Here is a 72089-nt window from a genome sequence, read left to right on the forward strand (position 1 = left end):
TTCAGAAGGATAATGCACGACCGCATGTTGCAGGACGTGTATGGGCCTTTCTGGATACAGAAAATGTTCGACTGCTGCGCTGGCCAGCACATTCTCCAGATCTCTCACCAACTGAAAACGTCTCGTCAATGGTGGCCGAGCAACTGTCTCGTCACAATACGCCAGTCACTACTCTTGGTGAACTGTGGTATCGTGTTGAAGCTGCATTGGCAGCTGTACCTGTACACGCCGTCCAAGCTCCATTTGACTCAATGCCCAGGCGTATCAAGGCCGTTATTACGGCCAGAGGTGGTTGTTGTGGGTACTGATTTCTCGGGATCTATGGACCCAAATTTCGTGAAAATGTAATCACATGTCAGTTCTAGTGTAATATGTTTGTCCAATGAATAGCCGTTTATCATCTGCATTTATTCCTGGTGAAGCAATTTTAATGGCCAGTAGTATAGTATCACTGGAACAGGTCGGTACCGGAGGTTTAAAATAGTACACGTGTATCGGATCGTAACGTAACTATAATTTTCCGCTTCAGCAGCAATTGTGAACGAGATGCGGTGGGCAGGGGTGTGGAACGAGGTTGCGAGCGCAGGGGTGTGTTAGTGTTGTGTGTGTGTGTGTGTGTGTGTGTGTTTGTGTGTATGTGTGTGTGTGTGCTTGTGTGTTCAGTACTCCCAAAACAAGTTAAGCTTCGTTCCGAAGTTTTATTTACATCGAATCTTGTGGATTTATTGTTTTGATTATAGCAAATTATGTTTTAAAAGCTTGAACTTCAGAACAGTATTTTGTAAAAAAGTGACTTGTCACTGTAAGTTTTATCACGAGTTTTCGAAAGATGAAACTTATGATTTTCATGTTTGAGAGGAGGGTGGGGAAGGGGGGGGGGTAATCGTCAGTTTGGTAATGAATCCTTCTTTTCTGTGGCCATGTTGTCCGTAGTTGCTTTAAAATTCTTGAGGGTATTTTTGTTTCGTCGTTGCAACTACAAAAATGCGCGCGCAATTTTTTCACTGGACGTTGTTGTTCTTGTGGTCATCAGTCCTGAGACGGGTTTGATGCAGCTCTCCATGCTACTCTATCCTGTGCAAGCTTCTTCATCTCCCAGTACCTACTGCAACCTACATCCTTCTGAATCTGCTTAGTGTATTCGTCTCTTGGTCTCCCCCTACGACTTTTACCCTCCACGCTGCCCTCCAGTACTAAATTGGTGATCCCTTGATGCCTCAGAACATGTCCTACCAACCGATCCCTTCTTCTGGTCAAGTTGTGCCACGAACTTCTCTTCTCCCCAATCCTGTTCAATACTTCCTCATTAGTTATGTGATCTACCCATCTAATCTTCAGCATTCTTCTGTAGCACCACATTTCGAAAGCTTCTATTCTCTTCTTGTCCAAACTATATATTGTCCATGTTTCACTTCCATACATGGCTACACTCCATACAAACACTTTCAGAAATGACTTCCTGGCACATAAATCTATACTCGATGTTAACAAATTTCTCTTCTTCAGAAACGCTCTCCTTGCCATTGCCAGTCTACATTTTATATCCTCTCTACTTCGACCATCATCAGTTATTTTGCTCCCCAAATAGCAAAACTCCTTTACTACTTTAAGTGTCTCATTTCCTAATCTAATACCCTTAACATCACCCGACTTAATTCGACTACATTCCATTATCCTCGTTTTGTTTTTGTTGATGTTCATCTTCTATGGTTTCGCTTTATTGTGGTAAAGCATCATCAAAAGTCTGTAATTAAGTTATTTACATTTTGCTTTCCTTTAAATAGAAAAACAGTTCGTTAACAAGTGTTCGTTTGTACTCATGGTGATTTTCGGTTGATTTATAGCTTACATCGGGAAACGCCATCTGCTAGCACATCGCAGATGTTTTTCTTGTTTAGACACTGGTACTTGTAGTCTAATATTTAGTTGCTCTGCAGCACTATACAATTCTTATACCACACTTCCCACACCACTGTTTTCCGTTTGTTTATATACTTCTAGGTTTGTGTTGTGGTTTGTGTTCTGCAGTGTTGCCCACATTATCTTGCCACTAGTTTGTCCTTACCCTACAATTTTTATTATTATTATTGTATGTCTGTAATTCTCTTTAGTTACGTTGCTGTATATTTATGTACTGTGTAAGAGTATGGATGGAATGGTGATGGAGTACTTTTTCTTTATTGGGGAGGCAGAAAGCATGGTGAGTGGACATAAGTTTATAATAGTGTGATGGAGTGTGAGTTAGGGGATAAGGTGAGGAACAAGAAGTGAAATGAAACAGGGAGGGGGAGGTTAGAGTTTGCTGGCCAGGTCTGCCGAACTTTTGACAAAAAATTTTTTCTAACACAAAATTCTCTGTCAATTTACGATGTAGGACCCTGGCTAATTTATGATGTGCAGAATGAGATTTTCTCTCTGCAGCGGAGTGTGCGCTGATATGAAACTTCCTGGCAGATTAAAACTGTGTGCCGGACCGAGACTCGAACTCGGGACCTTTGCCTTTCGCGGGCAAGTGCTCTACCAACTGAGATACCGAAGCATGACTCACGACCTGTCCTCAAAGCTTCAATTCTGCCAGTATCTCGTCTCCTACCTTCCTAACTTTACAGAACCTCTTCTGCGAACCTTGCAGAACTAGCACTCCTGAAAGAAAGGATATTGCGGAGACATGGCTTAGCCACAGCCTGAGGGATGTTTCCAGTACGAGATTTTCACTCTGCAGCGGAGTGTGCTCAGTTGGTAGAGCACTCTCATTCTGGGAACATCCCCCAGGCTGTGGCTAAGCCATGTCTCCGCAATGTCCTTTCTTTCAGGAGTGCTAGATCTGCAAGGTTCGCAGGAGACCTGTAAAGTTTGGAAGGTAGGAGACGAAAAGCTGTGAAGACGGGGCGTGAGTCGTGCTTCGGTAGCTCATATAGCAGAGCACCTGCCCGCGAAAGGGAAAGGTCCAGAGTTCGAGTCTCGGTCCGGCATACAGTTTTAATCTGCCAGGAAGTTTGGGATGTGCACTTTGGTACTGTCGACGGTCGGACGGATAGGATAGGAACGTTTGTGAACCTTAAACTGGCTTCTCAAAGTAGGTGGTTTCGGATTCATGTTGATAAGGCATTTTTTATGATACTCGCCGATTAACTTTTTTGTACTATTAAACCCGATCTGATCTCTTTTTGGAGCACGGGATTGGGGTCCACTTCGCCTACCAAACCGAGTACATCCGTGAAACTGAAATGTTTTTAGAGGAAAATGGCTTCGTGCCAATCGAAGGTGGAGGTGAGGGTGTTAAACTTTGCGACGATTGACATTCGATATTCCGAACACCTCATTGCACATAAAAAGCTGTCAAAAGTAAGGGATAAAGTTTACAGAATTCCGTATACGTGGAAATTAAATGCTGTACTGTATATTTGTGTGAGGTTAAGTCACAAAACGTGCTAAGACTGTCACAAAGTTTCCAGAATGACATTTTCACTCTGCAGCGGAGTGTGCGATGATATGAAACTTGCTGGCAGATTAAAACTGTGTGCCGGACCGAGATTCGAACTCTGCTGTAAAGCTGTGAGGACGGGGCGTGAGTCGTGCTTGGGTAGCTCAGTTGGTAGAGCACTTGCCCGCGAAAGGCAAAGGCCCCGAGTTCGAGTCTCGGTCCGGCACACAGTTTTAATCTGGCAGGAAGTTTCAGTGTCACAAAGTTGCCCAGTTTTACAGCGTGCGGACTTCAAGGCTGCAGGCTACGTTAGTTTTAACTGTCCCGAGGACAACGAATAGGCTATTTTCCTATGCTAGAAATATGGTTCAAATGGCTCTGAGCACTATGTGACTAAACATCTATGGCCACCAGTCCCCTAGAACTTAGAACTACTTAAACCTAACTAACCTAAGGACATCACACAACACCCAGCCATCACGAGGCAGAGAAAATCCCTGACCCCGCCGGGAATCGAACCCGGGAACCCGGGCCTGGTAGAAATATGGTTTGGGTTGTTGTTATTCTGATTGATTATAATGTTCAAATGGTATTTACGATCTATATTCTCAGAAAAACCTGTTTTTTTATGTACTTAAAGCTTAAAAATCATTAAATATCACGATCTGGTCACGTGGTCGTAAATGCTTTATTATTGGCTGACGCTGTGGTGACGTCACAGGCTAGGAGTAAACGGATCTATACGTGTGTTATAGGACCATTAGCCGAAGTTACGAGGTTTTTATGTACTTTCACTGCAAACAGTTTAGCTGTTTAGTGGATGGAAACGCAATTATAGCTTGTAAGTAACAATAGGAATTTTGTGAACGGTCATAGTGGAAACCTTGCAGAAGTTGACGCGTTTATGCCACACCCATTTAGGGCGGCGATATGAGCAACGACGGACATTCTTTTATCTGCTCCATGCAACATAATTAAACTCTCTTAAAACTAAGTAATTGTAGAATCTTTTTGCGAATTGGTCTGTATATTATAACTAGATTGTCGACAATCAGTCATGACGTACGACCCAAAGCACAAAAAAATTATTCTTGGTAGACCTTGTTGGTGATTTCCTGTGTGAAAGGCACTCAGAAGAGATACTGCATAGGTCAAAGCGATCCGTGGTGCAAAGCGAGGAGCATTCGACTACAGTGACTTACGATCCGTGTTCGAATCCTGGTGGCGTCTTATATTTACAAAAGTTTTACACGTAATGCGAAAACAGCGTTAGCAAGAACTGGTTTTAGTAGTTGTTTCGATTGTGGGGTGTATTATATATAGCTTCACTTTAGTCTTAGTTGGAGAAATAGACAACAGAGGGTAAACGCATTTAGTTTGCGAACGGACAATACACTTTTTTGAAAAGCTTTGCTAGTAGTGAAGGTATCTTTATGCGTCCACGTTACAACGAGGTGTAGGACAATGAGGTTATACGGAGAGATACAAAGCGTGTATAATACGCAGGTGACAAAAACGAAGGCGTGTGATGTTTGTAAGTGTAAACTAACGTTAACGGCTGAAGTATACGTAATTCATAAGATAACGGAACTGCAAAAATTTAAACTACAAGGATCCTAGATAGACAGTTGTTGTTGTTTTGGTCTTCAGTCCTGAGATTGGTTTGATACAGCTCTCCATGCTACCCTATCCTGTGCAAGTTTCTTCATCTCCCAGTACGTACTGCAGCCTACATCCTTCTGAATCTGCTTAGTGTATTCATCTCTTGGTCTCCCTCTACGATTTTTACACTCCACGCTGTCCTCTAATGCTAAATTTGTGATCCCTTGATGCCTCAGAACATGTCCTACTAACCGATACCTTCATCTCGTCAAGTTGTACAACAAACTCCTCTTCTCCCCAATTCTATTCAATACCTCCTCATTAGTTATGTGATCTACCCATCTAATCTTCAGCATTCTTCTGTAGCACCACATTTCGAAAGCTTCTATTCTCTTCCTGACCAAACTATTTATTGTCCATGTTTCACTTCCATACATGGCTACACCCCATACAAATACTTTCAGAAACGACTTCCTGACACTTAAATCTATACTCGATGTTAACAAATTTCTCTTCTTCAGAAACGCTTTCCTTGCCATTGCCAGTCTACATTTTATATCCTCTCTACTTCGACCATCATCAGTTATTTTGCTCCCCAAATAGCAAAACTCCTTTACTAGTTTAAGTGTCTCATTTCCTAATCTAATTCCCTCAGCATCACCCGACTTAATTCGACTACATTCCATTATCCTCGTTTTGCTTTTGTTGATGTTCATCTTATATCCTCCTTTCAAGACACTGTCCATTCCGTTCAGCTGCTCTTCCAGGTCCTTTGCTGTCTCTGGCAGAATTACAATGTCATCGGCGAACCTCAAAGTTTTTATTTCTTCTCCATGGATTTTAATACCTACTCCGAATTTTTCCTTTGTTTCCTTTACTGCTTGCTCAATATACAGATTGAATAACATCGGGGAGAGGCTACAACCCTGTCTTACTCCCTTCCCAACCACTGCTTCCCTTTCGTGCCCCTCGACTCTTATAACTGCCATCTGGTTTCTGTACAGATCGTAAATAGCCTTTCGCTCCCTGTATTTTACCCCTGCCACCTTTAGAATTTGAAGGAGAGTATTCCAGTCAACATTGTCAAAAGCTTTCTCCAAGTCTACAAATGCTAGAAACGTAGATTTGCCCTTCCTTAATCTTTCCTCTAAGATAAGTCGTAGGGTCAGTATTGCCTCACGTGTCCCAATATTTCTACGGAATCCAAACTGATCTTCCCCGAGGTCGGCCTCTACCAATCTTTCCATTCGTGCCGGCCGTGGTGGCCGAGCGGTTCTAGGCGCTCCAGTCCGGAGCCGCGCTGCTGCTACGGTCGCTGGTTCGAATCCTGCCTCTGGCATGGATGTGTGTGATGTCCTTAGTTAGGTTTAAGTAGTTCTAAATTCTAGGGGACTGATGACCACAGCAGTTGGGTCTCATAGTGCTCAGAGCAATTTGAACCATTTTTTTCCATTCGTCTGTAAAGAATTCGCGTTAGTATTTTGCAGCTGTGACTTATTAAAGTGATAGTTCGCTAATTTTCACATCTGTCAACACCTGCTTCCTTTGGGATTGGAATTATTATATTCTTCTTGAAGTCTGAGGGTATTTCACCTGTCTCATACATCTTGCTCACCAGATGGTAGAGTTTTGTCAGGACTGGCTCTCCCAAGGCCGTCAGTAGTTCTAATGGAATGTTGTCTACTCCCGGGGCCTTGTTTCGGCTCAGGTGTTTCAGTGCTCTGTCAAACTCTTCACGCAGTATCGTATGTCCCATTTCATCTTCGTCTACATTCTCTTCCATTTCTAGACAGTACGAAGATGAAAACATTATTTCCAATACAGTAAAAAGTGTGTGGTAAAGTAACTGCAAAATATCTTTTTCAACGTGACGTGTGAGAATAGCTATTGCAAATATAAGCGCATGTAAACAGCAAGGAAAACACAATAATATTCTCCAGTGTGGGGAAGTTTTGTAATTGTGATTTCGTTTTCATATGACAGGACAGTCGAGTCGTTTTACAAATAAGTTGAAATGATCTTTCGGGTTTTGAACCAGCAGTCTATGAACACCGCTTATAAAATTCGGCGGTTTACTGCTCTAACAACTGAGCTACCGAATAATTGGGGTGTAGTTAGGTAACAGGACAATTTTCACTATGCGTTTAATTTCGTTGAATGGCGCTATCCTTCGTCGTAACAGTGAGAGAGCATATATCGGAGGTAAATTAAAGTTAACATCACAATGCAAGACATTTTTAATTAGGTTAGTGAACTTGTGCGTCGCCGTGGTGGCAATTTGCCGGTACACTGCAAATACATTTTATGTATCTTCTAATTTTCTGGAACTCTCAAAAACAACTTTTCAGGAGTTTTCGTCGATGTATTTGTACAGTATGGTACTGCACGCCATTTGTAACCCATTTTCCGAAACGTAAATTCCAAAACAAGACATCACTGTGCGTTCGCGTCATGGCAGCTGGAGCGGCGAGCTAGCCTGTGACGTCACAGGCGTCACAAGACTCGAATGGAGTGTTTTAGCGGGCCTCTAAATTATGTGAATTTCACTTCCGTTTCTATAAAAGAATCCTGACATTCTAGAAGAAAAAAAAATGTTAGTAGCATACAATGAAATACACTCCTGGAAATTGAAATAAGAACACCGTGAATTCATTGTCCCAGGAAGGGGAAACTTTATTGACACATTCCTGGGGTCAGATACATCACATGATCACACTGACAGAACCACAGGCACATAGACACAGGCAACAGAGCAAGCAGAATGTCGGCACTAGTACAGTGTATATCCACCTTTCGCAGCAATGCAGGCTGCTATTCTCCCATGGAGACGATCGTAGAGATGCTGGATGTAGTCCTGTGGAACGGCTTGCCATGCCACTTCCACCTGGCGCCTCAGTTGGACCAGCGTTCGTGCTGGACGTGCAGACCGCGTGAGACGACGCTTCATCCAGTCCCAAACATGCTCAATGGGGGACAGATCCGGAGATTTTGCTGGCCAGGGTAGTTGACTTACACCTTCTAGAGCACGTTGGGTGGCACGGGATACATGCGGACGTGCATTGTCCTGTTGGAACAGCAAGTTCCCTTGCCGGTCTAGGAATGGTAGAACGATGGGTTCGATGACGGTTTGGATGTACCGTGCACTATTCAGTGTCCCCTCGACGATCACCAGTGGTGTACGGCCAGTGTAGGAGATCGCTCCCCACACCATGATGCCGGGTGTTGGCTCTGTGTGCCTCGGTCGTATGCAGTCCCGATTGTGGCGCTCACCTGCACGGCACAAAACACGCATACGACCATCATTAGCACCAAGGTAGAAGCGACTCTCATCGCTGAAGACGACACGTCTCCATTCGTCCCTCCATTGACGCCTGTCGCGACACCACTGGAGGCGGGCTGCACGATGTTGGGGCGTGAGTGGAAGACGGCCTAACGTTGTGCGGGACCGTAGCCCAGCTTCATGGAGACGGTTGCGAATGGTCCTCGCCGATACCCCAGGAGCAACAGTGTCCCTAATTTGTTGGGAAGTGGCGGTGCGGTCCCCTACGGCACTGCGTAGGATCCTACGGTCTTGGCGTGCATCCGTGCGTCGCTGCGGTCCGGTCCCAGGTCGACGGGCACGTGCACCTTCCGCCGACCACTGGCGACAACATCGATGTACTGTGGAGACCTCACGCCCCACGTGTTGAGCAATTCGGCGGTACGTCCACCCGGCCTCCCGCATGCCCACTATACGCCCTCGCTCAAAGTCCGTCAACTGCACATACGGTTCACGTCCACGCTGTCGCGGCATGCTACCAGTGTTAAAGACTGCGATGGAGCTCCGTATGCCACGGCAAACTGGCTGACACTGACGGCGGCGGTGCACAAATGCTGCGCAGCTAGCGCCATTCGACGGCCAACACCGCGGTTTCTGGTGTGTCCGCTGTGCCGTGCGTGTGATCATTGCTTGTACAGCCCTCTCGCAGTGTCCGGAACAAGTATGGTGGGTCTGACACACCGGTGTCAATGTGTTCTTTTTTCCATTTCCAGCAGTGTACATTTTATGTATCTTCTAATTTTCTGGAACTCTCAAAAACAACTTTTCAGGAGTTTTTGTCGATGTATTTGTACAGTATGGTACTACACACCATTTGTAACCCATTTTCCGAAACGTAAATTCCAAAACAAGACACCACTGTGCGTTAGCGTCATGGCAGCTGGAGCGGCGAGCTAGCCTGTGACGTCACAGGCGTCACAAGACTCGAATGGAGTGTTTTAGCGGGCCTCTAAATTATGTGAATTTCACTTCCGTTTCTATAAAAGAATACTGACATTCAAGAAGAAAGAAAAACATGTTAGGAGCATACAATGAAATAATTAACCATTTAAGTCAATTTCCAGGAAACAGTCAAATACCCTATTCTACATGGAGCAATTTTATGACGTAGCTCAAAAGTGGATGCACGGTGACGCAATTCCCCGCTCTCTTTTATCAGTCTAAGGTCGCTTGCGAGGACTCGCTAGACATCCAGTCAATTTCTTCAGACAAAATACTCTTTCTCCGCCACTCCTACGTAAATTTTCACGTAATAACACGCTATAATACGACAGACACTTTCCGCTAAAACATACGACTGCTTGAAGTTATCAGTCTCATTTCACAGCAGTATATTTACTGTTATGTACATCTGTAGGTCTTATCGTCTGATGATAAGATCAATATCATCAAAGCGACATAGCGACAGTAATTTTACCGATGGCAGCGGAACTAATGTAGAGTTGCTACACATGGTCTTCTGTAGTTTCTTCACTAAGGAAGGTGCAGTAAATATTCCAGAATTAGAATCAAGAACAGCTGCCAGCATGAGTAACTTAGCCGCAGATATTATCGGTGTAGCGAAGTATCGTATAGGCGTACCGCATGCTACAGGCAGTGTCTCTGGTCCAGAAGATACACTCCTGGAAATTGAAATAAGAACACCGTGAATTCATTGTCCCAGGAAGGGGAAACTTTATTGACACATTCCTGGGGTCAGATACATCACATGATCACACTGACAGAACCACACGCACATAGACACAGGCAACAGAGCATGCACAATGTCGGCACTAGTACAGTGTATATCCACCTTTCGCAGCAATGCAGGCTGCTATTCTCCCATGGAGACGATCGTAGAGATGCTGGATGTAGTCCTGTGGAACGGCTTGCCATGCCATTTCCACCTGGCGCCTCAGTTGGACCAGCGTTCGTGCTGGATGTGCAGACCGCGTGAGACGACGCTTCATCCAGTCCCAAACATGCTCAATGGGGGACAGATCCGGAGATCTTGCCGGCCAGGGTAGTTGACTTACACCTTCTAGAGCACGTTGGGTGGCACGGGATACATGCGGACGTGCATTGTCCTGTTGGAACAGCAAGTTCCCTTGCCGTTCTAGGAATGGTAGAACGATGGGTTCGATGACGGTTTGGATGTACCGTGCACTATTCAGTGTCCCCTCGACGATCACCAGTGGTGTATGGCCAGTGTAGGAGATCGCTCCCCACACCATGATGCCGGGTGTTGGCCCTGTGTGCCTCGGTTGTATGCAGTCCTGATTGTGGCGCTCACCTGCACGGCGCCAAACACGCATACGACCATCATTGGCACCAAGGCAGAAGCGACTCTCAACGGTGAAGACGACACGTCTCCATTCGTCCCTCCATTCACGCCTGTCGCGACACCACTGGAGGCGGGCTGCACGATGTTGGGGCGTGAGCGGAAGACGGCCTAACGGTGTGCGGGACCGTAGCCCAGCTTCATGGAGACGGTTGCGAATGGTCCTCGCCGATACCCCAGGAGCAACAGTGTCCCTAATGTGCTGGGAAGTGGCGGTGCGGTCCCCTACGGCACTGCGTAGGATCCTACGGTCTTGGCGTGCATCCGTGCGTCGCTGCGGTCCGGTCCCAGGTCGACGGGCACGTGCACCTTCCGCCGACCACTGGCGACAACATCGATGTACTGTGGAGACCTCACGCCCCACGTGTTGAGCAATTCGGCGGTACGTCCACCCGGCCTCCCGCATGCCCACTATACGCCCTCGCTCAAAGTCCGTCAACTGCACATACGGTTCACGTCCACGCTGTCGCGGCATGCAACCAGTGTTAAAGACTGCGATGGAGCTCCGTATGCCACGGCAAACTGGCTGACACTGACGGCGGCGGTGCACAAATGCTGCGGAGCTAGCGCCATTCGACGGCCAACACCGCGGTTCCTGGTGTGTCCGCTGTGCCGTGCGTGTGATCATTGCTTGTACAGCCCTCTCGCAGTGTCCGGAGCAAGTATGGTGGGTCTGACACACCGGTGTCATTGTGTTCTTTTTTCCATTTCCAGGAGTGTATAACAGTCAGGTTCCTTTTAAAGTACACTCATACAGTAGCTCCACACTTAGCAGTCTTATACTGGTACAACCGCTCGCTCGTCGAATGATCCGTACCTAAAGACTGGTCGCACAGGTCACACCAGTACCCAAGAAATGAAATATGAGTAATCTGCTCATTACAGACCCACATGAGTAACGTCGATTTGCATGTCGGATTACTGGCCATTAAAATTGCTACACCACGAAGATGACGTGCTACAGACGCGAAATTTAACCGACAGGAAGAAGATGCTGTGATATACATATGATTAGCTTTTCAGAGCATTCACAGAAGGTTGGCGCCGGTGGCGACACCTACAACGTGCTGACATGTGGAAAGTTTCCAACCGATTTCTCATACACAAACAGCAGTTGACTAGCGTTGCCTGGTGAAACGTTGTTGTGATGCCTCGTGTAAGGAGGAGAAATGCGTACCATCACGTTTCCGACATTGATAAAGGTCGGATTGTAGCCTATCGCGATTGCGGTTTATCGTATCGCGACATTGCTGCTCGCGTTTGTCGAGAGCCAATGACTGTCAGCAGAATATGGAATCGGTGGGTTCAGGAGGGTAATACAGAACGCCGTGCTGGACCCCAACGGCCTCGTATCACTAGCAGTCGAGATGACAGGCATCTTATCCGCATGCCTGTAACGGATCGTGCAGTCATGTCTCGATCCCTGAGTGAAGAGGTGGGGACGTTTGCAAGATAACAACCATCTGCACGAACAGTTTGACGACGTTTGCAGCAACATGGAGTATCAGCTCGGAGACCCTGGCTGCGGTTACCCTTGACGCTGCATCACAGACAGGAGCGCCTGAGATGGTGTACTCAACGACGATCCTGGGTGCACGAATGGCAAAACGTCATTTTCTCAGATGAATCCAGGTTCTGTTTACAGCATCGTGACGGTCGCATCCGTGCTTGGCGACATCGCGGTGAACGCACATTGGAAGCGTGTATTCGTCATCGCCATACTGGCGTATCACCCAGCGTCATGGTATGGGGTGCCATCGGTTACACGTCTCGGTCACCTCTTGTTCGCACTGACGGCACTTTGAACAGTGGATGTTACATTTCAGATGTAGGCTCTACCCTTCATTCGATCGCTGCGAATCCGTACATTTCAGCAGAATAATGCACAACCGCATGTTGCAGGTCCTGTACGGGCCTTTCTGGATAAAGGAAATGTTCGACTGCTGCCCTGGCCAGCACATTCTCCAGATCTCTCAGCAATTGAAAACGTCTTGTCAATGGTGGCCGAGCAACTGGCTCGTCACAATACGCCAGTCACTACTCTTGATGAACTGTGGTATCGTGTTGAAGCTGCATGGGCAGCTGTACCTGTACACGCCATCCAAGCTCTGTTTGACTCAATACCCAGGCCAATGAAGGCCGTTATTACGGCCAGAGGTGGTTGTTCTGGGTACTGATTTCTTAGGATCTAAGCACTCAAATTGCGTGAAAATTCTAGTATAATATATCACCTGCATTTCTTCTTGGTGTAGCAATTTTAATGGCCAGTAGTGTAAATGGTTTCACCTTGGTTTCGTCACGTGTTGAAGATGTGGTGTCACCGCCAGACACCGCACTTGCTAGGTGGTAGCTTTAAATCGGCCGCGGTCCATTAGTACATGTCGGACCCGCGTGTCGCCACTGCCAGTGATGGCAGAGCGAGCGCCGCCACATGGCGGGTCTAGAGAGTCGTACTAGCACTCGCCCCAGTTGTACGACGACTTTGCTAGCGACTACACTGACGAAGCCTTTCTCCCATTTGCCGAGAGACAGTTAGAATAGCCTTCAGCTAAGTCCATGGCTACGACCTAGCAAGGCGCCATTAACCATATCTGAGAATCTCACTCGTATTATCAAGAGCGATGTACCACAAGGATGAATTAAAGTTAAGTATTCCTGGAGCTACGCACTTTTCTTTATAGCGTTCATTACGTATCCTGTACCAGATTTCACGCCCGTCTGCGTTAGATTATGGCGTGAATTTAGGCCTCCTGTATCTACAAGGTGTTGGCACATTTGCCAACACGTCAGAAGACACTGACCACAGCAGTCCACAGGTCGTGCAGTTTGTGAAATGTTCGTAGCGAGCCTCCGCGGCATCACGATCTGCTTCCGGTCAAAATCATACATATGGCCCGCCTTTCCCATTCCACACACGGACACACACACTCACTGATACTGCATGCACCGTGCGTGCGTCCGACTAGCAGGCATTCCTCGGCAGGTGACGCTGTTGTCGCCTGGAAGGGCTATTTCGACAGTAGATCAACAGTCATAATGATCTGCCTGATTCAGTGGAGACAACATACTGCTGCGTGCTGCAGAAGCGACGAATCTTACAATACTGTATCTGTATTGCAGTTTGCGAGTACCATAAGCGCTGGCAAGATCAGCTATGGAGTTTAAATAACAAAATGGCTCTGAGCACTATGCGACTCAACTTCTGAGGTCATCAGTCGCCTAGAACTCAGAACTAATTAAACCTAACTAACCCAAGAGCTCAGATGGCAACCCAGTTCTACGCAAAGAAGGGAAGGCAGAAAGGTGGAAGGAGTATATAGAGGGCTTATACAAGGGCGATGTACTTGAGGACAATATTATGGAAATGGAAGAGCATGTAGATGAAGACGAAATGGGAGATAATTTACTGCGTGAAGAGTTTGACAGAGCACTGAAAGACCTGAGTCGAAACAAGGCCCCGGGAGTAGACAACATTCCATTTGAACTACTGATGGCCTCGGGAGAGCCAGTCATGACAAAACTCTACCATCTCGTGAGCACAACGTATGAGACAGGCGAAATACCCTCAGACTTCAAGAAGAATATAATAATTCCAATCCCGAAGAAAGCAGGTGTTGACAGATGTGAAAATTACCGAACTATCAGTTTAATAAGTCACAGCTGCAAAATACTAACGCGAATTCTTTACAGACGAATGGAAAAACTGGTAGAAGCCGACCTCGGGGAAGATCAGTTTGGATTCCGTAGAAATGTTGCAACACGTGAGGCAATACTGACCTTACGACTTATCTTAGAAAAAAGATTAAGAAAAGGCAAACCTACGTTTCTAGCATTTGTAGACTTAGAGAAAGCTTTTGACAATGTTAACTGGAATACTCTCTTTCAAATTCTGAAGGTGGCAGGGGTAAAATACAGGGAGCGAAAGGCTATTTACAATTTGTACAGAAACCATATGGCAGTTATAAGAGTCGAGGGGCATGAAAGGGAAGCAGTGGTTGGGAAAGGAGTGAGACAGGGTTGTAGCCTCTCCCCGATGTTATTCAATCTGTATATTGAGCAAGCAGTAAAGGAAACAAAGGAAAAATTCGGAGTAGGTATTAAAATTCATGGAGAAGAAGTAAAAACTTTGAGGTTCGCCAATGACATTGTAATTCTGTCAGAGACAGCAAAGGACTTGGAAGAGCAGTTGAACGGAATGGACAGTGTCTTGAAAGGAGGATATAAGATGAACATCAACAAAAGCAAAACGAGGATAATGGAATGTAGTCAAATTAAGTCGGGTGATGCTGAGGGAATTAGATTAGGAAATGAGACACTTAAAGTAGTAAAGGAGTTTTGCTATTTAGGGAGTAAAATAACTCATGATGGTCGAAGTAGAGAGGATATAAAATGTAGACTGGCAATGGCAAGGAAAGCGTTTCTGAAGAAGAGAAATTTGTTAACATCGAGTATAGATTGAAGTGTCAGGAAGTCATTTCTAAAAGTATTTGTATGGAGTGTAGCCTTGTATGGAAGTGAAACATGGACGATAAATAGTTTAGACAAGAAGAGAATAGAAGCTTTTGAAATGTGGTGCTACAGAAGAACGCTGAAGATTACATGGGTAGATCACGTAACTAATGAGGAGGTATTGAATAGCATTGGGGAGAAGAGAAGTTTGTGGCACAACTTGACTAGAAGAAGGGATCGGTTGGTAGGACATGTTTTGAGGCATCAAGGGATCACAAATTTAGCATTGGAGGGCAGTGTGGAGGGTAAAAATCGTAGAGAGAGCCCAAGAGATGAATACACTAAGCAGATTCAGAAGGATGTAGGTTGCAGTAGATACTGGGAGATGAAGAAGCTTGCACAGGATAGAGTAGCATGGAGAGCTGCATCAAACCAGTCTCAGGACTGAAGACCACAACAACAACAACAACCCAAGGACATCACACACATCCATGCCCGAGGCAGGTTTCGAACCTGCGACCGGAGCAGTCGTTCGGCTCCAGACTGTAGCGCCTAGAACCGCACGGCCACTCTGTCCGGCTTTAAATAACAGAGGCTACTTTGTTAGCGGAGTTTTTCCCGAGGACTGTGGAAGGGGGAACGTCAATAAGAACAGAATGGCAGGGGCGGACGGAGTCTGACTAGCGTGAATGGTAGACATCCAGCGGCTGGAGACGTTAACTTACGTCTCCAGCTGATGAAAATTCCGATCGAATACACGACCACTGTGTGGAGCAAGTGAATCGTGACCCTCGACCGAGTGGGGCGTCGCATGCAGATCGTCCATTGTTCGACGTGCCAAGTGGTCCGGAACAACTCCAGCTCCAGGCAGCTCTTCATGCAAGGTGTCGTTCGTCCCAGAGTAGACGAGACACAACTAGGACTGTCGATATCTTTAAACATACCGGGAAGCCGATATATCGATATTTAAAAAATACCGTTATCGGCCCTCGGTATATCGACGAGAAAACTATCGGCCAAAGAAATAATGTCGGCTGCACATTGCAAATATGCAATTTTGTCATATGATGACATGGTTGCAGACCGTGGCTGTTATTTAAAGACAAATGTTGATTGCGTTGAGATAGCAACCAGCCACAAATTTATTTTCAGTTCCTTTATTCAAATGGTACCGTTACCGGTTTCGAATCGTTGTCATTCATCTTCACACGGTTTTCATGCTTTTATTAGAACACGCGGTGTGTTTATTTACACGTTTTGTCATAAAATTTAAATAATATGTAATTATAAGCAGGCCACACAGATGGTTGCGTTACAGATTTGCATTGGATCTGACTTACGTGAAATGCCGGTTTGCAGTGCTTCTTTTCATAGTTTTCGTCTAAAAGATGTGAATATATTCTCACTGCATTCTTATCGTTCCACCCGTAAATTTTTCTATCTGAACGCTTTAGATTTGTCACAGAATAGATTTCTAACATGCACCATATGTTTTGCTAGATACAAAGTGCTTACAAACATATGAGTGTCAAAGATGCTATGATACATCGTAACATTACAAAGATGTCCCATGTTTGGAAAAAGATCATATATTCGCTTATGCAATTGAAACGTCTTTGTGAGTTTTAGAGCGAATACTGCTACGTTGATGATAAAGATGCTCCATGTCAAAGATAGATTTTTTTGTGACTACTGTATAGGTAAGACAGCGCATTATTTATTTACATTTAGCATCATGAGAATTGTAGTAACATACAAATTTGCTGCTTGGTCTGCGGATGTGTGTACGAATATTATATCCTTTGGAGGGTGGAAATTAAATTTTGGAAATTTTTCAGGAATGTGGTGTTAGCTAACTTGGTTTATTCATTAAGGATATAGTCTGGGGTGCTGTTTTTGTGTGTGTGTGTGTGTGTATTTCTTTTTCTTCTAATATATTCATAGTGGCTCCTTTTTCTCCTAGACGTAAAATTTTTGTTCTCAATGTTTCACTGAATGGTTTTCTTCAGCAATATGGGCTGAAAATGCAGATTTGTTCAGGTTGACAAGCCTTAAAGGAGCAATGTGTTTTTTGTATCCAACTTCAAAACTTCTGCTAGTCTGTCCAATGTAGAATTTTGGGCATGTATCGCATTTGAGTTTGTATATTCCTGATTTACCGTAGGGACTCGTGGAGATATTTACATTGTGGATTACATTTGTTGTAATTTATTATCTGTGGAAAAGCTGATTGTGACATTTTTCTTTTTAAATAAGTTTACTATTTGGTATGATAGTGGGCGTATGTAGGGAGAGCAGTATATTTACGTTTGGCACCTGTGGTACACTGATTTGGTTTGGAGTGCGTGTTGTGTGGATTACTGTTAAGTGGATCTGTGGTTTTTGCTTGGATTTTGTTGTGGAGTTTTTCTGTCACTATGGGATTATATCCAATATTATGAGCAACTGTTTTAATTATATTGATTTCATTTTGTTGGTCTGTGTCAGTCATTGGTACTTTTTTAATTCGGTGTACCATGGCTCTTTATAATTAATGTAATAGTATTCGCTCTAAAACTCACAAAATCAATGTCTCTCTGTACTAGTGTAAAAGGCGTTTCATTTGCATAAGTGAATATATGATCTTTTTTCAAACATGTGACATCTTTATAATGTTACGATATATCATAGCATTTTTGACACTCACATGTTTGTAAGCACTTTGTATCTATCAAAACATGTGGTGCATGTTAGGAATCTATTCTGTGACAAATCTAAAGCGTTCAGAGAGAAAAATTTACGGGTGGAACGATAAGAATGCAGTGAGAATATATTCACATCTTTTAGACGAAAACTATGAAAACAAACACTGCAAACCGGCATTTCACGTAAGTCACATCCAATGCAAATCTGTAACGCAACCATCTGTGTGGCCTGCTTATAATTACATATTATTTATATTTTACGACAAAACGTGTAAATAAACACACCGCGTGTTCTAATAAAAGCATGAAAACCGTCTGAAGGTGAATCGTAATGATTCAAAAGCGGCATCGGCACCTTTTGAATAAAAGAACTGAAATTAAATTTGTCGCTGGTTTCTGTCTCAAAATCATCAACATAGAATGAAATTTTCACTCTACAGCGGAGTGTGCGCTGATACGAAACTTCCTGGCCTATTAAAACTGTGTGCCGGACCCAGACTCGAACTCGGGAACTTTGCCTTTCGCGGGCAAGTGCTTTACCAACTGAGCTACCCAAGCGCAACTCACGCCCCGTCCTCACAGCTTTACTTCTGCCAGTATCTCGTCTCCTACCTTCCAAACTTTACAGGAGAGCTTCTGTAAAGTTTGGAAGGTAGGAGACGATGTACTGGCAGAAGTAAAGTTGTGAGGACGGGGCGTGAGTTGTGCTTGGGTAGCTCAGTTGGTAAAGCACTTGCCCGCGAAAGGCAAAGTTCCCGAGTTCGAGTCTCGGTCCGGCACACAGTTTTAATCTGCCAGGAAGTTTCATCATCAACATAGTTAATATACTGCCAGTTTTAGAGCTGTATATTTAAGTATTTATTTATTATTACATATTTTGTATATCAAGAAGCTAGCAGTCTACTTATCCGCATCTGAGCAAGAATTCAAAGGGAAACGGCGCACGTTCACGCTTGGCGTTAACCATTTTGCTAACATGTAAGTGGCACAGTAAAAGGCGTCCAATGGGACAGTCGTTCGGTTTTGTCAAATATCAGATTTGTCCGGAACACTTCGTGTCGATTTACCTGCTTATTTCATTTCTGCCAACGGCAGCGACCTACCAGTTGTAGTGTCAAAACTGTGTGATGATGCTGAACGTTGCGGTTTCTGTTGGCAGCGCCGAGTGCCGATTGCGTCAGCATTTCCCCTCACAAGTCTCCGCCCACCTTAGAGACAAACTTGTCATTTAGATTTTTGTTTACCATTCTCAGCAACTGTTTTTAAAGAAAGCCGACGTGAGGAAATAGCACACTATTTGCGTTAAAATATTTTTTAACGCAACTGGTGTGCTATTTCTTCACATCGGATATCTTATTATTCTATTCATGCCACGGATCCCCACCTTGCCACCTTTTGCCACCTATACTTGCTTCGCAAAGTCAAAGAGAAAGACTGGACGCCATGAAAGCTCTAAAAATAGTAAGACTCCTTCACACAGTGAAAGTAAAGTTATGTCCGACTACTGTTTGAAAAGAATGACTTCCAATGTTTATCGTTTAGCGCGATAAAAATATAATATAGAATAAAAGTAACGGCACTCGATATTGGCATTTCCATACACATACAGAGTGTTACAAGAAGGTACGGCCAAACTTTCAGGAAACATTCCTCACACACAAAGAAAGAAAATATGTTATCTGGACATGTGTGCGGGAACGCTTACTTTCCATATCAGAGCAAATTTTATTACTTCTCTTCAAATCACATTAATCATGGTATGGAACACACAGCAAAAGAACGGACCATCGTGACTTCAAACAGTTTGTTACAGGAAATGTTCAAAATGTCCTCCGTTAGCGAGGATACGTGCATCCACCCTCCGTCGCACGGAATCCCTGATGCACTGATGCAGCCCTGGAGAATGGTGTATTGTATCACAGCCGTCCACAATACGAGCACGAAGAGTCTCTACATTTGGTACCGGGGTTGCGTAGACAAGAGCTTTCAAATGCCCCCGTAAATGAAAGTCAAGAGGGTTGAGGTCAGCAGAGCGTGGAGGCCACGGAATTGGTCCGCCTCTACCAATCCATCGGTCACCGAATCTGTTGCTGAGAAGCGTACGAACACTTCGCCTGAAATGTACAGGAGCTCCATCGTACATGAACCACATGTCGTGTCGTACTTGTAAAGGCACATGTTCTAGCAGCACAGGTAGAGTATCCCGTATGAAATCATGATACCGTGCTCCATTGAGCGTAGGTGGAAGAACATGGGGCCCAATCAAGACATCACCAACAATGCCTGCCCAAACGTTCACAGTACTGTAGAGCAATGAGTCGCATGTCAACACAAGCACCGAAGTCATTACCTTCCTTCAATTGGGCCAACTGGTGGTGGATCGAGGAAGTACACTGCATACTGACGAAACTAAAATGAGCTCTAACATGGAAATTCAGCGTTTCCGGACACATGCCCACATAACATCTTTTCTTTATTTGTGTGTGAGGAATGTTTCCTGAAAGTTTGGCAGTACCTTTTTGTAACACCGTGTATACCGAAACATAGGCGAGGAATGTCGCCGACGTGTATCGATATATTTATTAAAATATGGGTATATCGACATTTTACCGACTGCCCTAGACGCAACCTGGTAGACCAGCGTTCCCATTCATGGGTGCCGCTACGGTTGTAATTCTCTCTCTCTCTCTCTCTCTCCCTCTCCTTCTTTGGCCATTCTCTTTGTTACGAGCAGTGAAAAGCGCCAGTCATCTCCGACGGGTAGCCTTTTGAAGGTACGTCTACAGGGACCATAAAGAAGGCATATATGCAAAGATACAGCCAGAAAATAACTGCTGCCCAGACGCATGGTAGCAATAGCAACATGATCGGCAATATTGCCGCGGCCATTGGCAGCGGCTGTCCTGCGTTAGCATCCCACAATGAAAGAAGTTAGCAGAACAGGTCAGTTCCGGTCTTGACACAAAAAAAAAAAAAAAAAAAATAATTGAGTGTCGAGAACATATTTCTCAGATTTTACATGTGCAAAGGGCTTACTCTGGTGGCCGTGCGGTTCTAGGCGCTACAGTCTGCAACCGCGGGACCGCTACCGTCGCAGGTTCGAATCCTGCCTCGGGCATGGATGTGTGTGATGTCCTTAGGTTAGTTAGGTTTAAGTAGTTCTAAGTTCTAGTGGACTGATGACCTCAGAAGTTCAGTCCCATAGTGCTCACAGCCATTTGAACCATTTTTTTTGACTAACTCTGGAACAGACAAGTAAACGTGTTAACAAGTTGATTGAGATTTCTGCTGAGTCAATATTACGGGCATAGCACAAATGCGCTCTCACTTTCTCGATTTTGTTCAAGACGGGATACTTGTGATGTGATTAACTTCTCATGGTTGGGATTCACAGTCATACAACATTTCTTAAAATACAGCATAGTCGGTGTTGACTGTATGAAATATTATTACGATTGCAATTTCGGCCTTAGGGCTATTTTCAAGTAACACTGCAACAGTTACATTCTGTCAGAATATAAGACTATCGGACATGAGAACATGAATGCTGTATTGTCAATGTCACCATTGAGAACGATGGTAACATTGACAATACAGCACATATTTTACAACATTTTACGATGTAATAAGTGTCGTTCTCATCGGATTTTGTGGGGCTCTGGCAATCAAAGGGCTGCATTCATGTACTCATGTCAGATAGTCTTATATTCTGGCAGAATGTAACTTTTACAGTATTACTTGAAAATGACCCTAAGGCCGAAATTGCAATGGTAATAATATATATGTCATGGAGCCAACGGCGACTATGACGTCTTTCAAGAAATATTTGTGATGTGGCCGTTTAACACAAAGATGTGTCCTACGAAGTTCCAAAATTGTATCACAAACGCTATGCTTAACGTCACTTTAAAATAATTATTTAAATAAAAACTTTTTAATATAAACGTTTTTAAAACGGAGTAAAAAGCATAAAACAATCACACCTGATCCGACTCAGAGTTGTAGCCTCCTTACAGATAGTACCGAAAATTTTTGCTTATGAATTTTTAATAGCTACGACAGTACCTGTAAAATTTAAAACGAGCCGGCCGTTGTGGCCGAATGGTTCTAGGTGCTTCAGTCCGGAACTGCACAGCTCCAACGGTCGCAGGTTCGAGTCCTGCCTCGGGCATAGATGTGTGTGATGACCTTAGGTTGGTTAGGTTTAAGTAGTTCTAAGTTCTAGGGGACTGATGTCCTCAGAAGTTAAGTCCCATAGTGCTCAGAGCCATTTGAACCATTTGATTTAAAACGAAAAACGTAGGGTGCATGCAATGTATAACAGATGCACGAATTGTTTACCTACGCCGCTAACAATTTTATTGCACTGCCAGCGATAGGAACTGCTGTGTTACTTTTCTCAACGACAGCTACCCTGTAAAATCAGTATTACTATCTCTCTGATGTGCCTCACGTGTTATGTTTTAAATTTTACAAATCTTGTCATAGCTATTAAAAATCCGGAAGCACAAATTTTCGGTACGATCTAGATGGGATACGAATCCGTATGCATCTAGCAGAAGTTATTCTTTTTAGTCCACTTTAAAAACGTTTTATATTAAAAAGATTTTTTTTATTTAAATAACTACACTACTGGCCACTAAAAATGCTACACGACGAAGATGACGGGCTACAGACGTGAAATTTAACTGACAGGAAGAAGATGCTGTGATATGCAAATGAGTAGCTTTTCAGAGCATTCACACAAGGTTGGTGCCGGTGGCGACACCTACAACGTGCTGACATGAGGAAAGTTTCCAATCGATTTCTCATACACAAACAGCAGTTGACCGGCGTTGCCTGATGAAACGTTGTTGTGATGCCTCGTGTAAGGAGGAGAAATGCGTACCATCACGTTTCCGACTTTGATAAAGGTCGGATTGTTGCCTATCGCGATTGCGGTTTATCGTATCGCGACATTGCTGCTAGCGTTTGTCGAGATCCAATGACTGTTAGCAGAAAGTGGAATCGGTGGGTTCAGGTGGGTAATACGGAACGCCGTGCTGGATCCCAACGGCCTCGTATCACTAGCAGTCGAGATGACAGGCATCTTATCCGCATGGCTGTAACTGATCGTGCAGCCACGTCTCGATGCGTGAGTCAACAGATGACGGCGTTTGCAAGACAACTACCATCTGCACGAACAGTTCGACTCCGTTTGCAGCAGCGCGGACTATCAGCTCGGAGACCACGGCTGCGGTTAACCCTTGACGCTGCATCACAGGCAGGAGCGCCTGCGATGGTGTACTCAACGACGAACCTGGGTGCACGAATCGCAAAATGTCATTTTTTCGGGTGAATCCAGGTTCTGTTTACATCGCGGTGAACGCATATTGTAAGCGTGTATTCGTCATCGCCATACTGGCGTACCACCCGGCGTGACGGTATGGGGTGTGATTGGTTACACGTGTTGATCACATCTTGTTCGCATTGACGGCACTTTGAACAGTGGACGTTACATTTCAGATTTGTTACGACCCGTGGCTCCACCCCTTATTCGATACCTGCGAAACCCTACATTTCAGCAGGATAATGCACGACCATGTGTTGCAGTTGCTGTACGGGTCTTTCTGGATACAGAAAATGTTCGACTGCTGCTCTGGCCAGCACATTCTCCACATCTCTGACCAATTGAAAACGTCTTGTCAATGGTGGCGGAGCAAGTGGCTCGTCACAATAAGCCAGTCGCTACTGTTGATGAACGGCGTCCAAGCTCTGTTTGACTCAATGCCCAGGCATATCAAGGCCGTTATTACGGCCAGAGGTGGTTGTTCTTGGTACTGATTTCTCAGGATCTATGTACCTAAATTGCCTGTAAATGTAATCACATGTCAGTTGTAGAATGATATATTTGTCCAATGAATACCCGTTTATCATCTGCATTTCTTCTTCGTGCAGCAATTTTAATGGCCAGTAGTGTATTTTCTGCTTCCTAGTCGGACGAGTGTGACATTTTTCAATCCCGAAATATCGAGATATGAATATCGACAGTTGCTTTTTATCGACATTGTAGCTGTCATGTGTAGTGAGGACACACCCTGCGAGCCATATGGCTCCAAGCACTATAGGTCTATCTGAGGTCATCAGTCCCGTAGAACTTAGAACTACTTAAACCTAACTAACCTAAGAACATCACACACATCCATGCCCGAGGCAGGATTAGAAACTGCGGCCGTAGCAGCAGCGCGGTTCCGGACTGAAGCGCCTAGAACCGCTCGGCTACAACGGCCGTGCGATCCATACGCACTGAAGTTTGTTGGCGCACGTGTCTAGAGGTCGGCGGTTCGAGACCGCTGCCCCCCCCCCCCCCCTCTTCAAACCTGGCGGCCGCTGGCTCGCTTCCCGGCTGCGACGCTAGGAATAGACGGCGTGCACTGCGCTTGGCGGGTGACTCAGTGCGACAGCAGAGCAGACTCGCAAATAAGTCTGAACACGCACCCTGACTGACGCATCCTCCATCGTATCTGTCTCTTGCAACCGGTCCATCTGGTTCCGTGTGCAGTGACACGTATTTGCGTGCGGCAAAAGTGCCAAAAGTGCGTCCATGCAGCAGAACCGACTGACTGTACATCTACATCTACATCTACATACATACTCCGCAATCGACCATACGGTGCGTGGCGGAGGGTACCTCGTACCACAACTAGCATCTTCTCTCCCTGTTCCACTCCCAAGCAGAACGAGGGCAAGATGACTGCCTATATGCCTCTGTACGAGCCCTAATCTCTCTTATCTTATTTTTGTGGTCTTTCCGCGAAGTGTAAGTTGGCGACAGTAAAATTGTACAACAGTCAGCCTCAAATGCTGGTTCTCTAAATTTCCTACATCTACATCTACATCTACATCTACATCTACATCTACATCTACATGACTACTACGCAATTCACATTTAAGTGCTTGGCAGAGGGTTCATCGAACCACAATCATACTATCTCTCTACCATTCCACTCCCGAACAGCGCGCGGGAAAAACGAACACCTAAACCTTTCTGTTCGAGCTCTGATTCCTCTTATATTATTTTGATGATCATTCCTACCTATGTAGGTTGGGCTCAACAAAATATTTTCGCATTCGGAAGAGAAAGTTCGTGACTGAAATTTCGTAAATAGATCTCGCCGCGACGAAAAACGTCTTTGCTTTAATCACTTCCATCCCAACTCGCGTATCATATCTGCCACACTCTCTCCCCTACTGCGTGATAATACAAAACGAGCTGCCCTTCTTTGCACCCCTTCGATGTCCTCCGTCAATCCCACTTGGTAAGGATCCCACACCGCGCAGCAATATTCTAACAGAGGACGAATGAGTGTAGTGTAAGCTGTCTCTTTAGTGGACTTGTTGCATCTTCTAAGTGTCCTGCCAATGAAACGCAACCTTTGGTGTTTCCAACTGAACTTGTTCGTAATTGTAACACCCATGTACTTAGTTGAATTGACAGCCTTGAGAATTGTACTATTTATCCAGTAATCGAATTCCAACGCATTTCTTTTGGAACTCATGTGGATCACCTTACACTTGTCGTTATTTAGCGTCAACTGCCACACCACACAGCAATCTTTTCTAAATCGCTTTCCAACTGATACTGGTCTTCGGATGACCTTACTAGACGGTAAATTACAGCATCATCTGCGAACAACCTAAGACAACTGCTCAGATTGTCACCCAGGTCATTTATATAGATCAGGAACAGCAGACGTTCAAATGGCTCTGACCACTATGGGACTCAACTGCTGAGGTCATTAGTTCCCTAGAACTTATAACTAGTTAAACCTAACTAAGGACATCACAAACATCCATGCCCGAGGCAGGATTCGAACCTGCGACCGTACCGGTCTTGCGGTTCCAGACTGCAGCGCCTTTAACCGCACGGCCACTTCGGCCGGCGAACAGCAGAGGTCCCAGGACGCTTCCCTGGGGAACACCTGATATCACTTCAGATGATTTGCCGTCTATTACTGCGAACTGCGACCTTCCTGACAGGAAATCACGAATCCAGTCGCACAACTGAGACTCAGAAGCGATTCACGAAAAGAACGCCTCCTTTCCTCCAGAGACTCCCACCCGAGTTCCTGAAGTATTTCCGTAACACTCGCGTGATGATCAAACCTACCAGTAACAAATCTAGCAGCCCGCCTCTGAATTGCTTCTATGTCCTCCCTCAATCCGACCTGGTAGGGATCCCAAACGCTCGAGCAGTACTCAAGAATAGGTCGTATTAGTGCTTTATTAGCGCTCAGCTGTAGGTTAGTTTGCGTCATTCTTTACGATTCGGTACCTCACTCGGTAAAAAAAGATCCTTTATAGCAGCGGTCGGCAACAAGCGAACCGCGGTTCACCATCGGACCGCTGAAAGTCAAAGACTGGCGTGCCAAAAATATTTTGAAAGTATGAATAACCAACTCATATTACACTGAAGCGCTAAAGAAACTGGTATAGGCATACGAATTCAAATACAGAGATATTTAAAGAGGCAGAATACGACGCTGCGGTCAGAAACGCCTGTATAAGATTGTATTGGATTGTTTGGGGGGAGGAGACCAGACAGCGAGGTCATCGGTGTCATCGGATTAGGGAAGGAAGCATCCCGGCATTTGCCTGGAGCGATTTAGGGAAATCACAGAATACCGAAATCAGGATGGCCGGACGCGGGATTGAACCGTCGTCCTCCCGAATGCGAGTCCAGTGTGCTAACCACTGCGCCACCTCGCTCGGTCCCTGTATAAGACAAGTGTCTGGCGCAGTTAGATCGGTTACTACTACTACTACAGTGCCATGTTATAAAGATTTAAGTGAGTTTCAACGTGGTATTACAGTCTGCGCACAGCCGATGGGACACAGCATCTCCCAGATAGCGATGAAGTGGTGATTTTACCGTACGGCCTTTTCACGAGTGTACCGTGAATATGAGGAATCCGGTAAAATATCAAATCTCCGACATAGCTGCAGTCGGAAAAACATCCTGCAAGAACGGGACCAACGACGACTGAAGAGAATCGTTCAACGTGACAGAAGTGCAACCCTTCCGCAAATTGCTGCAAATTTCATTGCTGGGCTATCAACAAGTACCAGTATGCGAACCATTGCTGGGTCATCAAAAAGTGTCGGTATGCGAACCATACAACGAAACATCATCGATATGGGCTTTCGGAACAGAAGGCTCACTCGTGTACCCTTGATTACTGCACGAAACAAATCTTTATTCCTCGTCTGGGACCATCAACACCGACATTGGACTGTTAATCATAGGAAACATGTTGCCTGGTCGGACGAGTCTCGTTCCAAATCGTATGGAGCAGATGGATGTGTACGGGTGCATGTCAGCAGGGGGCTGTTCAAGCTGGTGGAGGCTCTGTAATGGTGTGGGGCGTGTGCAGTTGGAGTGACATGGGATCCTTGATACGTCTGGTTACGACTCTGACAGGTGACAGGTACGTAAGCATCCTGTCTGATCACCTGCATTCATTCGTGTCCATTGTGCATTCCGATAGGCAATTCCAGCAGGATAACGCGACAGCCCATACGTACAAACCTGCTACAGAGTTGCTCCAGGAACGCTCTTCCGCGTTTAAATACTGCCGATGGCCACCAAACTCCCCAGACATGAACACCATTGAGCATTTCTGGGATGCGTCGCAACGTGCTGTTCAGAAGAGATCCCCACCCCCTCGTGCTCTTGCGGGTTTATGAACAGCCCTGCAGGATTCATGGTGTCATTTCCCTCCAGCACTACTTGAGACATTTGTTGAGTCCATGCCACGTCGTGTTGCGGCACTTCTGCGTTCTCGCGGGGCCCTTACACGATATTATACTGGTGTAGCAATTTCATTGTCTCTTTGGTGTATCTTTTAAAAATATTTTTCTGTAGACAGCACCATCCTAATAATTTTTTTCTAGTAACGTTCGAGTAACTGTTGAACAATTACAATTCTTGCGCAGAACGATTTTAACATCTATGTGTACTTCTGGTAAACCTTTTTGTACTGCCAATCTAGCCTGTCGATGAAGTATGTACCGCGAAACATGTCGCCTTATTAAATAACTGGCGGACAGACCCGAAATTCGTTGGGTATTCATTTTGCCAATTTTCTGTCTGAATCGAAAGCAAAAAATTAAACTGTAGTGAAGTCTTGACAAAAATTTTATTTCTACGTATTCGTGAAAACACCAGGGAAATTACGAAACAGTGGTGCAAAGAAATGTGTATAATGCAAAAATGTACAAGGACAGTTATCCCAATTAATAAACATGGCCAGCTTTTCTGCACGCTGGACGCCGCTGCTTCTACAAGTCTCCATGGCAATGTCTTTTGACAGCTCTATACACGGCTACCGTTTTGGCCTACAGGCGTTCGCGTTTCGCAGTTTAATGCTGTCAAAATTTCTGCCAGGTGTCAGGAATTTCCTTATATTGAGTCGATTGTGGCACTGTCTTAGTAGTAATGAATAAATGTATTAAAACTTTCCAAGCACGGTGCGGCATTTTTTGCGTAGCTCAGTGTTTATGACGTAATATCTCTTGAACTACTCGTCGTACAATCATACATTTCCGTAAGCGCATCTCATTGTTTATGACGTCATACCTCCACATCTATGAACCAAACATTGATACAATTTTGTAGGTACGTTAAGCGGCATATGTGGATGCGGTCAGCAAAAATGTGATGCGAATATATTAAAGAGAAAAGAAACGATAAATCTAAACGTCATGCAGAATGTGGCAGTCTTTCATGCTTCTCAGTGTTTATGATGTCATATCTCAAGAAGTATGTTATGAAGGTGGATTTCTCCCACTGCGTTTGTTACCTGACAGTAGGGGATACGTGTACCACGTTTACACTGAAATCGGTTCACTGGTTTAGGAGGAGATGTGGGACACACACACACACACACACACACACACACACACACACACACACACACACATGCATAAATTGATTTTTATAATACGTTGATAGGTGTCACGTATAATTTTGGTATGTGAATCGATTGTGAGGGGCAGCGATATTGTAAAGGTGTACCGCAGAAGTTAGGTTATTATCTTTGGTGAGCACGTAGTAGCAGTAGCATATAGTGGTTAGCTGTGTTAAAGTGAGGAAGCAGCTGTAATGCTATGTTTCAAATGTAAAGTCTCAGTTTATCCATGTGTTTCATTAAGATGATTATCTAATGGTAACTGATCTGAGAAGGAGGCAGGGTAATGGAATTATAAGGTAATTTTTTTGAAGTGACTCTTTTATTATTGCAGCGCCATTTTTCACCCAGTACCTTTCTCTTACAATTTTTTAACTGATCATGGTTTTTTTCAAAAGTAGAAAAGGAACCAAGTGCGTTCCGAAAATACTTCGATTTGCAACTACCAGAAATGTCATTGGCACCTCAGGAGTGTCTCTGTGTAGATACAGTAATTTGCAGTTTTAGCGTAGCGGCTTGCAAGACAGAGCATTACTACAAACGCTATCCAGATTTCTACATCTACATGCAGACTCTGCAAATCACATTTAAGTGCCTGGCTGACGGGTTCATCTAACCACCTTCACAATTCTCTATTATTCCAATCTCGTTTAGCGCACGGAGAGAATGAACACCTATATCTTTCCGTACGAGCTCTGATTTCCCTTATTTTATCGTGGTGATCGTTCCTCCCTATGTAGGTCGGTGTCAACAAAATATTTTCGCATTCGAGGGAGAAAGTTGCTGATTGGAATTTCGTGAGAAGATACCGTCGCAACGAAAAACGCCTTTGTTTCAGTTATGTCCAGCCCAAACCCTGTATCATTTCTGTGACATTCTCTCCTATATTTCGCGGTAGTACAAAACGTGCTGCCCTTCTTTGAACTTTATCGATGTACTCCGTCAGTCCTATCTGGTAAGGATCCCACACCGCGCAGCAGTATTCTGAAAGAGGACGGACAAGCGTAGTGTAGGCAGTCTCCTTAGTTGGTCTGTTACATTTTGTAAGTGTCCTGCCAATAAAACACATTTTTTATGTGTTCCTTCCAATTGAAGTTGTTCGTAATTGTAATAGCAACGTATTTAGTTGAATTTACGGCTTTTAGATTTGACTGATTTATCGTGTAATCGAAGTTTAACGAGTTCCCTTTTGCACTCTCGTGGATGACCTGACACTTTCCGTTATTTAGTGTCAACTGCCACTTTTCACACCATTCAGATATCTTTTCTAAATCGTTTTACACTTTGTTTCGACCTTCTGACGACTTTATTAGTCGATAAACCACAGCGTTATCTGCATACAACCTAAGACAGATGCTCAGATTGCCTCCCAAATCGGTTATATAGATAAGGAACAGCAAAGGGCCTATAACACAACCTTGGGGAACGCCAGAAACCACTTCTGTTTTACTAGATGACTTTCCGTCAATTACTACGAACTGTGACCTCTCTGACAGGAAATCAGAAATCCAGTCACATAACTGAGACGATATTCCATCAGCACGCAATTTCACTACGAGCCGCTTGTGTGGTACAGTGTCAAAAGCCTTCCGCAAATCCAGAAATACGGAATCGATCTGAAATCCTTTGTCAATAGCACTCAGAACTTTACGTGAATGAAGCAGAATAGACGTAAGGACTAAATATTTTGATCTTTTTTTAATTCAATCAGGGCCAACGTATGGTATTCGGAGACAGATTTTTCTGTGTTGTGTATCAGTTTTATTCTGGGATCTCTGTTCAGTTTTGCAAAACTAATTATCGTAGGTTTTATATCAAAGTTCATTATTCGGGCAGCTTATACTGTTCAAACTTCGTGCGCTCATATTGTTAATTTTTATAGTACGAAAGACTTCCCTTTAATTTAGATTACGAGACCCACGGAGTGGCCGCGCGGTTAGAGGCGCAAGCTTAAGTTAGTTTACGTAATGTGTAAGTCTAGGGAGCGATGACCTCAGTAGTTTGACCCCTCAGGAAATCACACAGATTTGAACATTACGACAGTTAATTATTATTACAGCTCAGATCTTACAGTCAGAAACAGTACTGCTCGAGCGTTTGGGATCCCTATCAGGTCGGATTGAGGGAGGACATAGAAGCAATTCAGAGGCGGGCTGCTAGATTTCTTACTGGTATGTTTGATTATCACGCGAGTGTTACGGAAATGCTTCAGGAACTCGGGTGCGAGTCTCTGGAGGAAAGGTGGCGTTCTTTTCGTGAATCGCTACTGAGGAAATTTAGAGAACCAGCATTTGAGGCTGACTGCAGTACAAATTTTACTGCCGCCAACTTATATTTCGCGGAAGGGCCACAAAGATAAGAGAGATTAGGGCTCATACAGAAGCATATAGGCAGTCATTTTTCCCTCGTTCTGTTTGGGAGAGGAACAGGGAGAGAAGATGCTAGTTGTGGTACGAGGTACCCTCCGCCACGCACCGTATGGTGGACTGTGGCGTATGTATATAGATGTAGATGTACTTAAGTCTTATTTTTATTTATTTAGATAACTTTCACTGTATGCATTTGAGTAAGTCAAACTTTTCTGAGAGGTGATGGTTTCTAAAACTTCGTTTTCATACGAGTCTTCCCCTTTCGCTGACGTGTTTGCTGCAAACGGTAGATCGAGAAAAAAAAGCCACATTCGTTAGGACCAAAATGATTACCACTGTGTGGACCCTTTATGAGAACAAGCCTTCTCTGACTTCTGAACCCGGAAGTCATTCTATAGAGAATTCATTTTTTTCTTTTTTTTTGCGCACAATCGTTGGTGCAGAAAGAGCGTGTCACTGAAGATAATTGTATAACGCCTATCGAAACGTCAGCGGTGCTCGGTGGGAGGTTAATTGCCTCGCAGAATATCTCTACGGTACAATCTGACCGCCCCCCTCCCCTTTTGCACCCCACCTACACACACATTTTTACCTAGACACTAATGGTTTCTCCATTAATGACGCGTTACTGAATTAAAAAATCAGCATGACTTGCTATCTAGTGTACGAAAAAAGAAGTCCATCAGCGAAGAATCAACGTTATATAATACACGGCTTTCGATGAGAGCCGATTGTTTCCTTTTTGCTAAAACTGCTCCTCGTGGTTCTTTCGCGCCGTTCATTAATTACGTAACGAGAAAAGTCCACAGGAGAGTGGATGGTATGAGAGGAAAAGTGATGTTAATTTTTCATAGGCGGCAAGTTTCTGAAAAAAGTGTCGAACGCTTTTCGCAGGCAAGCGGAACATCACGCAGTATTATTAATGGTGCAGGTCGCACGGCAAAATAAAAACTTCTCTGGGTGCTCCGTGTTTATTGATCGATTGGGATTGAAGATCAGCTCTTAAGGCATCCTTGCGAAAACAAAAACAGAAAAAAATTCTGTAGCCTTTTTTTCCACGGAAAAAGAAACTGTTTAGGATCTTGTTGTGTATATGTGATACTGCAAGACGAAATTCGCAGGACACTGAAAGATAAAAGCAGGAACAAGGGCCCTGGAGTAGACGTATGAGACGGGGGAAACACCTTCAGACTTCAAGAAAATCGTAATAAATCCACTACAGACAAGACAATTACTAACAGCTGTGAATGTTAGCGAATCATCAGTTCATTAAGTGTTGGTTGCAAAACACTCTAAGCAATTACTTTTTAGAAGAATGGAAAACATGTAGAAGCCGACCTCTGGGAGTACCAGTTTGGGTTCCGAAGAAATCTAGGAACACGCGAGGCAATATTAACCTTAAGAATGATCGTAAGATCATTCTTAAGGTCAAGTTCCGTAGTACCAAATTGAGGAGCAAGTGTCCAAGGTCATGGAACGTGTCAGTACATGAAATTACAGCATAAAAGTAATAACAGATAAAAATAAATGTTTATGAACCCGAAAAAAGTCAATCCATAAGTTTCAGTAAAAACAATCAGCAAAAGCTTTCTAGCATTTGTGGATGTAGAGGAACGCTTTAACTGACTGGAATACAATCTTCGTAACGTAGAAGGTATAAAACACAGGAAGCTTAAGGTTACACGCAGCTCGTGGTCTCGCGGTAGCGATCTCGCTTCCCGAGCACGGGGTCCCGTGTTCGATTCCCGGCGTGGTCAGAGATTTTCACCCACCTCTAGATGACAGGGTGTTGTTATGTCGTCTTCATCATCATCATTCATCCCCATTACGATCGGAGGAAGGCAACGGAAAACAACCTCCGCTAGGACCTTGCCTAGAACGGCGGTGCGGTTCTCCCGGATCGTCCCCTACGCTCTCTCAAGGAGTGTGGGACTTCGTCATCATTAAGCTTATATGAGGTGTTTGTTTGTAGTTGAGACAATTCAACATATCAGAAAAAACGCATCCTACGAAACAAATGTTCTAGGTCACAGGTTAATATCAACAAAGGAGACATCTGTCTGAGCAACAACCGCTCATCTAAACATCCCTACTGTGTCATGAGGATCAACTTCGTATATTCAATAGGGAAAACCAAATTTTTAATGCACATTCGGGTTCTATGTGAAAAACTTAAGTACACTATTGGCCATTAAAATTGAAGAAACCAAGAAGAACTGCAGATGATAAACGGGTATTCATTGGACAAATATATTATACTAGAACTGATATGTGATTACATTTTCATGCAATTTGGGTGCATAGATCCTGAGAAATCAGTACCCAGAACAACCACCTCTGGCCGTAATAACGGCCTTGATACGCCTGGGCATCGAGTCAAACAGAGCTAGGATGGCGTGTACAGGTACAGCTGCCCATGCAGCTTCAACACCATACCACAGTTCATCAGGAGTAGTGACGTATTGTGACGAGCCAGTTGCTCGGCCACCGTTGACCAGACGTTTTCAATTCGTGAGAGATCTGGAGAATGTGTTGGCCAGGGCAGCAGTCGAACGTTTTCTGTATCCACAAAGGCCCGTAAGGACCTGCATCATGCGGTCGTGCATTATCCTGCTGAAATGGAGGGTATTGCAGGGAACGAATGAAGGGTAGAGCCACGGATCGTAACACATCTGAAATGTAACGTCCAGTGTTCAAAGTGCCGTCAATGCGAACAAGAGATGACCGAGTCATGTAACCCATGGCACGGCATACCATCACGCCGGGTGATACACCAGTATGGCGATGACGAATACACTCTTCCAATGTGCATTCACAGCGATGTCGCCAAATACGGATGCGACAATCATGATGCTGTAAACAGAACCTGGATTCATCCGAAAAAATGATGTTTTGCCATTCGTGCACCCAGGTTCGTCGTTGAGTACACCATCGCCTGTGATGCAGCGTCAAGGGTAACCGCAGCCGTGGTCTCCGAGCTGATAGTCCGTGCTGCTGCAAACGTCGTCGAACTGTTCGTGCAGATAGTTGTTGTCTTGCAACATGTGTTGACTGAGGGATCGAGACGTGGCTGCACGATCCGTTAGAACCATGCGGATAAGATGCCTGTCATCTCGACTGCTAGTGATACGAGGCCGTTGGGATACAGCACGGCGTTCCGTATTACCCTCCCGAACCCACCGATTCCATATTCTGCTAACAGTCATTGGATCTCGACAAACGCGAGTAGCAATGTCGCGACACGATAAACGGCAATCGCGATAGGCTACAATCCGATCTTTATGAAAGTCGGAAACGCGATGGTACGCATTTCGCCTCTTTACAGGAGGCATCACAACAATATTTCACCAGGCAGCGCCGGTCAACTGCTGTTAGTGTATGAGAAATCGGTTGGAAGCTTTCCTCATGTCAGCACGTTGTAGGTGTCGCCACCGGCGCCAACCTTGTGTGAGTGCTCTGAAAAGCTAATCATTTGCAAATCACAGCATATTCTGCCTGTCGGTTAAATTTCGTGTCTGTAGCACGTCATCTTCGTGGTGTAGCAATTTTAATGGCCAGTAGTGTACGTTTTGCTCAAACCATTGTTTCCATTTATGGTAGATGGCACTGTGGTCGACAAACAAACTTTTGTCTGACGGTTGATAGTGTTGCTCGAACGTTACACGGGTGTTCAAATGGCTCTGAGCATTGTGAGACTTAACTTCTGAGGTCATCAGTCCCCTAGAACTTGGAACTTCTTAAACCTAACTAAGGACACCACACACATCCATGCCCGAGGCAGGTTTCGAAGCAGCGACCGTAGCGGTCTCGCGGTTCCAGGCTGTAGCGCCTAGAACCGCACGGCCACTCCGGCCGGCTACACGAGTGTGCAGATTTGATGGTACAGTACAATATGCTTAGCCGATTCAGTTTCTGGATACAAACTACGTTTAGCGTAATCCAGAAAGAACGAGTGGATCTTCTAGTTTTATTTCCCTGTCGGGATTGTTGATATCCTATCAGTCTCCTTGCTTCTCACCATTGGTATCCTTGATTTCGGTACCCATGTTGGGTGCACCTGTCACGGTTTCTTCGTGGGCATTTTACGATTAAAATCTTGAACATGGCAGCAATCAGCCACTGTGGAATGATGGGTATAACGGGATTCATACAGTCAATCAGTCGCACGCCAAAAGTTTACTCAAATCTTTACCTAAGTTTTCACAGATATAAAAGTCATTTCCTCAGAAGACTTCTGAACGCATTACGGGAACAGCAGTGATCAATGTCTTGTAAATAATTACTATTAAAACAGTCTTGATCACGATTTATTTAACAAGGTGACCGGTTTCGACCACTACTGTGGTCATCTTCAGACCATTGAGTAGGAACCTCTTTCTGTTGAAGAAAGTAGTGATTCTTCAACAGAAAGAGGTTCCTACTCAATGGTCTGAAGATGACCACAGTAGTGGTCGAAACCGGTCACCTTGTTAAATAAATCGTGATCAAGACTGTTTTTAATAGTAATTATCCTCAGAAGACGTAATAACATGTGTCAGATATGTGTGAAGTCATAAGCGAAGAAACGAAGTCATAAGGCTCAGTCAACATTCACGTTAAGAGCGTAATGTACAGGGTGTTTCAAAAATGACCGGTATATTTGAAACGGCAATAAAAACTAAACGAGCAGCGATAGAAATACACCGTTTGTTGCAATATGCTTGGGACAACAGTACATTTTCAGGCGGACAAACTTTCGAAATTACAGTAGTTACAATTTTCAACAACAGATGGCGCTGCAAGTGATGTGAAAGATATAGAAGACAACGCAGTCTGTGGGTGCGCCATTCTGTACGTCGTCTTTCTGCTGTAAGCGTGTGCTGTTCACAACGTGCAAGTGTGCTGTAGACAACATGGTTTATTCCTTAGAACAGAGGATTTTTCTGGTGTTGGAATTCCACCGCCTAGAACACAGTGTTGTTGCAACAAGACGAAGTTTTCAACGGAGGTTTAATGTAACCAAAGGACCGAAAAGCGATACAATAAAGAATCTGTTTGAAAAATTTCAACGGACTGGGAACGTGACGGATGAACGTGCCGGAAAGGTAGGGCGACCGCGTACGGCAACCACAGAGGGCAATGCGCAGCTAGTGCAGCGGGTGATCCAACAGTGGCCTCGGGTTTCCGTTCGTCGTGTTGCAGCTGCGGTCCAAATGACGCCAACGTCCACGTATCGTCTCATGCGCCAGAGTTTACACCTCTATCCATACAAAATTCAAACACGGCAACCCCTCAGCGCCGCTACCATTGCTGCACGAGAGACATTCGCTAACGATATAGTGCACAGGATTGATGACGGCGATATGCATGTGGGCAGCATTTGGTTTACTGACGAAGCTTATTTTTACCTGGACGGCTTCATCAATAAACAGAACTGGCGTATATGGGGAACCGAAAAGCCCCATGTTGCAGTCCCATCGTCCCTGCATCCTCAAAACGTACTGGTCTGGGCCGCCATTTCTTCCAAAGGAATCATTGGCCCATTTTTCAGATCCGAAACGATTACTGCATCACGCTATCTGGACATTCTTCGTGAATTTGTGGCGGTACAAACTGCCTTAGACGACACTGCGAACACCTCGTGGTTTATGCAAGATGGTGCCTGGCCACATCGCACGGCCGACGTCTTTAATTTCCTGAATGAATATTTCGATTATCGTGTGATTGCTTTGGGCTATCCGAAACATACAGGAGGCGGCGTGGATTGGCCTCCCTATTCGCCAGACATGAACCCCTGTGACTTCTTTCTGTGGGGACACTTGAAAGACCAGGTGTACCGCCAGAATCCAGAAACAATTAAACAGCTGAAGCAGTACATCTCATCTGCATGTGAAGCCATTCCGCCAGACACGTTGTCAAAGGTTTCGGGTAATTTCATTCAGAGACTACGCCATATTATTGCTACACATGGTGGATATGTGGAAAATATCGTACTATAGAGTTTACCAGACCGCAGCGCCATCTGTTGTTGAAAATTGTAACTACTGTAATTTCGAAAGTTTGTCTGCCTGAAAATGTACTGTTGTCCCAAGCATATTGCAACAAACGGTGTATTTCTATCGCTGCTCGTTTAGTTTTTATTGCCGTATCAAATATACCGGTCATTTTTGAAACACCCTGTATATGCTACGAATATGTAACGTAGTTACAACAAATATGCCTATGTTCGTCTATGAAACTGGACTCTATAAGCAATCTGAGCTATCAGTAAACGGAATCTAACCTGCATAACACTGTGTGTGTGTTGTATGGGTGTCAGTTTTCTGTCATTTAAGCACTCAAGAGATAGTTACATGAAAAACTGAAAACTAACATTTGGATACGCTATCTGACTGCGTATTTTAATACGAAAAACTTCAGGAACAAATGAACCTGTGACAATGAGTACCTTAGCTATCTGACTGCCTTTTTCAATAAGAATTTACAAGTGATACAGAATCTGACTTGTGCAACGGAATTTACTGGATTAGAGTACATGACATGTTGTGGTGTGCCTGTGTCTCTGTTTTGGCCGTAAGTTTTGCACTCACCTCATTAGATGACTGCCTTTTTCCATGTTTTTTACAGCAATTCGCAGCAGCATGCAGCGGCAGCGGCTAAAGCTTATTGTTACTAAGAATGAATTAAATAAGAGGAGTTTGTTTGGGTCCTGTTAACTACTAAATAACTTGTAAGATGGGATTTCATAACTTAAGTCTATTTAAAAACTTCAGAAATCATCATGACCAAGTATTTATAATGGCGAAATGCCTGACAATGATGTTTTGCTTGTCAATCAAAGAAGCCTCCTTATCCTCCAATTAATAATAATTATCCTCTACGTCCCATTCATAAATATGCTGTGGTTATTAAATGTTAATGTAACTTTGAAATTGAAATAATTGTTAATCTGGCACTCAGCCATTATTGATAACTTATACGGTCATTGTCAGGCAAAAAAAGGTTCAAATGGCCATAAGTACCATGGGACTTAACATCGGAGGTCATCAGTCCCCTAGCCTTAGAACTACTTAAACCTAACTAACACACATCCATGCTCGAGGCACGATTAGAACCTGCGATTGTAGCAGCATCGCGGTTCCGGACTGAAACGCGTAGAACCGATCGGTCACAGCGGCCGGCCATTGTCAGGCATTTCGCCATTATGAATACTTGATCACGATGATTTCTGAAGTTTTTAAATAGACTTAAGTTATAAAATCCCATCTTACAAGTTATTTAGTAGTTAACAGGACCCAAACAAACTCCTCTTATTTAATTCATTCTTAGTAACAATAAGCTTTAGCCGCTGTTGCTGCGAATTGCTGTAAAAAACATGGAAAAAGGCAGCCATCTAAAGAGGTGAGTGCAAAACGTACGGCCAAAACAGAGACATAGGTACACCACAAGATGTCATGTACTCTAATCCAGTAAATTCCGTTGCACAAGTCAGATTCTGTATCACTTGTAAATTCTTATTGAAAAAAGGCAGTCAGATAGCTTAGGTATTCATTGTCACAGGTTCATTTGTTGCTGTAGTTTTTCGTATTGAAATACGCAGTCCGTTAGCTCATCCAAATGTTAGTTTTCCGTTTTTTATGTAGCGATCTGTTGAGGACTGACACTCATACAACACGCACGTCGTGTTATGAAGGTTAGACTCCGTTTACTGATAGCTCAGGTTTTTCACAGACTAACAGAGGAATTTTGTTGTAGCTGCGTTACATATTGTTTGCATATACGTTAGAACAGACTGTCTCTCTCCCTCTTTCTCCCCCCCCCCCCTCTCTCTCTCTCTCTCTCTCTCTCTCTCTCTGTGTGTGTGTGTGTGTGTGTGTGTGTGTAAGTAATCTTAAATAATAATCCTTAAAATAAGATGAAAGTAAACTGAAAATTTTAATTTATCTGATTTAATAGAATAACTACATGTCTCATGTAGCATCTGCACTAAGTGTTCAAAAACGTGTGTGAAATCTTATGGGACTTAAGGGGCTCCGAAAAGGCTCAAAATCATGAAAAGTTCAATTTTTACTTTTTTGCGTTTTCTGAATCTGCAGACTATTACCTTTTAATAGATATATAATTTATTCAATTCCGAAGACTACAACTATTTTTAAATTTTTTTTGAAATGTGTTCTACATGGGCGTGACCCACTGTGGCGCTGTTAAACTGCTGTCAAATTAACCAATTATTAATAATTATTAATAATAATAATTAATAATAATAATAACTGAACTGTTGAAAAAGTGTATTCACGGAAAAACTCAAAACCCCAATGAAAGTGTAAATAGTGTTATATGGTCGAGAATCCCCAAGACTGTATTTGTTGGAATAGAAACACTTCACTTTGGTGTGTATGATGCTGTTGCGACTTTCAATGATGGCAACATTGTAAGGTGCAAGGTATTTAGAAATATGGGATTGAAGATAGGTTCTAACATGGTACGAGCGATGCTTGCTTTAGACAAAAAATGCCTTCGGGCTGCAGACAGGGCTGTAAAGAGTCAATACAAGCAAGAGTAAACAGGAGGAGGAACAAGAGGAAGCTGGAGGAGGAGTTTGCAGAGGATGAAGATAATCCATCCTATGGACCTGGAATGCACTAAAAAGTTAATCCAATCTTTGTCGCTCGATTCCCAAAACTTTTATTTTCTCATACTAATTAAATGTTTTCTAAGGATCTTCCAAACATATTCGTTTCAAACTTTCAGTAAATGTTACACAGTACCTTCTACATAATTTAACACAGCCTTTTTCCAAAAAACTGTATATTTTTGAATATATAAATAAAAAATTGCAAAAAAATGTTGTGAATTTTCATTACAATTGAAAAAAAATCATCTTTAATAACTGAACTAAAATTTTGTAAAATCCCTGTGTTAAGTTGTAGCCCATATTCCAATAAATAATCTGTAAAAAGTTCAACTTCCTACCTCAAATACTTTGTGAGGAAATATGTAATTTATAAGCGTTATTTTAACATTGCAAGTATAGGGCGTTCCAGAGCCCCTTAACTGCTAAGGTCATCAGTCCCTAAGCTTACACACTACTTAACCTAAACTATCCTAAGGACAAACACGCACACATGCTCGAGGGAGGACTCGAGCCTCCGCCGGGACCAGCCGCACAGTACATGACTGCAGCGCCTGAGACCGCTCGGCTAAACCCGCGCGGCTGCGCAAAGTGTATAGTGTTCCTAATTTTATGGCTCACAAAAACGCAGTAATTATCTGACGACGTACTGTGTTCCATTACGCTTCTCTCTTTCTCTCTCTCTCACTCTCTCTCTCTCTCTCTCTCTCTCTCTCTCTCTCTCTCCTCTCCCTCCCTCCCTCTCTCTCTCTCTTTCCCTCTAACAATTTTTATCTTCTAGAACACCTACAGTGAGATGAAAAAAGTCATGGCATAACGTAGACAAGGTATAAGAGGGCAGTGCATTAGCGGAGCTGCCATTTGTGCTTAGGTGATTCGTGTGATAAGTTTCCCGACGCGATTACGGCCGCACGGTGGGAATTAACAGATTTTGAAGGCGGAATGGTAGTTGGAGCTAGATGCATGGGACATTCAATTTCGTAGAGCGTTGCGAAATTCAATATCCCGAGATCGACAGGGTCAAGAGTGTGCTGAAGCATTACGTGTCTCGACTGATAACGCACTGGCCTACGACCTTCACTTAACAACCGGAAGCAGCGGCTTTTGCGTCAGTGCTAAGAGACAAGCAACGCTACGTGAAATAACCCCACATATTCCTACGCCAATATTACATTATCATATTTCCTTGTCAAAGTTGATACGTCCAATATTCATGTCAAAGAAATTTGATGGTGTAGTACGGAACTTCGTCTAATCTCGCATGTCGTCGAAAAATACATGAGCAAATCTAGAGCCTCGCCGTAGATTTGATAATAAAAGTCGTTCGTATTCTGTTCCCTCCATTAAAATGTGAAGAGTAGCCGCTTGGAGCGCTGGCGTCGCTACAGCTATTTCACGTCTCTGTAGCGTGCTCGTAAACATGGCTTCAAAGTTAGTGTGTTCCTTCGACTCTTTTTTTTTTTTTAATAAACTTGCTTCGACTAGCATGGGGGGTGAACAAGGGGCAAAGTGTGCGCTATGAATTATGTGATGAGGGGCAGGTGGAATACGCTGCAGGCGACATATGTCACAGCCATCCACCTCTACATCTGCAAACATCTAGGCACCTTTTTAGCAGGCCGCAATAGGGGATGTGATCACATTCTAAAATAAAAAAAATTCTTTTTTAGCGTTCCAATCTACTTTGTCTATTCTTGAACTCTGGATGCCACAAGCTAAAAAACGCTTCACCTGTTTCGTACTTTCTATTAATTTTGTAATTATTAGAACAATAATTCCATTAATTAAATTATTCATTAATAAAAATAGTTCTTACTGCCAATATAGTGTACTAAATATTTATTTACCTTTACATACTCCCCCTTCAGTGCCTTATAAATCGCTTCACATGTTTCTGGAATTATTTTGGTTACTGTCCAATGTGATATTCGAGTGCTGTGTTGTAAACTAGAGTAGCTCTCTCCTGTATCAAGAAATTCCGATGCCACAGTTTGCTTGTCTTCTGCACATATAGCATTTATCAAGGGAGTATTCTGCTTTGAAACATGAGAAGACACTTTACTGAGCAAATACTGAAATACACTCTCATCCATTCGTAAATAATTTACGTATAAGAAAGACTTGACCTCCTCCATTTGCCGCTCTTGTAACAAGCTTTGCTGAATTCTGTCTTTATCTCAACGTAATTCCTATGGCTGTATCCCAGCATCTTTCTTTTTTTTTTTCACGGATTTTCTTCCAAATACACACAGGTAGTAGCAACTACAGTAGTGTATCATGGTCAATGTGAAGGTCCAAGGGAAACAGAAAACAAGCAGTGGTGCATCGGAATCTGATACTGGTCTCCCAGGAGAAGCTCAAAGCACAATTAGAAGAGTCACTCCTCTTGTACTTAAGTGGGCATTGTGCCTTTCGTATTAGATCCCGATGCAATATCTGTGTTTCATGGTTAATATGAAGGTCCAAGGGATACAGGAAACCTGCAGTGGTGCATCGGAATCCAATACTGGTCTCCCAGGAAAAGCTCAAACCAGAGACTATTAGATGAGTCACCCCTCTCGTACTTAAGTGGGCATTGTGCGTTTCGTATTCAATACCGATGCAATATCTGTGTTTCATGGTCAATGTGAAGGTCCAAGGGAAACAGAAAACAAACAGTGGTGCATCGGAATCTGATACTGGTCTCCCAGGAGAAGCTCAAAGCACAATTAGAAGAGTCACTCCTCTTGTACTTAAGTGGGCATTGTGCTTTTCGTATTAGATCCCGATGCAATATCTGTGTTTCATGGTTAATGTGAAGGTCCAAGGGATACAGGAAACCTGCAGTGGTGCATCGGAATCCAATACTGGTCTCCCAGGAGAAGCTCAAAGCACAATTAGAAGAGTCACTCCTCTTGTACTTAAGTGGGCATTGTGCTTTTCGTATTAGATCCCGATGCAATATCTGTGTTTCATGGTTAATGTGAAGGTCCAAGGGATACAGGAAACCTGCAGTGGTGCATCGGAATCCAATACTGGTCTCCCAGGAAAGCTCAAACCAGAGACTATTAGATGAGTCACCCCTCTCGTACTTAAGTGGGCATTGTGCGTTTCGTATTCAATGCCGATGCAATATCTGTGTTTCATGGTCAATGTGAAGGTCCAAGGGAAACAGAAAACAAGCAGTGGTGCATCGGAATCTGATACTGGTCTCCCAGGAGAAGCTCAAAGCACAATTAGAAGAGTCACTCCTCTTGTACTTAAGTGGGCATTGTGCTTTTCGTATTAGATCCCGATGCAATATCTGTGTTTCATGGTTAATGTGAAGGTCCAAGGGATACAGGAAACCTGCAGTGGTGCATCGGAATCCAATACTGGTCTCCCAGGAAAAGCTCAAACCAGAGACTATTAGATGAGTCACCCCTCTCGTACTTAAGTGGGCATTGTGCGTTTCGTATTCAATCCCGATGCAATATCTGTGTTACATGGTCAATGTGAAGGTCCAAAGGAAACAGAAAACAAGCAGTGGTGCATCGGAATCTGATACTGGTCTCCCAGGTGAAGCTCAAAGCACAGACTATTAGAAGAGTCACTCCTCTTGTACTTAAGTGGGCATTGTGCCTTTCGTATTAGATCCCGATGCAGTATCTGTGTTTCATGGTTAATGTGAAGGTCCAAGGGATACAGGAAACCTGCAGTGGTGCATCGGAATCCAATACTGGTCTCCCAGGAAAAGCTCAAACCAGAGACTATTAGATGAGTCACCCCTCTCGTACTTAAGTGGGCATTGTGCGTTTCGTATTCAATACCGATGCAATATCTGTGTTTCATGGTCAATGTGAAGGTCCAAGGGAAACAGAAAACAAGCAGTGGTGCATCGGAATCTGATACTGGTCTCCCAGGAGAAGCTCAAAGCACAATTAGAAGAGTCACTCCTCTTGTACTTAAGTGGGCATTGTGCTTTTCGTATTAGATCCCGATGCAATATCTGTGTTTCATGGTTAATGTGAAGGTCCAAGGGATACAGGAAACCTGCAGTGGTGCATCGGAATCCAATACTGGTCTCCCAGGAAAAGCTCAAACCAGAGACTATTAGATGAGTCACCCCTCTCGTACTTAAGTTGGCATTGTGCGTTTCGTATTCAATACCGATGCAATATCTGTGTTTCATGGTCAATGTGAAGGTCCAAGGGAAACAGAAAACAAGCAGTGGTGCATCGGAATCTGATACTGGTCTCCCAGGAAAAGCTCAAACCAGAGACTATTAGATGAGTCACCCCTCTCGTACTTAAGTGGGCATTGTGCGTTTCGTATTCAATACCGATGCAATATCTGTGTTTCATGGTCAATGTGAAGGTCCAAAAGAAACAGAAAACAAGCAGTGGTGCATCGGAATCTGATACTGGTCTCCTAGGAGAAGCTCAAAGCACAATTAGAAGAGTCACTCCTCTTGTACTTAAGTGGGCATTGTGCCTCTCGTATTAGATCCCGATGCAATATCTGTGTTTCATGGTTAATGTGAAGGTCCAAGGGATACAGGAAACCTGCAGTGGTGCATCGGAATCCAATACTGGTCTCCCAGGAAAAGCTCAAACCAGAGACTATTAGATGAGTCACCCCTCTCGTACTTAAGTGGGCATTGTGCGTTTCGTATTCAATACCGATGCAATATCTGTGTTTCATGGTCAATGTGAAGGTCCAAGGGAAACAGAAAACAAGCAGTGGTGCATCGGAATCTGATACTGGTCTCCCAGGAGAAGCTCAAAGCACAATTAGAAGAGTCACTCCTCTTGTACTTAAGTGGGCATTGTGCTTTTCGTATTAGATCCCGATGCAATATCTGTGTTTCATGGTTAATGTGAAGGTCCAAGGGATAAAGGAAACCTGCAGTGGTGCATCGGAATCCAATACTGGTCTCCCAGGAAAAGCTCAAACCAGAGACTATTAGATGAGTCACCCCTCTCGTACTTAAGTGGGCATTGTGCGTTTCGTATTCAATACCGATGCAATATCTGTGTATCATGGTCAATGTGAAGGTCCAAGGGAAACAGAAAACAAGCAGTGGTGCATCGCAATCTGATACTGGTCTCCCAGGAGAAGCTCAAAGCACAATTAGAAGAGTCACTCCTCTTGTACTTAAGTGGGCATTGTGCCTTTCGTATTAGATCCCGATGCAATATCTGTGTTTCATGGTCAATGTGAAGGTCCAAGGGAAACAGAAAACAAGCAGTGGTGCATCGGAATCTGATACTGGTCTCCCAGGAGAAGCTCAAAGCACAATTAGAAGAGTCACTCCTCTTGTACTTAAGTGGGCATTGTGCTTTTCGTATTAGATCCCGATGCAATATCTGTGTTTCATGGTTAATGTGAAGGTCCAAGGGATACAGGAAACCTGCAGTGGTGCATCGGAATCTGATACTGGTCTCCCAGGAAAAGCTCAAACCAGAGACTATTAGATGAGTCACCCCTCTCGTACCTAAGTGGGCATTGTGCCTTTCGTATTCAATCCCGATGCAATATCTGTGTTACATGGTCAATGTGAAGGTCCAAAGGAAACAGAAAACAAGCAGTGGTGCATCGGAATCTGATACTGGTCTCCCAGGAGAAGCTCAAAGCACAATTAGAAGAGTCACTCCTCTTGTACTTAAGTGGGCATTGTGCTTTTCGTATTAGATCCCGATGCAATATCTGTGTTTCATGGTCAATGTGAAGGTCCAAGAGAAACAGAAAACAAGCAGTGGTGCATCGGAATCTGATACTGGTCTCCCAGGAAAAGCTCAAACCAGAGACTATTAGATGAGTCACCCCTCTCGTACTTAAGTGGGCATTGTGCGTTTCGTATTCAATACCGATGCAATATCTGTGTTTCATGGTCAATGTGAAGGTCCAAGGGAAACAGAAAACAAGCAGTGGTGCATCGGAATCTGATACTGGTCTCCCAGGAAAAGCTCAAACCAGAGACTATTAGATGAGTCACCCCTCTCGTACTTAAGTGGGCATTGTGCGTTTCGTATTCAATACCGATGCAATATCTGTGTATCATGGTCAATGTGAAGGTCCAAGGGAAACAGAAAATAGCAGTGGTGCATCGGAATCTGATACTGGTCTCCCAGGAGAAGCTCAAAGCACAATTAGAAGAGTCACTCCTCTTGTACTTAAGTGGGCATTGTGCCTTTCGTATTAGATCCCGATGCAATATCTGTGTTTCATGGTCAATGTGAAGGTCCAAGGGAAACAGAAAACAAGCAGTGGTGCATCGGAATCTGATACTGGTCTCCCAGGAGAAGCTCAAAGCACAATTAGAAGAGTCACTCCTCTTGTACTTAAGTGGGCATTGTGCTTTTCGTATTAGATCCCGATGCAATATCTGTGTTTCATGGTTAATGTGAAGGTCCAAGGGATACAGGAAACCTGCAGTGGTGCATCGGAATCCAATACTGGTCTCCCAGGAAAAGCTCAAACCAGAGACTATTAGATGAGTCTCCCCTCTCGTACTTAAGTGGGCATTGTGCCTTTCGTATTCAATCCCGATGCAAAATCTGTGTTACATGGTCAATGTGAAGGTCCAAAGAAAACAGAAAACAAGCAGTGGTGCATCGGAATCTGATACTGGTCTCCCAGGAGAAGCTCAAAGCACAATTAGAAGAGTCACTCCTCTTGTACTTAAGTGAGCATTGTGCTTTTCGTATTAGATCCCGATGCAATATCTGTGTTTCATGGTCAATGTGAAGGTCCAAGAGAAACAGAAAACAAGCAGTGGTGCATCGGAATCTGATACTGGTCTCCCAGGAAAAGCTCATACCAGAGACTATTAGATGAGTCACCCCTCTCGTACTTAAGTGGGCATTGTGCGTTTCTATTCAATACCGATGCAATATCTGTGTTTCATGGTCAATGTGAAGGTCCAAGGGAAACAGAAAACAAGCAGTGGTGCATCGGAATCTGATACTGGTCTCCCAGGAGAAGCTCAAAGCACAATTAGAAGAGTCACTCCTCTTGTACTTAAGTGGGCATTGTGAATTTCGTATTAGATCCCGATGCAATATCTGTGTTTCATGGTTAATGTGAAGGTCCAAGGGATACAGGAAACGTGCAGTGGTGCATCGGAATCCAATACTGGTCTCCCAGGAAAAGCTCAAACCAGAGACTATTAGATGAGTCACCCCTCTCGTACTTAAGTGGGCATTGTGCGTTTCGTATTCAATACCGATGCAATATCTGTGTTTCATGGTCAATGTGAAGGTCCAAGGGAAACAGAAAACAAGCAGTGGTGCATCGGAATCTGATACTGGTCTCCCAGGAGAAGCTCAAAGCACAATTAGAAGAGTCACTCCTCTTGTACTTAAGTGGGCATTGTGCTTTTCGTATTAGATCCCGATGCAATATCTGTGTTTCATGGTTAATGTGAAGGTCCAAGGGATACAGGAAACCTGCAGTGGTGCATCGGAATCCAATACTGGTCTCCCAGGAAAAGCTCAAACCAGAGACTATTAGATGAGTCACCCCTCTCGTACTTAAGTTGGCATTGTGCGTTTCGTATTCAATACCGATGCAATATCTGTGTTTCATGGTCAATGTGAAGGTCCAAGGGAAACAGAAAACAAGCAGTGGTGCATCGGAATCTGATACTGGTCTCCCAGGAAAAGCTCAAACCAGAGACTATTAGATGAGTCACCCCTCTCGTACTTAAGTGGGCATTGTGCGTTTCGTATTCAATACCGATGCAATATCTGTGTTTCATGGTCAATGTGAAGGTCCAAAAGAAACAGAAAACAAGCAGTGGTGCATCGGAATCTGATACTGGTCTCCCAGGAGAAGCTCAAAGCACAATTAGAAGAGTCACTCCTCTTGTACTTAAGTGGGCATTGTGCCTCTCGTATTAGATCCCGATGCAATATCTGTGTTTCATGGTTAATGTGAAGGTCCAAGGGATACAGGAAACCTGCAGTGGTGCATCGGAATCCAATACTGGTCTCCCAGGAAAAGCTCAAACCAGAGACTATTAGATGAGTCACCCCTCTCGTACTTAAGTGGGCATTGTGCGTTTCGTATTCAATACCGATGCAATATCTGTGTTTCATGGTCAATGTGAAGGTCCAAGGGAAACAGAAAACAAGCAGTGGTGCATCGGAATCTGATACTGGTCTCCCAGGAGAAGCTCAAAGCACAATTAGAAGAGTCACTCCTCTTGTACTTAAGTGGGCATTGTGCTTTTCGTATTAGATCCCGATGCAATATCTGTGTTTCATGGTTAATGTGAAGGTCCAAGGGATAAAGGAAACCTGCAGTGGTGCATCGGAATCCAATACTGGTCTCCCAGGAAAAGCTCAAACCAGAGACTATTAGATGAGTCACCCCTCTCGTACTTAAGTGGGCATTGTGCGTTTCGTATTCAATACCGATGCAATATCTGTGTATCATGGTCAATGTGAAGGTCCAAGGGAAACAGAAAACAAGCAGTGGTGCATCGCAATCTGATACTGGTCTCCCAGGAGAAGCTCAAAGCACAATTAGAAGAGTCACTCCTCTTGTACTTAAGTGGGCATTGTGCCTTTCGTATTAGATCCCGATGCAATATCTGTGTTTCATGGTCAATGTGAAGGTCCAAGGGAAACAGAAAACAAGCAGTGGTGCATCGGAATCTGATACTGGTCTCCCAGGAGAAGCTCAAAGCACAATTAGAAGAGTCACTCCTCTTGTACTTAAGTGGGCATTGTGCTTTTCGTATTAGATCCCGATGCAATATCTGTGTTTCATGGTTAATGTGAAGGTCCAAGGGATACAGGAAACCTGCAGTGGTGCATCGGAATCTGATACTGGTCTCCCAGGAAAAGCTCAAACCAGAGACTATTAGATGAGTCACCCCTCTCGTACCTAAGTGGGCATTGTGCGTTTCGTATTCAATCCCGATGCAATATCTGTGTTACATGGTCAATGTGAAGGTCCAAAGGAAACAGAAAACAAGCAGTGGTGCATCGGAATCTGATACTGGTCTCCCAGGAGAAGCTCAAAGCACAATTAGAAGAGTCACTCCTCTTGTACTTAAGTGGGCATTGTGCTTTTCGTATTAGATCCCGATGCAATATCTGTGTTTCATGGTCAATGTGAAGGTCCAAGAGAAACAGAAAACAAGCAGTGGTGCATCGGAATCTGATACTGGTCTCCCAGGAAAAGCTCAAACCAGAGACTATTAGATGAGTCACCCCTCTCGTACTTAAGTGGGCATTGTGCGTTTCGTATTCAATACCGATGCAATATCTGTGTTTCATGGTCAATGTGAAGGTCCAAGGGAAACAGAAAACAAGCAGTGGTGCATCGGAATCTGATACTGGTCTCCCAGGAAAAGCTCAAACCAGAGACTATTAGATGAGTCACCCCTCTCGTACTTAAGTGGGCATTGTGCGTTTCGTATTCAATACCGATGCAATATCTGTGTATCATGGTCAATGTGAAGGTCCAAGGGAAACAGAAAATAGCAGTGGTGCATCGGAATCTGATACTGGTCTCCCAGGAGAAGCTCAAAGCACAATTAGAAGAGTCACTCCTCTTGTACTTAAGTGGGCATTGTGCCTTTCGTATTAGATCCCGATGCAATATCTGTGTTTCATGGTCAATGTGAAGGTCCAAGGGAAACAGAAAACAAGCAGTGGTGCATCGGAATCTGATACTGGTCTCCCAGGAGAAGCTCAAAGCACAATTAGAAGAGTCACTCCTCTTGTACTTAAGTGGGCATTGTGCTTTTCGTATTAGATCCCGATGCAATATCTGTGTTTCATGGTTAATGTGAAGGTCCAAGGGATACAGGAAACCTGCAGTGGTGCATCGGAATCCAATACTGGTCTCCCAGGAAAAGCTCAAACCAGAGACTATTAGATGAGTCTCCCCTCTCGTACTTAAGTGGGCATTGTGCCTTTCGTATTCAATCCCGATGCAAAATCTGTGTTACATGGTCAATGTGAAGGTCCAAAGAAAACAGAAAACAAGCAGTGGTGCATCGGAATCTGATACTGGTCTCCCAGGAGAAGCTCAAAGCACAATTAGAAGAGTCACTCCTCTTGTACTTAAGTGAGCATTGTGCTTTTCGTATTAGATCCCGATGCAATATCTGTGTTTCATGGTCAATGTGAAGGTCCAAGAGAAACAGAAAACAAGCAGTGGTGCATCGGAATCTGATACTGGTCTCCCAGGAAAAGCTCAAACCAGAGACTATTAGATGAGTCACCCCTCTCGTACTTAAGTGGGCATTGTGCGTTTCTATTCAATACCGATGCAATATCTGTGTTTCATGGTCAATGTGAAGGTCCAAGGGAAACAGAAAACAAGCAGTGGTGCATCGGAATCTGATACTGGTCTCCCAGGAGAAGCTCAAAGCACAATTAGAAGAGTCACTCCTCTTGTACTTAAGTGGGCATTGTGAATTTCGTATTAGATCCCGATGCAATATCTGTGTTTCATGGTTAATGTGAAGGTCCAAGGGATACAGGAAACGTGCAGTGGTGCATCGGAATCCAATACTGGTCTCCCAGGAAAAGCTCAAACCAGAGACTATTAGATGAGTCACCTCTCTCGTACTTAAGTGGGCATTGTGCGTTTAGTATTCAATACCGATGCAATATCTGTGTTTCATGGTCAATGTGAAGGTCCAAGGGAAACAGAAAACAAGCAGTGGTGCATCGGAATCTGATACTGGTCTCCCAGGAGAAGCTCAAAGCACAATTCGAAGAGTCACTCCTCTTGTACTTAAGTGGGCATTGTGCCTTTCGTATTAGATCCCGATGCAATATCTGTGTTTCATGGTTAATGTGAAGGTCCAAGGGATACAGGAAACCTGCAGTGGTGCATCGGAATCCAATACTGGTCTCCCAGGAAAAGCTCAAACCAAAGACTATTAGATGAGTCACCCCTCTCGTACTTAAGTGGGCATTGTGCGTTTCGTATTCAGTACCGATGCAATATCTGTGTTTCATGGTCAATGTGAAGGTCCAAGGGAAACAGAAAACAAGCAGTGGTGCATCGGAATCTGATACTGGTCTCCCAGGAGAAGCTCAAAGCACAATTAGAAGAGTCACTCCTCTTGTACTTAAGTGGGCATTGTGCCTTTCGTATTAGATCCCGATGCAATATCTGTGTTTCATAGTTAATGTGAAGGTCCAAGGGATACAGGAAACCTGCAGTGGTGCATCGGAATCCAATACTGGTCTCCCAGGAAAAGCTCAAACCAGAGACTATTAGATGAGTCACCCCTCTCGTACTTAAGCGGGCATTGTGCGTTTCGTATTCAATACCGATGCAATATCTGTGTTTCATGGTCAATGTGAAGGTCCAAGGGAAACAGAAAACAAGCAGTGGTGCATCGGAATCTGATACTGGTCTCCCAGGAGAAGCTCAAAGCACAATTAGAAGAGTCACTCCTCTTGTACTTAAGTGGGCATTGTGCCTTTCGTATTAGATCCCGATGCAATATCTGTGTTTCATGGTTAATGTGAAGGTCCAAGGGATACAGGAAACCTGCAGTGGTGCATCGGAATCCAATACTGGTCTCCCAGGAGAAGCTCAAACCAGAGACTATTAGATGAGTCTCCCCTCTCGTACTTAAGTGGGCATTGTGCGTTTCGTATTCAATACCGATGCAATATCTGTGTTTCATGGTCAATGTGAAGGTCCAAGGGAAACAGAAAACAAGCAGTGGTGCATCGGAATCTGATACTGGTCTCCCAGGAGAAGCTCAAAGCACAATTAGAAGAGTCACTCCTCTTGTACTTAAGTGGGCATTGTGCCTTTCGTATTAGATCCCGATGCAATATCTGTGTTTCATGGTTAATGTGAAGGTCCAAGGGATACAGGAAACGTGCAGTGGTGCATCGGAATCCAATACTGGTCTCCCAGGAAAAGCTCAAACCAGAGACTATTAGATGAGTCACCCCTCTCGTACTTAAGTGGGCATTGTGCGTTTCGTATTCAATACCGATGCAATATCTGTGTTTCATGGTCAATGTGAAGGTCCAAGGGAAACAGAAAACAAGCAGTGGTGCATCGGAATCTGATACTGGTCTCCCAGGAGAAGCTCAAAGCACAATTAGAAGAGTCACTCCTCTTGTACTTAAGTGGGCATTGTGCTTTTCGTATTAGATCCCGATGCAATATCTGTGTTTCATGGTTAATGTGAAGGTCCAAGGGATACAGGAAACCTGCAGTGGTGCATCGGAATCCAATACTGGTCTCCCAGGAAAAGCTCAAACCAGAGACTATTAGATGAGTCACCCCTCTCGTACTTAAGTGGGCATTGTGCGTTTCGTATTCAATACCGATGCAATATCTGTGTTTCATGGTCAATGTGAAGGTCCAAGAGAAACAGAAAACAAGCAGTGGTGCATCGGAATCTGATACTGGTCTCCCAGGAAAAGCTCAAACCAGAGACTATTAGATGAGTCACCCCTCTCGTACTTAAGTGGGCATTGTGCGTTTCGTATTCAATACCGATGCAATATCTGTGTTTCATGGTCAATGTGAAGGTCCAAGGGAAACAGAAAACAAGCAGTGGTGCATCGGAATCTGATACTGGTCTCCCAGGAGAAGCTCAAAGTACAATTAGAAGAGTCACTCCTCTTGTACTTAAGTGGGCATTGTGCCTTTCGTATTAGATCCCGATGCAATATCTGTGTTTCATGGTTAATGTGAAGGTCCAAGGGATACAGGAAACCTGCAGTGGTGCATCGGAATCCAATACTGGTCTCCCAGGAAAAGCTCAAACCAGAGACTATTAGATGAGTCACCCCTCTCGTACTTAAGTGGGCATTGTGCGTTTCGTATTCAGTACCGATGCAATATCTGTGTTTCATGGTCAATGTGAAGGTCCAAGGGAAACAGAAAACAAGCAGTGGTGCATCGGAATCTGATACTGGTCTCCCAGGAGAAGCTCAAAGCACAATTAGAAGAGTCACTCCTCTTGTACTTAAGTGGGCATTGTGCCTTTCGTATTAGATCCCGATGCAATATCTGTGTTTCATGGTTAATGTGAAGGTCCAAGGGATACAGGAAACGTGCAGTGGTGCATCGGAATCCAATACTGGTCTCCCAGGAAAAGCTCAAACCAGAGACTATTAGATGAGTCACCCCTCTCGTACTTAAGTGGGCATTGTGCGTTTCGTATTCAATACCGATGCAATATCTGTGTTTCATGGTCAATGTGAAGGTCCAAGGGAAACAGAAAACAAGCAGTGGTGCATCGGAATCTGATACTGGTCTCCCAGGAGAAGCTCAAAGCACAATTAGAAGAGTCACTCCTCTTGTACTTAAGTGGGCATTGTGCCTTTCGTATTAGATCCCGATGCAATATCTGTGTTTCATAGTTAATGTGAAGGTCCAAGGGATACAGGAAACCTGCAGTGGTGCATCGGAATCCAATACTGGTCTCCCAGGAAAAGCTCAAACCAGAGACTATTAGATGAGTCACCCCTCTCGTACTTAAGTGGGCATTGTGCGTTTCGTATTCAGTACCGATGCAATATCTGTGTTTCATGGTCAATGTGAAGGTCCAAGGGAAACAGAAAACAAGCAGTGGTGCATCGGAATCTGATACTGGTCTCCCAGGAGAAGCTCAAAGCACAATTAGAAGAGTCACTCCTCTTGTACTTAAGTGGGCATTGTGCCTTTCGTATTAGATCCCGATGCAATATCTGTGTTTCATAGTTAATGTGAAGGTCCAAGGGATACAGGAAACCTGCAGTGGTGCATCGGAATCCAATACTGGTCTCCCAGGAAAAGCTCAAACCAGAGACTATTAGATGAGTCACCCCTCTCGTACTTAAGTGGGCATTGTGCGTTTCGTATTCAATACCGATGCAATATCTGTGTTTCATGGTCAATGTGAAGGTCCAAGGGAAACAGAAAACAAGCAGTGTTGCATCGGAATCTGATACTGGTCTCCCAGGAGAAGCTCAAAGCACAATTAGAAGAGTCACTCCTCTTGTACTTAAGTGGGCATTGTGCCTTTCGTATTAGATCCCGATGCAATATCTGTGTTTCATGGTTAATGTGAAGGTCCAAGGGATACAGGAAACCTGCAGTGGTGCATCGGAATCCAATACTGGTCTCCCAGGAGAAGCTCAAACGAGAGACTATTAGATGAGTCTCCCCTCTCGTACTTAAGTGGGCATTGTGCGTTTCGTATTCAATACCGATGCAATATCTGTGTTTCATGGTCAATGTGAAGGTCCAAGGGAAACAGAAAACAAGCAGTGGTGCATCGGAATCTGATAGTGGTCTCCCAGGAGAAGCTCAAAGCACAATTAGAAGAGTCACTCCTCTTGTACTTAAGTGGGCATTGTGCGTTTCGTATTCAATACCGATGCAATATCTGTGTTTCATGGTCAATGTGAAGGTCCAAGAGAAACAGAAAACAAGCAGTGGTGCATCGGAATCTGATACTGGTCTCCCAGGAAAAGCTCAAACCAGAGACTATTAGATGAGTCACCCCTCTCGTACTTAAGTGGGCATTGTGCGTTTCGTATTCAATACCGATGCAATATCTGTGTTTCATGGTCAATGTGAAGGTCCAAGGGAAACAGAAAACAAGCAGTGGTGCATCGGAATCTGATACTGGTCTCCCAGGAGAAGCTCAAAGTACAATTAGAAGAGTCACTCCTCTTGTACTTAAGTGGGCATTGTGCCTTTCGTATTAGATCCCGATGCAATATCTGTGTTTCATGGTTAATGTGAAGGTCCAAGGGATACAGGAAACCTGCAGTGGTGCATCGGAATCCAATACTGGTCTCCCAGGAAAAGCTCAAACCAGAGACTATTAGATGAGTCACCCCTCTCGTACTTAAGTGGGCATTGTGCGTTTCGTATTCAGTACCGATGCAATATCTGTGTTTCATGGTCAATGTGAAGGTCCAAGGGAAACAGAAAACAAGCAGTGGTGCATCGGAATCTGATACTGGTCTCCCAGGAGAAGCTCAAAGCACAATTAGAAGAGTCACTCCTCTTGTACTTAAGTGGGCATTGTGCCTTTCGTATTAGATCCCGATGCAATATCTGTGTTTCATGGTTAATGTGAAGGTCCAAGGGATACAGGAAACGTGCAGTGGTGCATCGGAATCCAATACTGGTCTCCCAGGAAAAGCTCAAACCAGAGACTATTAGATGAGTCACCCCTCTCGTACTTAAGTGGGCATTGTGCGTTTCGTATTCAGTACCGATGCAATATCTGTGTTTCATGGTCAATGTGAAGGTCCAAGGGAAACAGAAAACAAGCAGTGGTGCATCGGAATCTGATACTGGTCTCCCAGGAGAAGCTCAAAGCACAATTAGAAGAGTCACTCCTCTTGTACTTAAGTGGGCATTGTGCCTTTCGTATTAGATCCCGATGCAATATCTGTGTTTCATAGTTAATGTGAAGGTCCAAGGGATACAGGAAACCTGCAGTGGTGCATCGGAATCCAATACTGGTCTCCCAGGAAAAGCTCAAACCAGAGACTATTAGATGAGTCACTCCTCTCGTACTTAAGTGGGCATTGTGCGTTTCGTATTCAATACCGATGCAATATCTGTGTTTCATGGTCAATGTGAAGGTCCAAGGGAAACAGAAAACAAGCAGTGTTGCATCGGAATCTGATACTGGTCTCCCAGGAGAAGCTCAAAGCACAATTAGAAGAGTCACTCCTCTTGTACTTAAGTGGGCATTGTGCCTTTCGTATTAGATCCCGATGCAATATCTGTGTTTCATGGTTAATGTGAAGGTCCAAGGGATACAGGAAACCTGCAGTGGTGCATCGGAATCCAATACTGGTCTCCCAGGAGAAGCTCAAACGAGAGACTATTAGATGAGTCTCCCCTCTCGTACTTAAGTGGGCATTGTGCGTTTCGTATTCAATACCGATGCAATATCTGTGTTTCATGGTCAATGTGAAGGTCCAAGGGAAACAGAAAACAAGCAGTGGTGCATCGGAATCTGATAGTGGTCTCCCAGGAGAAGCTCAAAGCACAATTAGAAGAGTCACTCCTCTTGTACTTAAGTGGGCATTGTGCCTTTCGTATTAGATCCCGATGCAATATCTGTGTTTCATGGTTAATGTGAAGGTCCAAGGGATACAGGAAACGTGCAGTGGTGCATCGGAATCCAATACTGGTCTCCCAGGAAAAGCTCAAACCAGAGACTATTAGATGAGTCACCCCTCTCGTACTTAAGTGGGCATTGTGCGTTTCGTATTCAATACCGATGCAATATCTGTGTTTCATGGTCAATGTGAAGGTCCAAGGGAAACAGAAAACAAGCAGTGGTGCATCGGAATCTGATACTGGTCTCCCAGGAGAAGCTCAAAGCACAATTAGAAGAGTCACTCCCCTTGTACTTAAGTGGGCATTGTGCTTTTCGTATTAGATCCCGATGCAATATCTGTGTTTCATGGTTAATGTGAAGGTCCAAGGGATACAGGAAACCTGCAGTGGTGCATCGGAATCCAATACTGGTCTCCCAGGAAAAGCTCAAACCAGAGACTATTAGATGAGTCACCCCTCTCGTACTTAAGTGGGCATTGTGCGTTTCGTATTCAATACCGATGCAATATCTGTGTTTCATGGTCAATGTGAAGGTCCAAGAGAAACAGAAAACAAGCAGTGGTGCATCGGAATCTGATACTGGTCTCCCAGGAAAAGCTCAAACCAGAGACTATTAGATGAGTCACCCCTCTCGTACTTAAGTGGGCATTGTGCGTTTCGTATTCAATACCGATGCAATATCTGTGTTTCATGGTCAATGTGAAGGTCCAAGGGAAACAGAAAACAAGCAGTGGTGCATCGGAATCTGATACTGGTCTCCCAGGAGAAGCTCAAAGCACAATTAGAAGAGTCACTCCTCTTGTACTTAAGTGGGCATTGTGCCTTTCGTATTAGATCCCGATGCAATATCTGTGTTTCATGGTTAATGTGAAGGTCCAAGGGATACAGGAAACCTGCAGTGGTGCATCGGAATCCAATACTGGTCTCCCAGGAAAAGCTCAAACCAGAGACTATTAGATGAGTCACCCCTCTCGTACTTAAGTGGGCATTGTGCGTTTCGTATTCAGTACCGATGCAATATCTGTGTTTCATGGTCAATGTGAAGGTCCAAGGGAAACAGAAAACAAGCAGTGGTGCATCGGAATCTGATACTGGTCTCCCAGGAGAAGCTCAAAGCACAATTAGAAGAGTCACTCCTCTTGTACTTAAGTGGGCATTGTGCCTTTCGTATTAGATCCCGATGCAATATCTGTGTTTCATAGTTAATGTGAAGGTCCAAGGGATACAGGAAACCTGCAGTGGTGCATCGGAATCCAATACTGGTCTCCCAGGAAAAGCTCAAACCAGAGACTATTAGATGAGTCACCCCTCTCGTACTTAAGTGGGCATTGTGCGTTTCGTATTCAATACCGATGCAATATCTGTGTTTCATGGTCAATGTGAAGGTCCAAGGGAAACAGAAAACAAGCAGTGGTGCATCGGAATCTGATACTGGTCTCCCAGGAGAAGCTCAAAGCACAATTAGAAGAGTCACTCCTCTTGTACTTAAGTGGGCATTGTGCCTTTCGTATTAGATCCCGATGCAATATCTGTGTTTCATGGTTAATGTGAAGGTCCAAGGGATACAGGAAACCTGCAGTGGTGCATCGGAATCCAATACTGGTCTCCCAGGAGAAGCTCAAACCAGAGACTATTAGATGAGTCTCCCCTCTCGTACTTAAGTGGGCATTGTGCGTTTCGTATTCAATACCGATGCAATATCTGTGTTTCATGGTCAATGTGAACGTCCAAGGGAAACAGAAAACAAGCAGTGGTGCATCGGAATCTGATACTGGTCTCCCAGGAGAAGCTCAAAACACAATTAGAAGAGTCACTCCTCTTGTACTTAAGAGGGCATTGTGCCTTTCGTATTAGATCCCGATGCAATATCTGTGTTTCATGGTTAATGTGAAGGTCCAAGGGATACAGGAAACGTGCAGTGGTGCATCGGAATCCAATACTGGTCTCCCAGGAAAAGCTCAAACCAGAGACAATTAGATGAGTCACCCCTCTCGTACTTAAGTGGGCATTGTGCGTTTCGTATTCAATACCGATGCAATATCTGTGTTTCATGGTCAATGTGAAGGTCCAAGGGAAACAGAAAACAAGCAGTGGTGCATCGGAATCTGATACTGGTCTCCCAGGAGAAGCTCAAAGCACAATTAGAAGAGTCACTCCTCTTGTACTTAAGTGGGCATTGTGCCTTTCGTATTAGATCCCGATGCAATATCTGTGTTTCATGGTCAATGTGAAGGTCCAAGAGAAACAGAAAACAAGCAGTGGTGCATCGGAATCTGATACTGGTCTCCCAGGAAAAGCTCAAACCAGAGACTATTAGATGAGTCACCCCTCTCGTACTTAAGTGGGCATTGTGCGTTTCGTATTCAATACCGATGCAATATCTGTGTTTCATGGTCAATGTGAAGGTCCAAGGGAAACAGAAAACAAGCAGTGGTGCATCGGAATCTGATACTGGTCTCCCAGGAGAAGCTCAAAGCACAATTAGAAGAGTCACTCCTCTTGTACTTAAGTGGGCATTGTGCCTTTCGTATTAGATCCCGATGCAATATCTGTGTTTCATGGTTAATGTGAAGGTCCAAGGGATACAGGAAACGTGCAGTGGTGCATCGGAATCCAATACTGGTCTCCCAGGAAAAGCTCAAACCAGAGACTATTAGATGAGTCACCCCTCTCGTACTTAAGTGGGCATTGTGCGTTTCGTATTCATAACCGATGCAATATCTGTGTTTCATGGTCAATGTGAAGGTCCAAGGGAAACAGAAAACAAGCAGTGGTGCATCGGAATCTGATACTGGTCTCCCAGGAGAAGCTCAAAGCACAATTAGAAGAGTCACTCCTCTTGTACTTAAGTGGGCATTGTGCCTTTCGTATTAGATCCCGATGCAATATCTGTGTTTCATGGTTAATGTGAAGGTCCAAGGGATACAGGAAACCTGCAGTGGTGCATCGGAATCCAATACTGGTCTCCCAGGAGAAGCTCAAACCAGACACTATTAGATGAGTCTCCCCTCTCGTACTTAAGTGGGCACTGTGCGTTTCGTATTCAATACCGATGCAATATCTGTGTTTCATGGTTAATGTGAAGGTCCAAGGGAAACAGGAAACAAGCAGTGGTGCATCGGAATCTGATACTGGTCTCCCAGGAGAAGCTCAAAGCACAATTGGAAGAGTCACCCCTCTCGTACTTAAGTGGGCATTGTGCGTTTCGTATTCAATACCGATGCAATATCTGTGTTTCATGGTCAATGTGAAGGTCCAAGGGAAACAGAAAACAAGCAGTGGTGCATCGGAATCTGATACTGGTCTCCCAGGAGAAGCTCAAAGCACAATTAGAAGAGTCACTCCTCTTGTACTTAAGTGGGCATTGTGCCTTTCGTATTAGATCCCGATGCAATATCTGTGTTTCATGGTTAATGTGAAGGTCCAAGGGATACAGGAAACCTGCAGTGGTGCATCGGAATCCAATACTGGTCTCCCAGGAGAAGCTCAAACCAGACACTATTAGATGAGTCACCCCTCTCGTACTTAAGTGGGCATTGTGCGTTTCGTATTCAATACCGATGCAATATCTGTGTTTCATGGTCAATGTGAAGGTCCAAGGGAAACAGAAAACAAGCAGTGGTGCATCGGAATCTGATACTGGTCTCCCAGGAGAAGCTCAAAGCACAATTAGAAGAGTCACTCCTCTTGTACTTAAGTGGGCATTGTGCCTTTCGTATTAGATCCCGATGCAATATCTGTGTTTCATGGTCAATGTGAAGGTCCAAGAGAAACAGAAAACAAGCAGTGGTGCATCGGAATCTGATACTGGTCTCCCAGGAAAAGCTCAAACCAGAGACTATTAGATGAGTCACCCCTCTCGTACTTAAGTGGGCATTGTGCGTTTCGTATTCAATACCGATGCAATATCTGTGTTTCATGGTCAATGTGAAGGTCCAAGGGAAACAGAAAACAAGCAGTGGTGCATCGGAATCTGATACTGGTCTCCCAGGAGAAGCTCAAAGCACAATTAGAAGAGTCACTCCTCTTGTACTTAAGTGGGCATTGTGCCTTTCGTATTAGATCGAGATGCAATATCTGTGTTTCATGGTTAATGTGAAGGTCCAAGGGATACAGGAAACGTGCAGTGGTGCATCGGAATCCAATACTGGTCTCCCAGGAAAAGCTCAAACCAGAGACTATTAGATGAGTCACCCCTCCCGTACTTAAGTGGGCATTGTGCGTTTCGTATTCAATACCGATGCAATATCTGTGTTTCATGGTCAATGTGAAGGTCCAAGGGAAACAGAAAACAAGCAGTGGTGCATCGGAATCTGATACTGGTCTCCCAGGAGAAGCTCAAAGCACAATTAGAAGAGTCACTCCTCTTGTACTTAAGTGGGCATTGTGCCTTTCGTATTAGATCCCGATGCAATATCTGTGTTTCATGGTTAATGTGAAGGTCCAAGGGATACAGGAAACCTGCAGTGGTGCATCGGAATCCAATACTGGTCTCCCAGGAAAAGCTCAAACCAGAGACTATTAGATGAGTCACCCCTCTCGTACTTAAGTGGGCATTGTGCGTTTCGTATTCAATACCGATGCAATATCTGTGTTTCATGGTCAATGTGAAGGTCCAAGGGAAACAGAAAACAAGCAGTGGTGCATCGGAATCTGATACTGGTCTCCCAGGAGAAGCTCAAAGCACAATTAGAAGAGTCACTCCTCTTGTACTTAAGTGGGCATTGTGCCTTTCGTATTAGATCCCGATGCAATATCTGTGTTTCATGGTTAATGTGAAGGTCCAAGGGATACAGGAAACCTGCAGTGGTGCATCGGAATCCAATACTGGTCTCCCAGGAGAAGCTCAAACCAGACACTATTAGATGAGTCTCCCCTCTCGTACTTAAGTGGGCACTGTGCGTTTCGTATTCAATACCGATGCAATATCTGTGTTTCATGGTCAATGTGAAGGTCCAAGGGAAACAGAAAACAAGCAGTGGTGCATCGGAATCTGATACTGGTCTCCCAGGAGAAGCTCAAAGCACAATTAGAAGAGTCACTCCTCTTGTACTTAAGTGGGCATTGTGCCTTTCGTATTAGATCCCGATGCAATATCTGTGTTTCATGGTTAATGTGAAGGTCCAAGGGATACAGGAAACTTGCAGTGGTGCATCGGAATCCAATACTGGTCTCCCAGGAAAAGCTCAAACCAGAGACTATTAGATGAGTCACCCCTCTCGTACTTAAGTGGGCATTGTGCGTTTCGTATTCAATACCGATGCAATATCTGTGTTTCATGGTCAATGTGAAGGTCCAAGGGAAACAGAAAACAAGCAGTGGTGCATCGGAATCTGATACTGGTCTCCCAGGAGAAGCTCAAAGCACAATTAGAAGAGTCACTCCTCTTGTACTTAAGTGGGCATTGTGCCTTTCGTATTAGATCGAGATGCAATATCTGTGTTTCATGGTTAATGTGAAGGTCCAAGGGATACAGGAAACCTGCAGTGGTGCATCGGAATCCAATACTTGTCTCCCAGGAAAAGCTCAAACCAAAGACTATTAGATGAGTCACCCCTCTCGTACTTAAGTGGGCATTGTGCGTTTCGTATTCAATACCGATGCAATATCTGTGTTTCATGGTCAATGTGAAGGTCCAAGGGAAACAGAAAACAAGCAGTGGTGCATCGGAATCTGATACTGGTCTCCCAGGAGAAGCTCAAAGCACAGACTATTAGAAGAGTCACTCCTCTTGTACTTAAGTGGGCATTGTGCTTTTCGTATTAGATCCCGATGCAATATCTGTGTTTCATGGTTAATGTGTAGGTCCAAGGGATACAGGAAACCTGCAGTGGTGCATCGGAATCCAATACTGGTCTCCCAGGAAAAGCTCAAACCAGAGACTATTAGATGAGTCACCCCTCTCGTACTTAAGTGGGCATTGTGCGTTTCGTATTCAATACCGATGCAATATCTGTGTTTCATGGTCAATGTGAAGGTCCAAGGGAAACAGAAAACAAGCAGTGGTGCATCGGAATCTGATACTGGTCTCCCAGGAGAAGCTCAAAGCACAATTAGAAGAGTCACTCCTCTTGTACTTAAGTGGGCATTGTGCCTTTCGTATTAGATCCCGATGCAATATCTGTGTTTCATGGTTAATGTGAAGGTCCAAGGGATACAGGAAACCTGCAGTGGTGCATCGGAATCCAATACTGGTCTCCCAGGAAAAGCTCAAACCAGAGACTATTAGATGAGTCACCCCTCTCGTACCTAGGTGGGCATTGTGCCTTTCGTATTCAATCCCGATGCAATATCTGTGTTACATGGTCAATGTGAAGGTCCAAAGGAAACAGAAAACAAGCAGTGGTGCATCGGAATCTGATACTGGTCTCCCAGGAGAAGCTCAAAGCACAATTAGAAGAGTCACTCCTCTTGTACTTAAGTGGGCATTGTGCTTTTCGTATTAGATCCCGATGCAATATCTGTGTTTCATGGTCAATGTGAAGGTCCAAGAGAAACAGAAAACAAGCAGTGGTGCATCGGAATCTGATACTGGTCTCCCAGGAAAAGCTCAAACCAGAGACTATTAGATGAGTCACCCCTCTCGTACTTAAGTGGGCATTGTGCGTTTCGTATTCAATACCGATGCAATATCTGTGTTTCATGGTCAATGTGAACGTCCAAGGGTAACAGAAAACAAGCAGTGGTGCATCGGAATCTGATACTGGTCTCCCAGGAGAAGCTCAAAGCACAATTGGAAGAGTCACTCCTCTTGTACTTAAGTGGGCATTGTGCCTTTCGTATTAGATCCCGATGCAATATCTGTGTTTCATGGTTAATGTGAAGGTCCAAGGGATACAGGAAACGTGCAGTGGTGCATCGGAATCCAATACTGGTCTCCCAGGAAAAGCTCAAACCAGAGACTATTAGATGAGTCACCCCTCTCGTACTTAAGTGGGCATTGTGCGTTTCGTATTCAATACCGATGCAATATCTGTGTTTCATGGTCAATGTGAAGGTCCAAGGGAAACAGAAAACAAGCAGTGGTGCATCGGAATCTGATACTGGTCTCCCAGGAGAAGCTCAAAGCACAATTAGAAGAGTCACTCCTCTTGTACTTAAGTGGGCATTGTGCCTTTCGTATTAGATCCCGATGCAATATCTGTGTTTCATGGTTAATGTGAAGGTCCAAGGGATACAGGAAACCTGCAGTGGTGCATCGGAATCCAATACTGGTCTCCCAGGAAAAGCTCAAACCAGAGACTATTAGATGAGTCACCCCTCTCGTACTTAAGTGGGCATATTGCGTTTCGTATTCAATACCGATGTAATATCTGTGTTTCATGGTCAATGTGAAGGTCCAAGGGAAACAGAAAACAAGCAGTGGTGCATCGGAATCTGATACTGGTCTCCCAGGAGAAGCTCAAAGCACAATTAGAAGAGTCACTCCTCTTGTACTTAAGTGGGTATTGTGCCTTTCGTATTAGATCCCGATGCAATCTCTGTGTTTCATAGTTAATGTGAACGTCCAAGGGATACAGGAAACCTGCAGTGGTGCATCGGAATCCAATACTGGTCTCCCAGGAAAAGCTCAAACCAGAGACTATTAGATGAGTCACCCCTCTCGTACTTAAGTGGGCATTGTGCGTTTCGTATTCAATACCGATGCAATATCTGTGTTTCATGGTCAATGTGAAGGTCCAAGGGAAACAGAAAACAAGCAGTGGTGCATCGGAATCTGATACTGGTCTCCCAGGAGAAGCTCAAAGCACAGACTATTAGAAGAGTCACTCCTCTTGTACTTAAGTGGGCATTGTGCCTTTCGTGTTAGATCCCGATGCAATATCTGTGTTTCATGGTTAATGTGAAGGTCCAAGGGATACAGGAAACCTGCAGTGGTGCATCGGAATCCAATACTGGTCTCCCAGGAGAAGCTCAAACCAGAGACTATTAGATGAGTCTCCCCTCTCGTACTTAAGTGGGCATTGTGCGTTTCGTATTCAATACCGATGCAATATCTGTGTTTCATGGTCAATGTGAAGGTCCAAGGGAAACAGAAAACAAGCAGTGGTGCATCGGAATCTGATACTGGTCTCCCAGGAGAAGCTCAAAGCACAATTAGAAGAGTCACTCCTCTTGTACTTAAGTGGGCATTGTGCCTTTCGTATTAGATCCCGATGAAATATCTGTGTTTCATGGTTAATGTGAAGGTCCAAGGGATACAGGAAACCTGCAGTGGTGCATCGGAATCCAATACTGGTCTCCCAGGAAAAGCTCAAACCAGAGACTATTAGATGAGTCACCCCTCTCGTACTTAAGTGGGCATTGTGCGTTTCGTATTCAATACCGATGCAATATCTGTGTTTCATGGTCAATGTGAAGGTCCAAGGGAAACAGAAAACAAGCAGTGGTGCATCGGAATCTGATACTGGTCTCCCAGGAGAAGCTCAAAGCACAATTAGAAGAGTCACTCCTCTTGTACTTAAGTGGGCATTGTGCCTTTCGTATTAGATCCCGATGCAATATCTGTGTTTCATGGTTAATGTGAAGGTCCGAGGGATACAGGAAACCTGCAGTGGTGCATCGGAATCCAATACTGGTCTCCCAGGAGAAGCTCAAACCAGAGACTATTAGATGAGTCTCCCCTCTCGTACTTAAGTGGGCATTGTGCGTTTCGTATTCAATACCGATGCAATATCTGTGTTTCATGGTCAATGTGAAGGTCCAAGGGAAACAGAAAACAAGCAGTGGTGCATCGGAATCTGATACTGGTGTCCCAGGAGAAGCTCAAAGCACAATTAGAAGAGTCACTCCTCTTGTACTTAAGTGGGCATTGTGCCTTTCGTATTAGATCCCGATGCAATATCTGTGTTTCATGGTTAATGTGAAGGTCCAAGGGATACAGGAAACCTGCAGTGGTGCATCGGAATCCAATACTGGTCTCCCAGGAAAAGCTCAAACCAGAGACTATTAGATGAGTCACCCCTCTCGTACTTAAGTGGGCATTGTGCGTTTCGTATTCAATACCGATGCAATATCTGTGTTTCATGGTCAATGTGAAGGTCCAAGGGAAACAGAAAACAAGCAGTGGTGCATCGGAATCTGATACTGGTCTCCCAGGAGAAGCTCAAAGCACAATTAGAAGAGTCACTCCTCTTGTACTTAAGTGGGCATTGTGCCTTTCGTATTAGATCGAGATGCAATATCTGTGTTTCATGGTTAATGTGAAGGTCCAAGGGATACAGGAAACCTGCAGTGGTGCATCGGAATCCAATACTGGTCTCCCAGGAAAAGCTCAAACCAAAGACTATTAGAAGAGTCACCCCTCTCGTACTTAAGTGGGCATTGTGCGTTTCGTATTCAATACCGATGCAATATCTGTGTTTCATGGTCAATGTGAAGGTCCAAGGGAAACAGAAAACAAGCAGTGGTGCATCGGAATCTGATACTGGTCTCCCTGGAGAAGCTCAAAGCACAGACTATTAGAATAGTCACTCCTCTTGTACTTAAGTGGGCATTGTGCCTTTCGTATTAGATCCCGATGCAATATCTGTGTTTCATGGTTAATGTGAAGGTCCAAGGGATACAGGAAACCTGCAGTGGTGCATCGGAATCCAATACTGGTCTCCCAGGAAAAGCTCAAACCAGAGACTATTAGATGAGTCACCCCTCTCGTACTTAAGTGGGCATTGTGCGTTTCGTATTCAATACCGATGCAATATCTGTGTTTCATGGTCAATGTGAAGGTCCAAGGGAAACAGAAAACAAGCAGTGGTGCATCGGAATCTGATACTGGTCTCCCAGGAGAAGCTCAAAGGACAATTAGAAGAGTCACTCCTTTTGTACTTAAGTGGGCATTGTGCCTTTCGTATTAGATCCCGATGCAATATCTGTGTTTCATGGTTAATGTGAAGGTCCAAGGGATACAGGAAACCTGCAGTGGTGCATCGGAATCCAATACTGGTCTCCCAGGAGAAGCTCAAACCAGAGACTATTAGATGAGTCTCCCCTCTCGTACTTAAGTGGGCATTGTGCGTTTCGTATTCAATACCGATGCAATATCTGTGTTTCATGGTCAATGTGAAGGTCCAAGGGAAACAGAAAACAAGCAGTGGTGCATCGGAATCTGATACTGGTCTCCCAGGAGAAGCTCAAAGCACAATTAGAAGAGTCACTCCTCTTGTACTTAAGTGGGCATTGTGCCTTTCGTATTAGATCCCGATGCAATATCTGTGTTTCATGGTTAATGTGAAGGTCCAAGGGATACAGGAAACCTGCAGTGGTGCATCGGAATCCAATACTGGTCTCCCAGGAAAAGCTCAAACCAGAGACTATTAGATGAGTCACCCCTCTCGTACTTAAGTGGGCATTGTGCGTTTCGTATTCAATACCGATGCAATATCTGTGTTTCATGGTCAATGTGAAGGTCCAAGGGAAACAGAAAACAAGCAGTGGTGCATCGGAATCTGATACTGGTCTCCCAGGAGAAGCTCAAAGCACAATTAGAAGAGTCACTCCTCTTGTACTTAAGTGGGCATTGTGCCTTTCGTATTAGATCCCGATGCAATATCTGTGTTTCATGGTTAATGTGAAGGTCCAAGGGATACAGGAAACCTGCAGTGGTGCATCGGAATCCAATACTGGTCTCCCAGGAAAAGCTCAAACCAGAGACTATTAGATGAGTCACCCCTCTCGTACTTAAGTGGGCATTGTGCGTTTCGTATTCAATACCGATGCAATATCTGTGTTTCATGGTCAATGTGAAGGTCCAAGGGAAACAGAAAACAAGCAGTGGTGCATCGGAATCTGATACTGGTCTCCCAGGAGAAGCTCAAAGCACAATTAGAAGAGTCACTCCTCTTGTACTTAAGTGGGCATTGTGCCTTTCGTATTAGATCCCGATGCAATATCTGTGTTTCATGGTTAATGTGAAGGTCCAAGGGATACAGGAAACCTGCAGTGGTGCATCGGAATCCAATACTGGTCTCCCAGGAAAAGCTCAAACCAGAGACTATTAGATGAGTCACCCCTCTCGTACTTAAGTGGGCATTGTGCGTTTCGTATTCAATACCGATGCAATATCTGTGTTTCATGGTCAATGTGAAGGTCCAAGGGAAACAGAAAACAAGCAGTGGTGCATCGGAATCTGATACTGGTCTCCCAGGAGAAGCTCAAAGCACAGACTGTTAGAAGAGTCACTCCTCTTGTACTTAAGTGGGCATTGTGCCTTTCGTATTAGATCCAGATGCAATATATGTGTTTCATGGTTAATGTGAAGGTCCAAGGGATACAGGAAACCTGCAGTGGTGCATCGGAATCCAATACTGGTCTCCCAGGAAAAGCTCAAACCAGAGACTATTAGATGAGTCACCCCTCTCGTACTTAAGTGGGCATTGTGCGATTCGTATTCAATACCGATGCAATATCTGTGTTTCATGGTCAATGTGAAGGTCCAAGGGAAACAGAAAACAAGCAGTGGTGCATCGGAATCTGATACTGGTCTCCCAGGAGAAGCTCAAAGCACAATTAGAAGAGTCACTCCTCTTGTACTTAAGTGGGCATTGTGCCTTTCGTATAAGGTCCCGATGCAATATCTGTGTTTCATGGTTAATGTGAAGTTCCAAGGGATACAGGAAACCTGCAGTGGTGCATCGGAATCCAATACTGGTCTCCCAGGAAAAGCTCAAACCAGAGAGTATTAGATGAGTCACCCCTCTCGTACTTAAGTGGGCATTGTGCGTTTCGTATTCAATACCCATGCAATATCTGTGTTTCATGGTCAAAGTGAAGGTCCAAGGGAAACAGAAAACAAGCAGTGGTGCATCGGAATCTGATACTGGTCTCCCAGGAGAAGCTCAAAGCACAATTAGAAGAGTCACTCCTCTTGTACTTAAGTGGGCATTGTGCCTTTCGTATTAGATCCCGATGCAATATCTGTGTTTCATGGTTAATGTGAAGGTCCAAGGGATACAGGAAACCTGCAGTGGTGCATCGGAATCCAATACTGGTCTCCCAGGAAAAGCTCAAACCAGAGACTATTAGATGAGTCACCCCTCTCGTACTTAAGTGGGCATTGTGCGTTTCGTATTCAATACCGATGCAATATCTGTGTTTCATGGTCAAAGTGAAGGTCCAAGGGAAACAGAAAACAAGCAGTGGTGCATCGGAATCTGATACTGGTGTCCCAGGAGAAGCTCAAAGCACAATTAGAAGAGTCACTCCTCTTGTACTTAAGTGGGCATTGTGCCTTTCGTATTAGATCCCGATGCAATATCTGTGTTTCATGGTTAATGTGAAGGTCCAAGGGATACAGGAAACCTGCAGTGGTGCATCGGAATCCAATACTGGTCTCCCAGGAAAAGCTCAAACCAGAGACTATTAGATGAGTCACCCCTCTCGTACTTAAGTGGGCATTGTGCGTTTCGTATTCAATACCGTTGCAATATCTGTGTTTCATGGTCAATGTGAAGGTCCAAGGGAAACAGAAAACAAGCAGTGGTGCATCGGAATCTGATACTGGTCTCCCAGGAGAAGCTCAAAGCACAGACTATTAGAAGAGTCACTCCTCTTGTACTTAAGTGGGCATTGTGCCTTTCGTATTAGATTCCGATGCAATATCTGTGTTTCATGGTCAATGTGAAGGTCCAAGGGATACAGGAAACCTGCAGTGGTGCATCGGAATCCAATACTGGTCTCCCAGGAAAAGCTCAAACCAGAGACTATTAGATGAGTAACCCCTCTCGTACTTAAGTGGGCATTGTGCGTTTCGTATTCAATACCGATGCAATATCTGTGTTTCATGGTCAATGTGAAGGTCCAAGGGAAACAGAAAACAAGCAGTGGTGCATCGGAATCTGATACTGGTCTCCCAGGAGAAGCTCAAAGCACAGACTATTAGAAGAGTCACTCCTCTTGTACTTAAGTGGGCATTGTGCCTTTCGTGTTAGATCCCGATGCAATATCTGTGTTTCATGGTTAATGTGAAGGTCCAAGGGATACAGCAAACCTGCAGTGGTGCATCGGAATCCAATACTGGTCTCCCAGGAAAAGCTCAAACCAGAGACTATTAGATGAGTCACCCCTCTCGTACTTAAGTGGGCATTGTGCGTTTCGTATTCAATACCGATGCAATATCTGTGTTTAATGGTCAATGTGAAGGTCCAAAGGAAACAGAAAACTAGCAGTGGTGCATCGGAATCTGATACTGGTCTCCCAGGAGAAGCTCAAAGCACAATTAGAAGAGTCACTCCACTTGTTCTTAAGTGGGCATTGTGCCTTTCGTATTAGATCCCGATGCAATATCTGTGTTTCATGGTTAATGTGAAGGTCCAAGGGATACAGGAAACCTGCAGTGGTGCATCGGAATCCAATACTGGTCTCCCAGGAAAAGCTCAAACCATAGAGTATTAGATGAGTCACCCCTCTCGTACTTAAGTGGGCATTGTGCGTTTCGTATTCAATACCGATGCAATATCTGTGTTTCATGGTCAATGTGAAGGTCCAAGGGAAACAGAAAACAAGCAGTGGTGCATCGTAATCTGATACTGGTCTCCCAGGAGAAGCTCAAAGCACAGACTATTAGAAGAGTCACTCCTCTTGTACTTAAGTGGGCATTGTGCCTTTCGTATTAGATCCCGATGCAATATCTGTGTTTCATGGTTAATGTGAAGGTCCAAGGGATACAGGAAACCTGCAGTGGTGCATCGGAATCCAATACTGGTCTCCCAGGAAAAGCTCAAACCAGAGACTATTAGATGAGTCACCCCTCTCGTACTTAAGTGGGCATTGTGCGTTTCGTATTCAATACCGATGCAATATCTGTGTTTCATGGTCAATGTGAAGGTCCAAGGGAAACAGAAAACAAGCAGTGGTGCATCGGAATCTGATACTGGTCTCCCAGGAGAAGCTCAAAGCACAATTAGAAGAGTCACTCCTCTTGTACTTAAGTGGGCATTGTGCCTTTCGTATTAGATCCCGATGCAATATCTGTGTTTCATGGTTAATGTGAAGGTCCAAGGGATACAGGAAACCTGCAGTGGTGCATCGGAATCCAATACTGGTCTCCCAGGAAAAGCTCAAACCAGAGACTATTAGATGAGTCACCCCTCTCGTACTTAAGTGGGCATTGTGCGTTTCGTATTCAATACCGATGCAATATCTGTGTTTCATGGTCAATGTGAAAGTCCAAGGGAAACAGAAAACAAGCAGTGGTGCATCGGAATCTGATACTGGTCTCCCAGGAGAAGCTCAAAGCACAATTAGAAGAGTCACTCCTCTTGTACTTAAGTGGGCATTGTGCCTTTCGTATTAGATCCCGATGCAATATCTGTGTTTCATGGTTAATGTGAAGGTCCAAGGGATACAGGAAACCTGCAGTGGTGCATCGGAATCCAATACTGGTCTCCCAGGAAAAGCTCAAACCAGAGACTATTAGATGAGTCACCCCTCTCGTACTTAAGTGGGCATTGTGCGTTTCGTATTCAATACCGATGCAATATCTGTGTTTCATGGTCAATGTGAAGGTCCAAGGGAAACAGAAAACAAGCAGTGGTGCATCGGAATCTGATACTGGTCTTCCAGGAGAAGCTCAAAGCACAATTAGAAGAGTCACTCCTCTTGTACTTAAGTGGGCATTGTGCCTTTCGTATTAGATCCCGATGCAATATCTGTGTTTCATGGTTAATGTGAAGGTCCAAGGGATACAGGAAACCTGCAGTGGTGCATCGGAATCCAATACTGGTCTCCCAGGAAAAGCTCAAACCAGAGACTATTAGATGAGTCACCCCTCTCGTACTTAAGTGGGCATTGTGCGTTTCGTATTCAATACCGATGCAAAATCTGTGTTTCATGGTTAATGTGAAGGTCCAAGGGATACAGAAAACCTACAGTGGTGCATCGGAATCCGATACTGGTCTCCCAGGAGAAGCTCAAAGCACAGACTATTAGAAGAATCACTCCTCTTGTGCTTAAGTGGGCATTGTGCCTTTCGTAATCAATCCCGATGCAATATCTGTGTTACATGGTCAATGTGAAGGTCCAAAGGAAACAGAAAACAAGCAGTGGTGCATCGGAATCTGATACTGGTCTCCCAGGAGAAGCTCAAAGCACAATTAGAAGAGTCACTCCTCTTGTACTTAAGTGGGCATTGTGCCTTTCGTATTAGATCCCGATGCAATATCTGTGTTTCATGGTTAATGTGAAGGTCCAAGGGATACAGGAAACCTGCAGTGGTGCATCGGAATCCAATACTGGTCTCCCAGGAAAAGCTCAAACCAGAGACTATTAGATGAGTCACCCCTCTCGTACTTAAGTGGGCATTGTGCGTTTCGTATTCAATACCGATGCAATATCTGTGTTTCATGGTCAATGTGAAGGTCCAAGGGAAACAGAAAACAAGCAGTGGTGCATCGGAATCTGATACTGGTCTCCCAGGAGAAGCTCAAAGCACAGACTATTAGAAGAGTCACTCCTCTTGTGCTTAAGTGGGCATTGTGCCTTTCGTATTAGATCCCGATGCAATATCTGTGTTTCATGGTTAATGTGAAGGTCCAAGGGATACAGGAAACCTGCAGTGGTGCATCGGAATCCAATACTGGTCTCCCAGGAAAAGCTCAAACTAGAGACTATTAGATGAGTCAACCCTCTCGTACTTAAGTGGGCATTGTGCGTTTCGTATTCAATACCGATGCAATATCTGTGTTTCATGGTCAATGTGAAGGTCCAAAGGAAACAGAAAACTAGCAGTGGTGCATCGGAATCTGATACTGGTCTCCCAGGAGAAGCTCAAAGCACAATTAGAAGAGTCACTCCACTTGTACTTAAGTGGGCATTGTGCCTTTCGTATTAGATCCCGATGCAATATCTGTGTTTCATGGTTAATGTGAAGGTCCAAGGGATACAGGAAACCTGCAGTGGTGCATCGGAATCCAATACTGGTCTCCCAGGAATAGCTCAAACCAGAGACTATTAGATGAGTCACCCCTCTCGTACTTAAGTGGGCATTGTGCGTTTCGTATTCAATACCGATGCAATATCTGTGTTTCATGGTCAATGTGAAGGTCCAAGGGAAACAGAAAACAAGCAGTGGTGCATCGGAATCTGATACTGGTCTCCCAGGAGAAGCTCAAAGCACAGACTATTAGAAGAGTCACTCCTCTTGTACTTAAGTGGGCATTGTGCCTTTCGTATTAGATCCCGATGCAATATCTGTGTTTCATGGTTAATGTGAAGGTCCAAGGGATACAGGAAACCTGCAGTGGTGCATCGGAATCCAATACTGGTCTCCCAGGAAAAGCTCAAACCAGAGACTATTAGATGAGTCACCCCTCTCGTACTTAAGTGGGCA

The sequence above is a fragment of the Schistocerca cancellata genome, chromosome 12 (assembly GCF_023864275.1).
Source record: "Schistocerca cancellata isolate TAMUIC-IGC-003103 chromosome 12, iqSchCanc2.1, whole genome shotgun sequence".
In the NCBI taxonomy this organism is placed as follows: domain Eukaryota; kingdom Metazoa; phylum Arthropoda; class Insecta; order Orthoptera; family Acrididae; genus Schistocerca; species Schistocerca cancellata.